The sequence below is a fragment of the Lissotriton helveticus genome, chromosome 5_1, assembly GCF_964261635.1.
Source record: "Lissotriton helveticus chromosome 5_1, aLisHel1.1, whole genome shotgun sequence".
NCBI classification, from domain to species: domain Eukaryota; kingdom Metazoa; phylum Chordata; class Amphibia; order Caudata; family Salamandridae; genus Lissotriton; species Lissotriton helveticus.
This window is the reverse complement of record NC_136065.1, coordinates 870,447,894-870,519,982: the sequence shown is the minus strand read 5'-3', so window position 1 is coordinate 870,519,982 and position 72,089 is coordinate 870,447,894.

Below are 72,089 nucleotides of genomic sequence, written 5' to 3'. Positions count from 1 at the left end.
AGAAAGGTACTGGCTGTACAAAAACCGTTATATTTACCCTGGATCAGGAAAGCAAAGGGAAACAAAACACTGATCCACATTTACAACCCCCTTACGCCACTTGCGCGTCCACCCTCCCCCCCTAAAAAAATAAACGTGTGTGCACCTCAAACCCCGGGAACAACCACCCCCCGGATATTTCTGTATTGTGTGACACGGGCTCGGTGGACCTCCGCCTGGTGCCCTCGAGAGCCCTGGAACCCTCCATGCCCAGGGCCGGTAACTGCAGTGTCTCGGGGTGCCTACCCCCCGGATACTCCTGTTTGCAATGAAAAGTTGTGCGGCTCCCACCCTCCAATAGCAAACTTAGTTTGAACTTTGAAAGACACAACAGTGAAATCTGGTCTCACTTTCAAAATCCAGACATACAACTTAACATCTCCCCATGTATAAAAGCAATGCCGTTGTTCTATAGAGGAGTGTACCCCATTGACCTGTGTAACCTTTTCACTCAGCGCATGTGTATTAATGGTGCGCGTGCGCACAATACGCCTCACCACGCCCAACATCAGTCCGTGTACCCCTAATGTTTTTCATTTCATTTGCGCATGCTCTATTCGAACATAACGATCTTGAGGAGTCGACGGGACCATGAGGGCATTGTACGCTCCGTCTTTTTTGTAGATAGAGTCACGTGTGTAGTGACTTATGTACAGGTGTAAAAAATTTTTGTTTTTAACACAAGAGTAAATCATATATTTTGGCATGTACACGAACCGAGAGGGAATTATTAAAGATGACTTGCTTTCGCAAGACCCCAAAAGGCTTGTTCCAAAAAAAGGACGCACTTCACTGCCAGACCCCATTAAATGATTATCCAGGCTCTCAACTTAAACACGTCACAAATCATCCCTCATCACTTTGTCTTCTTTTTTAGTGTATTGCATGAAGTAGAGTGCGTGACCCTATGTCCAGAGCCCTCGAAGGTTTTAGAGAATGCCACGCTCCACGGCCAGCTCCTGCAGTGTCCCGGAGCCGCACATCCCCTCTCCCAACATTTAAAAGCCCCGGGGGGAGATGGTAAATTAATACTGAATACGTTAGTACACGCCACTCTTACGCTACCAGGAAAACACAACAACAGTATAAGGCCCAAATTTCTATGGTAGTGATTTCTTAGTTGCAGGTCTAGTTGTCAGATCGACACACACACTCCCTCATGGCTGGTATACACCCACAGCACACCCATTCAGAGCGTCCGTCACTACACACGTGACCCTATGTATAAAAAAGACGGAGCGCACGTGTTGTACGCCATTTTAGAGTTATTCCCAAAGTACCGAACAAGGGGGCCCGCTACTACATGCGTGGCCTCTTTGGTCACTGAGTTAGTGGTGCCCGAAGCACTGAGCCGATGAAGAAGCTGCGATGATGATAATGGGAGCAGGAGTATGTCGTTAGCCATACAGATATCAAGACTCGGCACATGTATGAGACTTCTTTGTTGGAGATCGAGACTACATCATGCAGAAGGTGTCTTATCCACGGAAAGGTGAGCAGTGAGGCTTGAGTACGCATCGGAGGGAGAGTCAGGGTTGCAGCAGACTAGATACAAAAACGCGACTTAGTATTTTAGATGAACGCACTTCTATATAGTGTATTAATTTACAAGTATACATTTATTTCCCAATAGCAGGAACGTTTTTATAATTGCTGAAACGTCTGGAATATTACCAATACAAACAGTTCGTAGAAATGTGAAAAGGAACGTGTATAAGAGCGCGATGTTATCTAACTCCAAATTAATATGGTAACAATTACCAATCATAACTACTTTCTTTTAATATCTTTTAGATGTAGAGCTTCGCGATGGATTATGTAACAAGGACGACGGCAAAGGCACAAGGTGAGCAAAGAAACTTCTTTCCGAAAGAACGACAAGTTATCTGTGAAAGGAGAGAATGTGTAGTATGCAGCAGGCGCGCAAAACACATTGGGCTAACGGGGCTTCAGCTAGGATGAGATAGCTTCCTGGGCCCACACACAGTGGCACCCGAGTACTAAACAGGTCTTTTAAAGACATTTTGCTTGTTAATGAGGCTTTGATGTCCCCCCCTCACAGCCCCTGCAGCTCCGGTCTAATTTTTCCTTGAAGTTAAACCCCCCCACAAGGAGCTTGTAAATCTGCGTCTGACTTTTCAAGAAAAAATCTCAACTCCAGACTCTGCGAGACAGTTATAATGTTGATTTTTCTCTTTTTCTCTCTCTCACTCTCTGTGACATAATTTCTCTTTCTCTTTTAAAGTTATAGACACTGCTGTCTATTTTGACGTGTAGAAGCAGAGGTGTATTGAAGTTGTGAACTCCGGTGGCCGCAGTGTTTGGCACTAAATATACAAGGTAAGCACAGCAGCATAGATATGCAATGCCTCCATTGCAATGCATTAGAAATAGGTCGGCATATTTACAATCCCGTTGTACCACTTTTGTGTCAGTAACGCAGTAGGCACTTCCATATAGACACCACTTGAACGCGGGACTATAACAGAAGTGAAATGTACTAGACACACTGCACACGTAAAATCGTAGTGTTACCTTCACTTGTAATGCTTCACCTTATTTGGTCACATCTACATAACGTTTTGTTTTTTTATTTTGCAGATTACCTACCCAACGTCTTTTGGAGTCCACATCACAATTTGTTTATAATACTGTTGTATTAAAGTTATTTTTCTAGTTGTTTATTAAATTATCTTTAAGTTACGTTTACATTTATTGTTGTTTTAATTAAAGTTATTAAAAAAAACTATATACTTGTTTTATTTGGGCGGGGAGGAGGACGGTCCACAACAAAAATATTTATAATTTGAAATACTATAGTAAGATGTTTGACAGTAGGGTTGAAAAGTACTAGCTGTACAATAACTTATATTTTCTCTGAATGGACTTCAAAATACAAAGGAAATCAAAGTAAAACAATGTGTACCACATTTACACACCTCTTGCGACATTTTCGTGTGCAAACCTACCCCCCTACAAAATTAACTATGTGGGCCTCAATGACGCCCCTCAAAACACATAAAAAACGACCATCCCTCGGAGATTTCTAAATAGTGTGAGGGAGGCTGCGTGGCCCTCGCCTGATGCCCTGTAGTCCGCCACACCCAGACTCGGTTCCTGGCGAAAAACAGCCATTACAACTCAGTCATAAGCACGCGTGATCGGCACCACAAATTCATTAGCACGCATTTGGCTTTACCACGCATGCCTTTACCATGCATGCTTTTACAACTAGTATACATTTACCACGCATGATAAAGCCATAAGCATGATAATGGCTTTGTGGTGACGGACACACGTTGTAATGGCTGTGGCTTACGTCCTTCAAATTAGTTTTTAGGTATACGTGTGACCAAGTCTGATAACATCGGAGGCCAAGGACAAACACCGTGGTGTCTGTGGCAGGAAATCTCATCGATCACAGAGAAGATAGGTGGAGGGTAAAATGAAAGTAACAGGTACAATAAAAATAACGGAGGAAAACTACTAAAATGGCAGTGGGCGGAGTATGTAATCAACGTTTTATCGCCTCTGCAATACGTTTCAAATAAATATAGATAGAATATAATTATTAATATATTACAAAAGTATAGCAGCGGATGACACACCCGGCCCGGGAAAAGAAAGCGGTAAATTTAATACCTGAAACGAGAAGAGATTTGCTTGGCGAACTTGAAGAAAAAGTAAGAAACGTGGGCTTGGAAACGAGGCTGCGCATGCCTAGAAAGTACAACTGGTGCAGAAAAATACCCGGAAAGTTTTACATACTATCATAGAAATATAGGCATCCCGAGACACTCAAAGAGATGAGAGGTGGGTGGTCCCCAAGGCCCTCAAGGGCTCCAGAGGGGGGGCCGCCGCCCCCCTCCTAACAATAAAAAGCCCCGGGGAGTGCAGGTCCCCGGGGCTGTAAGGTCATTTTACATATTACTGCCCCAGGAAGGTGGCTGTCCCGGGGACGTGTACGGGGAAAGAGGGAGAGGGAGCTGAAAACATTCTTTAAAAAAAATAATATTGTAAAAAAAGCCCAGAGGGGGAGCCAGTCCTCGGAGCTGCAGGGGGGGCGTGAGCCCCCCAAATGCTTCAAAACAAAACCCGGGGGAATGGCTTTCCCCGGGTCTCGGGAGGCCTTACAAGCCCCCCATTATCGAAAAAAATGCCCCCGGAATCCCCCCCCCCCCGGGGGCTAATTAAGAATAAAACGGACTTCTAGTTTTTTTCTCCTTTTCCACCGCGTACGCGTACGATACACGTACCCCGCGATTTCTTCTTTTTAAAAACATATATATTTTGGGACTAAAGATCCATGTGGGACCCCCTGAGCAGGCCTAGAGGGTCAGGGTGTTTCTATCCTGCACCCTTTCATTATTTTTCAACTTTCTTTTACTGTTTTCTTGTGACTCGGTTCTACCGAGGCACAACATGGCTGCCAACACTTCCTGGTTTGGAGTGTTGACAGACAGTTGACATCCAATCACTGACCATGTCATGAGTGATGTAATATGTGACGTCATCAGCTGTGCATTGCACGCGCAAGTTATAGTGAGTCCAACTAACTATAACGTGGGAATTTCAATGGTTTTATGTCAGTAAAATTTCTAGCTAACTATAACTGGTGTCAAACCTATGGTTTTTTCAGTGAATTTAATAGGTTTTTTAAATGCTAATTCCTAACTATAACTGGTGTGAAACCTATGGTTTTTTCAGTGAATTTCATAGGTTTTGTAAATGCTAATTCCTAACTATATATAGGGCCTCAAACCTATGGTTTTTTCAGTGAATTTCAAAGGTTTTTTATTAGCAAAATTCTATAGCTATGAAATATAATATTTTTATAATGAATCCTATATTGTATATTTATGTAATACTATTTTTTTATGTATATTGTTCATGTCTTTTTTTTTTTTTTGCTTTGGATTGCTCCTGGTGCGCGTACCGGTGAGCGCACCGGTAAGCGCAGTTGCGGCGCGCCCCGGTGCGCATACCGAAGGCGTCCCGTTAGCGCTACTGCCGCGAACGAAAACATCATCGTGACGTATCGCGTAGCCGCGTGATGCGTCTTATGACGCACGGCATAAGCGCACCCGGGCGCGCCCCGGGGCGCGTAGCGTAAGCACATCGGGTCATGTGACCTTAAAATAACACTTTTCATTGGTTCAGAACAATTTTTTTTCCAAATGATGAAAGCCCCCACCTTTTTTCCTCATTCCTACTTTGTACTTTGACTGAGGAAGACCTGTTTACAGAACTGAGAAATGGCTACAGTAGCAGCAGCAGCAGGAGCATCTCAACCACCACAACCACCACCACCACCACCACAAGGACCACCACAACACCACAGTGGTGGTGAAGAAGAAGAAGAGGAGAAGGCGGAGGAGGAGGAGAGGCAGTTCCTGCCTGAAGATAATACCCCCTATAAACCTAGGGAGCACTTTGTGTGGGAGTTATTTAAAATCCCATGGGACAAAAGAAAGTCAACGCTCCCAAAGTTACATGTCTCATCTGTGGCACTGTACTTTCCAGGGGGAACCCTGCCAACAAATATTCATTTGGGAACCATACAATGTTGCGGCATATGCAACGCCGGCATCCAAACAACTATTCAGCGGCAGAGGTCAGAGAACTAACAAGAAACCCTCCCCAATCTTCTCCCAGCACCTCCAAAAGCAAACAACCCACTCCATCGGGTCCAGAGACAAGGGAGATGGTGCCAAATATCCAACCCCAGTTTGGAGATTACAAAATAGTTTGTATATTTTGCAGGACTACAATTTCCTCTGGGGAGCAAAGTATTAAACTAATCAACCGAGCTGGAGACAACCACAACTGTAGAAAGAAACATACATTTTTTCCTGATTTTTTTTGCTCCAGTCGAGCCGTTTACAATTTCCTGTTTTTTGTTTGTCCCCATAAAAATTACAAAAAAATATAAAATTGTTCATAAAAGCCAAAAAAAGTTAAAAATGTTCAAAAAAAATATAAAAAAAATATAAAACAACAAAAAGAATAAAAAAAACAGTTCTTTTTAGAACTACCTCCAATTTATAAAAAAAAGCTACATTTTTTAAAAACTCTGTCATTCTTTTTTCTCCAGGGTACGCTCCCCGGTACGCTCGGCACTCCCCGTGAAAATCTTTAAAAAAATTCTGCCCCGCGGGGCCCTTTTATGGCCCCCACATCAAACCTAGGGGGTCAGGGGGGTATACTCTGCCCCCTTTTGGTCATTTCCCCCTTTGTTTTTGCCACCTCTTGTGTCTCGATCCTACCGAGACACAAGATGGCGGCCGCTCCGGACTGTTTGTAATGTTGACAGACACCCGAGAGCCAATCAGCTTTCCGCTCGCGAACTCACGTAGCGCGCCGGAGCGCGCCCGGTGCGCGTACCAGGGCGCGCACATAGATATATATATTTTTTTGTACCTAAATTACTCAAAATCCACTAGAGCACATATCTTGAGACATAGCAAGGGCACATCGGGATACCAGTCCCTACAATTTTGCCAAGTTTGGTGGAAATCCATTCAGCCGTTCGGGCTAAAAGGGAGTCCAACCGCCCTATGGAAATTAACATGGGGAAAACACGTTTTGGGACCCCCCTTTTATCTTGCCCCACGCTTGACTAATCCCCCCCAAACTTTCAGGGAAGGAGCGGAGCGGAGCTGGCCATTTTCTTGAAGAAATTCAGCCAATTCCGTCCATCAACGCCAAAGTTATTCCCAATAGAATGTTGCAAATTTCCTATGGAAAACGATCCTAACTATAACTACCTACTGGCGACCGCCAGTAGGTAATATATATATATATATATATATATATATATATATATATATATATATATATATATATATATATATATATATATATATATATATATATATATATACATATATATATATATATATATATATATATATATATATATATATATATATATATTTATTTATATAATAATATGTTAATATTGCCTTCTGGCAGTCGCTAGTGGGTAGTTGCAGTTAGGGCCATGTTCCCACAGAAACAGTATGTTTTGATTTGCATATATCTTTGGCGTCATTTGACGAATCTTCACTAAGGGTCCGATTCCGATGTCGAACGGACTCAGGTCCGTCTGACATCGGTCAGGAGCTGTAACCGACCGACCTGCTGTGGTTGGTTACAACCCTGCTAGTACGATGCGACCAAACCATGTTCGGTCGCATTCGTATGGTTCACAATGCAAGCATGCATTCCGACCGGAAAGCATGCTTGCAATGTGGAATGCAGGGGTGCACCCTAAGGTGCCTGCCACCTGGTGCAGGGATCAACGGAGGGGCACCGTAGGTGCAAATGGCGGCCTCACACCCATGGGGGCTCTGCTGGGGGACCCAAGAGACAGTTTCTGACTGCCTTTTCACTGGCACCAAAAGGCAGCGAAAAACTTCCATCGTATTCCCTTGGTCGTAAAGAGGGGACCGGGGGAGTACTGGATGATTTTGGGATTGCAGACGGGCTCTCCGAGCCTGTTTTAGGCCTCCGTCAATCCGAGTCGGATTCCTTTCTGACCGAGCCCATCGGAATGGCTCGGTCGGAAAGGAATCCGTCTGACACGTACAGATTCGGTCGGAAGGGCTCCAAACATGGTTCAGAGCCCTTCCGACCTGATTCGCAATCGGCCCCAAAATGTTTTTAAAAAGTGTCATAGTGAGTCTTGTGCATGGAAAGTTTTGGGATGATCCATTAAGTGGGGATTGAGAACAAGGGGTTGAGGTAAAAATAAGTGTATTTTCCATGCTAATTCCCATAGACTCTTTGGACACAGCCCGCACCTCTTAATGGAATTACACAAAATTTGGCAAACAGTTAGCTTTTTGGTCTGCAGATTGTTCTTTTTGTTATTTGGTGTAAATCCATTCAGTAGCTGTCATTTCAGGAAATCCAAATTTGTATATCTGCAATCTTCGCTAATTATGACGAGCACGTGCAGAGAACTGAAGAGCTGTGATTGTCTGCCAATGAATCAACTATGGGGGTCTGCGAGGACTCCTCTGTGCCCTGGCACTCAAAACCTCCCCAAATTCCAATTAAAAAAATTGTGTGAGGGGGCCACGTGGACCCCTACATCTGGGGACCCCACCTCCCTGAGAATAAATAGAGAGAAATCAGGCGGCTCGCAGACCCCGTGCCTCAGGGACTGCCAACTCCCCAGGGCTAAATTGTTAGTAGTAATGGGAGGTCTGACTTGGCGGGAGCTTTGAGAGCCAAGTAAGAGCAAACACAAACTCTGCTCTTAGTAAGGGAGAGCAGTGAAACCGCTTCCCGTTTGCTGAAAGCAGAGTTTACATCTATTTCCCTGCCTGCTGTCAAGGACGCAGGCAAGCAGATGAAAGGATTGCTCTCACAGACAGGGAGCTATATGTTTAGCACCTACCTTTCTGGGAGAGCAACGCTGGCTCTCCCACGAGGCGGGGTGCAGGCTGGAACCACGGGCTCCTGTGCTTGCTTTTTTTTGCCCCCTCTGCCTGGGCCAGGACAGGCAGGGGAATTGTTTTTATTAATATGGGGAAGGGGGCATATGAGGCCCCCCTCCCCATGCGGATTCAGTCCCAAGGACACCATCCCTGGGGTCTGGCCTATATTAAGAAGGAGAGGATCTGTACGGGCTCTTCCAAAGTTAAAACTGGGGAGGTGGGCATGCAGCAGTTATAGTTAGAGTTATCTCAAGTAACTATACCTCATGCCCTAATGTAACTATATATGGTCAGTGGCACTTAAGGTAAGTGCCAACTCCTTGAGCACAACGTAGCAATATCAAAAAATTGCGCTTTACGCCAAAGTTGTATCAACTATTGTTCATATTTAATTCACATGAATTCAATGTCATTCATTGTATTTTATCATTCCAATATTTTATGTACAAAATCCATTATCATATATGCATGGTTTCACCATTTCCCTTCCCGATGCATTTCGGACCCATGGTCCTTCGTCAGGGGAATCCTGCAAAACAATAATTCAATCTAAGTATTGTGCCCCGAGGTCCAATCAGGATATACAAACAAACAAGTACGTGCAAAATCAATAAATCGATTAGAAGATATAAAAACATTACAATCATAGCTCCTTGAAGCAAGGTCGCGGTATGCTGTTCAAAACGGTTTGTATACACCATAATGTGTGAGTATCCTTGTGATTTACGATGGTCCTAACGACTCCACCGCGTCCCGTGTCATTTTTTAAAAAACACACTCTAATTGCAAATACAACCACCTTCAAACCCAAAACTCCGTGCTACGCAAAGTTAATGCCCAAAGTTGTCGTCGGCATGCAGATAAGTTGAGTACAATAACTTACGAGAAAGGTAGAGTAAGAAACCGTGTCCCCCTCGTGCGCCCAAAGTTGTTGTCGGCATGCAGATAAACGGAGTACAATGACTTACAAGAAAGGTAGAGTAAGAACCCGTGTCTCACTCGTGCGCCCTTCGCAAACACAGCTCGGTGTGAAACCCGGAAGTATATATGCTAGTACCAGAGATATGCAAAGCGGACTATGCAAGTGGCGGCCATCTTGTAGGGGTGTTGAATAATAAGTGATGTGACTCACACAAGTTAATCCATCATGTTGTATGTTAACCATACGGTGTATCAAAAAGGTGAAAAATCAATTCTAAACCCAGCGAAGCTTGTTGTGATAAGATGTCTATAGCGAGAAAATAAACAAACTTACAGATATAAAGATAAAAATAAAAATGACAATAATAGGTTTAAATGCATGAAATTAATGTTTCAGAATGGGTCAATGTCCACAAGGTGCTCTACAGATAGCATGCAAATTCCATACGGTCGTTGAGACCGGACGGTTTCATTGATTGAAGGAATTTGATCCAGTGATTTTCACGCTGCAATAAAAAATCATTATTGTCTCTACCATCCCGTTTACTGACCACTTCCACAGCAGCGAATCTCAGTTGACTGATGTTGTGCCTATGATCTTTGAAATGTACAGCAAGGTTAGATTTCAAGTTCGCTGTTCTTATGTTGCTCTTATGTTCATTCACTCTCAATTTCAATTTTCGGGAGGTCTTACCAGTGTATACCAGTCCACATGGACATTTGATGATGTATATCACATTCTCAGTGTCACATGTTGCGTTCAGTCTCAGTTTGATGTCAGTGCCCTTGAGAGGGTGCTTGATCACAGGACCCTTAATCATGTTGTTGCAGTTCTTGCAATTCAAACAAGGTTGATTACCTTTGTAAGTGGTGTCTGTAGGATGTTTAACTTTCTTGATGATTTCTTTGAGGTTGTTGCCCCTTTTGTACGCGAACAGTGGTTGTTCATCAAAGATGCCATTAAAGTCTTGGTCTTTGCTGACAATTGGCCAGTGTTTCAATATTGAGGCCTTGTATGCCTTTGATGCTTCAGAATATTTAGATACGACCACTGGTCTTTTGGTGTCACTTTTCTGTTTGATGGCAAGCTTGTCCTCTCTCGTTAAGCTATCACACCTTTCTTTGGCTTTGGTCAAAATGATCTTGGGGTATCCTCTTTTCTCAAAACGTCTTAACATGTTGTCTGCTTGTATTTTATATTCAGCTTGATCGGATACAATCCGTTTCACTCGTAGGAGCTGTGAAAAAGGAAGGTGATTCTTCAGTGATCTTTGGTGATAAGAGTTATAATGAAGAATGTTATTCTTATCTGTTCCTTTTCTGTACAAATTGGTTTCCAGATGGTCTCCAGATCTTGTCAGTCTGACATCCAGGAATGTGATAGTTTGTTGGTCCACCTCATGGGTGAACTGGATACGTTCATTGATGTCGTTAAGGTTTGTTAGTGCCAATGTTAGAGACTCACGGTCTCCTTGCCATACAACGAAGATGTCGTCTATATATCTCAGAAACATCCTGGCATGCATAATCCATGGAGTCTGATTCAAGATATGGTTGTTCTCAAAGTATTGCATGAATGCGTTGGCATATACAGGCGCTGCACAGTTGCCCATGGATGTCCCGGACAGCTGTGCGTAGAGTTGATCATCCCAAGAGAAATAACTCTGGTACAGGGTGAAGTGCATCAGCTGCATAATGAAAATTTGCAAATCATTTGCAAGGTCAGAATTTAACAAGATGTTCTCTATTGCTTCCATTCCCAAGTCGTGGGGAATGCTGGTTTATAAGGATTTAACGTCTATGGAACAGAGCCAGATGGTCTCATCTTGTTCAAATCTGATTTCGTTAATTTTCTGCAGAAAGTCAGTGGTATCTTTCACATATGTACGGGATTGTTGTATTAAAGGCTGTAGGTATCTGTCAATAAGTTTACCAGTGTTTTCATGTATACTGCCGCGTGTAGACACAATTGGTCTAAATGGTGGTAGGGTAAGACTTTTGTGTACTTTTGGAAGCATATACATGCTTGGAACACGTGGATTGTTGTTGATTAAGAATTTCTTTGTTTTTTGATTTATGGTTCCACTTTCTTCTGCCGTTGTCACTATGTTCATCAATACCTCGTTGTATTGGTTAGTGGGATTAGTCTGCATGAGACTGTAGGTGTTAGAATCTGCAAGATGTTCTTGTACTCGGTCCCTGTAAAATGTTGTATCCATGAGGACTAGCGCGCCCCCTTTGTCGGCAGTTTGGTAAGTTATATCTTCTCTCCTTGCCAAGTTATTCAATATAGAATACTCCTTATTGGTCAAATTCAAATGTTTCTTCTTTCTAGTGTAGTTGATGCCACTGATGTCATTTTTCACCAAACTCTCAAATATGTCTAAGGACTTGTGACTGACAGGTGCCATAAATGTGCTCCTCGCTCTCAATCCCTTCAGTTGATCAATGCGGTCACCATCCGGTGGCGGCAACACGTTCTCGAAGAAGTGTCTAAGGCGCAGATTGCGCATAAACTTAAATAAACTGATTTCCAGCTCTAATTCATTGGTATGGCTGGTGGGGATGAATGAAATGTAACTATTACTCATTCTCTAGTCATGCACTGCTAATTACCCCACATATTACATCACTCATGACATTTTCTATGACATCATTGATAATGTCAGTGCAACATTTACTGTAAAATGATTGATTTGAAAACTGTGTATGGGGCGTAAAAAAACCTCTACATTTATGTGTAGGAAAAAATGAGCAGTACATAACGCATGCTGTTGGCTTTACACCTTAACTGCTAGGCCTCCCCTCTACCCCCCCCCCCAGTGGTGAGCCTTTTTTTTGGCTATTTGGGGTAGTTTGTTTCCTGGATCCTTTTGGTTTTAAGTAGATATAGGGCTTGTAGGTTCTCCAAGAACCCAAAGTACCCACCTGAACTGCACAGTACAATAGTTCCCTTGCATGGGGATTCCCACTGACCTCGGTTTGATTTGTTACTGTTGCAGGCACTAGGCCCAACCATACAAGAGGCTACGCGTTTTTATCAGCACAAGTGATGCAATTCTGGGTACTAGGAACTTTATGAATTCTTGCTGGTTCCAAAAGTTTCCATTCCAGAAATATAAGGAAATGTCATGATTTCAGGCAAAGTTTGAGTTGTGAAGGGCAGTATGGGCATGACAGTCTTGTGGGATTCACACAAGGTTCACCACCCTGTAATCCCCCAAATGTATGTGGTTGGTAGGTTGCCATGGGTGGTGGCAAGGCCCTAATTCTGCAGCTACCCCTATTGTTGATTCATCCATGTATCTCTTTAGCGCCTTTTGTGGCAAAGTCTCTTGGCCCACCAACAAAAGTAAGGTACCATTTTTATCAGGAAGAGACTTGAGGGACGAGAGCATACCCATGCCCATGATGGCCAGTCCTCACCCCTATATTTTATAAAAAAGTGTGGACTTCTCACCACATTTGTCCTTGGTTCCCAAGCCCTCTCCTCTGCGAAGGACAATAGCCTTCCTTTTTGATTCAGACAGTACGATGCACCATTTTCCTCTCCTTGCCTGACTAGTAAAACAAAGACATTATTCGAGCTAACAAGAGTGTTTCTTCTAAAGAGGGAGCTTACAGGGAAAAAACATTTCAGGCCTACAATATTTGACCAACATAAGAAAATGGCATGTGAGCTTTATGAATTTGCATAGGAAAGTAAGGCATATTCGATTAGTGCATTTACTTACATGTAAACAACAAATTATTAAACACATTTAAATAATGAATGATTGTCAGTTACACAACATGAACTCTTCACGTTGATGTTTACTGCTAGTCCATTCTTCACTTTCTACGTTCATTCTCCAGCTTACTATTCAATGGCCTAACCACATCACGTTTCATGTAATTACCTTTCGAAATTCTAACACTTCATGTTAATATGACTAAAGATTATATGCGCGTGAGCTCTACACATGTGACTATAATGCATCCCTACAAATAAACTTCAATTTTCGTTACATCAGTTCCTTCCTCTGCTGATGTTGAGTCATCACAAAACTCTTCAATTCCCTGTAGAGTAGACTGATCTAAACAGATGTCATAGTGAGTCTCCTCTGTTGTCGTGTATTTCTATAGGTTCTGATTCGATCCCCCTATTCCTGACCCTATTCTGGTTAAACTTACTAGCTAGTTAACTAACAGTCAGCCCATGAGGCAAGAAATCCCCCATGATGCAGATACCGTTATCTGACGCAGTCACACTACGGCACAGGAACGTGTTATCTGATTAGGTCATAACGCTTGAGATCTAATTAGACAAGCGACATTCCTCCAGCCCCTGATAAGGCATACGACGTTCTCATAACAAATCAAACCTATGACAACCTGGATAATCCGTGCGGCCATTGTTTTGATTTCACAGAGAACTTTAGTAAAGAATGTGCTAACGAGCAAGTCGTATGACATCTTTATTGACGTACCTATGTCCATCCTTACGTCAATCTCGGCACCTTTAAGGTATAAATATTGCCGACCTTGCCCTATGCAAACACACGCGTGGTGACAAGACGGAGCAGCCATACTTGCCGAAGCCGAGAGCAGAAGCAGACCCCGCAGGCAGCAGCCCCGCCTTCCTGACGCGCTGAGAGACGCGCTGCTGTCTCAAGCCGAGAGACCCAGCACCGGCGCTTCTGGGCAGCCCTCGCAGGCAGCCTGGAATATCGAGAGCAGAGAAAGAGATACCATTCCTCATTCATCCTAAATTCCAGGTACAGAACTGAATAACCCCTCCTAGAGAATTCTTTAGTTATTCACTTGGCAAAAACAAACTTAAACTAAACTGTAACTTTCTATTCCCGCCCACGCATTAGACTTAGGTCAGGTACACGGGGTAGGCGTATTTAGAAACACCAGTTGAGTACGTTTAGTCAAATGTATATGTGTATGTAAATATATTTTATTCATTTTAAACATCATATGGCTCAGAAACCATATCAATGTTTTTACAGTATTATTTTATACTATTGCTTCTAATGTATGCACTTTACTTAACTATAAGTATTGCAATAATATCGATCCATTTCTCTTGTACGAGAAAAGAGACTGATCAATAAATAACATCTTTTATTGAACACGCCCGTCTCTTCCTTTTCTCTACATTCTGATGAGACTAAGAATGCACGTACTGACTGAGTAAAATAATTGCCTTGTGCTCACACGACTCTCGAGATTGACTCTTGATTAGGGGAGAGCAAAGTTGTCATGTTCTATGGTTGTCAGAAACTAAATCCCTTCTTGTCTAATCAGGGGAGTTAATCCTTCCTTGAACATTCGAGAAAGTTTCTAGCGAACTCTGAGCTTAGCTGGCAAACCCAAAAATTAAGTCTAGTATCGACAGTAGTAGACCTAGTTAACGTCTGGCCTAGGCCTTTACTGCTGTAGGCACTATTCCAATGCGCAGAGCCTATTGGGAAAATAGGAGCTACACTACATGGCGCCCAACGCGTTTGGAAAGGGCGATAAAACTAACGTAAGACATTTAGAGTAACTCAGTCGTGCTTTCTCACTCAGACCCCTTTTCCCAAATACTCCAAAGACGTCTGGAGTGGGTGAAAGGTTATTATATCCTCCAAAACCTCGCAGGAGGGAACTCCTATGTATGGTTCTTGGTCTAGTCAACGTTGAAGGATAAAACTGTTCCAAAATATTGTGCATCTAATCTTTGTTCCATAAAGAAACCTGATCTGCAAACAAAAGACATAAGCTTCCTGTCGGTAAAATGACAGAGAGTGATGAAGAAAGAGAGGCAATTAGATTAGCTACTGAAATAGCAGCAGCTGATACTACAGCACTCGATGCAGACCCGGATATAATACTCATCCAGGTCGCCAAAAGGAGAGCTATAACTCTAAAACTTATAGAAAATGGACTGACACCTAGAGGTGGCACAGTCATATTCGTAATCGAGGCACACGAATATCGGCAGACAGAGGTATACTATACATGGATAAATTTTCCAGCAGCAAATGCTGTAACAAAGTACTTCCACTATTACAAAGTAGAGGAACCTCCTAATGAGTACACTCCTTTCGAGGAGGTGGAAGTACCACTCAAATTCCAAGAGCATTTGCTCTTATTTGATGGCGCCCTAATACATAACAATCACATTACAAGGCTCGGTCCTTTAGGAAGACCAGGAGCAACGTGGCCGGTCCTAGCCGGATACACACCACATCCAGACATCGAAAGAATGCCTGCAGCAGAGCTATTAATACAGCTAAAACAACTACTAAAAATTCATAGACAATTAGTTCAGTATGTAATGCGGACTTCAACAATTCAGCCAGCGATTAAAATTCCACAGCTGACCCCTCACCAGGGGAACACAAATAAAATCACACCACAGAACATCCAATCCTGCCTAGGTAAAGTTCCAGCTAAACGGGAACAAATACCATTCTGGTTGGCACAGAAAATTACCCAAATAGAGGCGGTGTTTCCTGACACCACCCCATTAGAAAAACACAGGATTCTGACTATATGTCTCCCAATGGGAATCGCACCACACATTGAGGACTGTGACACTTGGGGTACAGTCTTTGCTTCCATCTACACAAAAACGCACGGTGTTCCATCCATTTCGGTAATACCAGATGTGCTAAAACAAATTCAAGATGAATACGGTCCAGAACCTGCTTTAACTCTTGGTATGAAATTACTGAAAGACTTCAAGCAGGTCTCGGCTATATTACTAGCCAACATAAAGGGTGAAGCAGCAAACGTGGCGATCCGCCAGAGGTTAAAAGAGACAGATATAGCAGACCAACCAGCTGAAATTGCTAGAATCATAGAAAAATCCTATGAAGAACTAGGCAGAGATAGTCTAGGTGGAATACCAGTAAAACCGCAACTGACTACAAGTCCAGAAAAAATATTTTTTAATAATAATTCACCAAAAAAGAACTGGGATGGAAATAAACAATCCAATCCTAAAGAAAAGAAATTCCAGTCCAGAGGAAGGTCTCCTAGGCGAAGAGAGAAATCTCCAAACCCGAGACAAAGGTCACCTCAGAGTGAACCCTCTGGGAATAGATATAACCTTAGAAATAGGGATAATATTAAAAAACCTGATAGATATCAAGACATTGATACACGTCCATCTCAATCTTTTCAGAATTCCTCGCAGAAATCGGAAAGAAGAGGACGATCAGAAGAGCACGCCAAGTCCAAAGACAATGAACCTGCTCAACTGAAAAAGAAATCACAATTTCCAAAAAAGAAGGTAGCCAGTATCAAGGTAGTTAACAATGCCGAGAATACTGAGGACACAACTGAAAAACGGAGAATGGGCTCAGACAATGCTAGACAGCGCAGCAGAGGTGAGCATAGCTCGCAAAGTCCTTATGAATCATCTGGAGACAGTGGACACGAATGAATACCTTCAAGTGGAAACTGCAGATACCAGAGTTAGCAAGCCCCACAAAATATACGAGATAACATTACGTATAGAGGGAGATAAGACTAGGAAAATAAGGGGACTATTTTGGGATAACCTATCCAAGGGCTATGACATCCTTCTAGCTGAAAAAGACTGGCCACCAGAGTTTGTCAGGGAGTGCCCTCATGGCGAAGAAGTAATTATGCCTGCCTTCTCGAATCAAATACCGATTCATAAAAAATATACACTTGCTAGAAAGTGGGCAGTGGCCTTAGCACCTGCTTTATATAAAAATCATGTAGGATGGGATGAGGATTCTCCTCCTCACAAAGTCCAGTTAAAATCACAACCTACTGCACAAAGGCAGTACCCAATTAAGCAAGAAGCTAAAAAACAAGTAAATGAAATACTAGATCAGCTAGAATACCAAGGGGTGATTGAAACTTGCACCTCACAAATGAACAATCCTTTGTTTCCGGTCTCCAAACCAGACAATTCGTACCGTCTAGTTTTGGATTACCGACACCTTAACACATGTTGCAAAACTTTTGCAGTGCAAAACTCACACAGTGCTGCACTAATGAATAACATAGTGCGCAAAAAATACAAAACAACCTTGGACATCTCCAACGGATTCTTTTGTCAAAACATAGCACCAGAGAGCAGATATTTAACTGCATTTTCAGTAAATGGCACTCAAAAACAATTCTGTCGGTTAGCCCAGGGGTACAAGAACAGCCCGGGGGTATTCTCAGCAAGAGTAACAGAATTACTACAACTATATGATGATGAAGCATTATCTCATGTCGATGACATTTACTTAACAGATGATGACTTGGAAACTCACTTGAAAAGAGTGAACACCATAATACTTGGTTTCGCTGCAGAGGGTTACAAATTCAACTTCAAAAAGTCCAGAATTGCCCATCTGACGGTCCTATTCTTAGGATATGAGTTATCAAGTGAAGGCAAAAGCCTGGCAGACAATTTCCTAGAGAAATGTGCCGTAATCCAAGCTCCTAAAACACTAAAAAACCTACAGTCAATTCTAGGCTTCCTAAATTTCGGAAGAACATATATTGCAAATTACGCAGAAAGGGTCAAACCCCTTTACGATCTAATTAAACCAGATTTTAAAAGATCCAGTTGGACTCAAGCACACACAGAAATTTTGAGATCCTTACAAACAGACATGCTAATTAAAACAAAATTAGAAACCCGTGATAATACACGCAACCTTGTGATCCGAGTCATCCCAGGGAGATGCGGATTCACATACCTGACCTCTAATGAGGGAGAAAAGGTACCAATTGCATTCAGATCACACTTGTACACAAAAGCTGAACAGAGATTCAACAACAAAGGAAAAATTGTTCAAGCAGTTCAAACCGCAATAGCTAGAGAAAAAGACATAGCTGACGGTAGACATATCACAGTCAGAACAGCTGAATCAGCCTTCGAGGCACTAACAACACCGTGTAATTTACCAACAACAACATTGGATCCAGAATGGTTACAATGGGTAAATTCAATCACAACGGACAAAGTATACTACTTCTTTGATCCAGAACTAGAAGAATTAAAAAATCTAAAATATGAAAAAACGTATCCTCTACCAATCGACATTCTGCCTCTACGACATTACGCCTGTGTAATCTATACAGACGGACATGCTCAACCCTCCGTTTGGGGAGAACATGCATACAATCCCACATGTGAGATTACAAAAGAAGTGTGGCACGGAGGTAAACTAAGACCTCTATTAACAAAATCACACTCAGTAGAAACTAATTCAGAACTACAAACTGAAATATTAGCTTTGAAAATGGCGCTAGATAATGCGGATCGCGAATTCCCGACACTTATAGTGTCAGATTCATATTTCTGCGTCAAAGCATATAACAAGGATTTGCAGACCTGGATTCAGAACGATTACAAAGATGACACGGATGCACCAATAAAGCAGAGACATCTCTGGGAACAAGTAGCTCTTTTGAAAAAAGAACTACCAAAGACTCACGTGACACACTCACTGAGTCACCAGCGTGATGGCGTTCACGTTGTAGGGAATTCATTGGCTGAAACAGCCGCAGCGGCAGCCAGTAAACCGGCTCCCGTAGATCGAAAAAAGCGTACATTAAAATACATTGACGGCGAAACATTGCTGGCAGTAAAAACGTCATCAAAAGGCGACTGCTCGGCGTTACCGATCAACTATCCACTCAATTACACATACATCATAGATGCAAACTCCATTCCTTTTGCTCGAATCCCTGGAGTGGGGGATAGAGTGATTCCAAACAAGGACAGGAGAAACTTGTTAATCGCAGACGCACACATGGGCGAGGGTCTCAGACACCTTAAATTAAAAGATTCTCTGGAAGAATTACAATCACGGTACTGGTGGCCAGGCATGAGCCTGCACTACACCATGTTTGTAAAAAACTGCCCAAACTGCAACAGAGATCGCAGTGGGGAGAGAAGCAGTTTAATACCTCGTCGTATCAAGGCAGATAACATCACCACTAAAAAGAATGGCTTGCGATTAACATATACAGGCTAGTTCCCACTTATAATGTAGATCCACAACACTCGGCTGACGTCCGGACTGTTATACAAGATTTGCGAGTCTAAATGGCATATACGCTAAGAGCATGCTACGTTCGACCATTGTTTTCACTCAGGCAATCCAGCCTGGGGGGGAAAGAATGGCCAAATGAGCACAGCCCAGCGGGAATCTTCTCACTTCCTTCCTGAGGGTATGGGATGGTGTAAAGAAAAAACCAAGACAGAAAGCAATCTATAATAGAAAGGATATTAGGTTCGGGAGCTGGGTGGGTCAAACATCTAATAAGTGTCCAACGTAGTCTTAATAACTTGCCAAGAAATTCTCTGAAGGGATTCAGTCCGTACGAATTATTATTCGGAACTAGGATGTTGATCTCTGACCTTGATAGTCAGACTTCAGTGGTAACAGAAAAAAGCTTTGATGTCAAAGACCGTTTGGCTATTTTGCAGGACTTAAACAAAACAAGAAAAGACCTGAGCAACATACAGTTGAAAGAACAGCCAACGACCACTGAAGAATCACCACCTGTCCCAGCAAGACCTGTCTGGATTCCAAAAGTCGGGGATCTAGTCAGGGAGAAGATCGCGGTAAAGAAGGAATTTGGGCCTTCTTACAGAAAAGCAGTTCCTGTATTGTCTGTCAACGGGACAAGATCAGTTGTACTACCGCCACTTGCTGGAAAAAAGGAGAACCGAGTTGTATCCATCGACCTGGTAAAACCACAACATGTGGCCGATAACAAACAGTAGGCCAAGTGGACTCCCAATAAGTAGCAGAACACCAAGGTTTGCTACCAGTACAGAGGTCCTATCAAAGAGGCTCATCACATTCGAAACGCCTACGGAAGAACAACAAGGACTATGCAACAATGCAATAGAACTTAGACCTCTGAAAACCCAAATAAAGACATTTAGCAGAGACACACCAACCTATACAGAAGTACCAAGTGAAAATGCGAGAAACAAAAATCCTGAACCAATTGGAACAATTGACAGAACTGCATCCGGTTACTTCATCAACTTCGATGATTCCTCTGAAGGCTTCAGCGAACAAAAGACACAGCCATCATCAAAATCCTTTAAAGACAAAGCTAAGGAACTTTTGAAACAACTGAAAGAAACATATCTAGTTTCTCCATGGATTGAATTTTGGGTGGGTTTTGGTGCATTTATCCTCATACTTTGGCTCATCATGGTATTTACCTTGGGACGCTTCATTGAGGGAAAATATGCTAAAATGGACACAGCAAGTCAGAACATCAACTTGGTCCTCAAACCACACACATCTTCACACGTCGAGAAAAGAGAACTTTCTTCAGAACTTTCTTCAGCCAACTTCACAGCAATTCCAATATCTGGTGGGGTAGCCTGGGACAACACTGACTATGAAATTTATGGTCCTGTCGAGATCCTGAAATATCCACACCAAATCAAGATCTCCTTGAGTGACTTTGCAAAACCAAACTCATTTGCTGATGATTGGGACTTTGAAAGTATAAACAATATGATGTCTGACTTAGTAATGTCTGCTAAATTTACAAAACATGATTATTTGCAGGGTTCTACAAATTATGACAGCATGTACTGCTATAACCATTATGGTAACCATTTCTTGCATAAATCTGCACAACCTAGAAATGTTTTAAATTTTAATCAATGGGAACATTGTGCTACACCTCCAAAAGGGAGCTCTAGAACCGTGTATGGCAAATATTCATATTTTTCAGGTTTTAACATAACTAATGCTGAAACATTTTATTACAAATTGTCAAACAAGACAGGGATGAAAACCATGATAACCAACACAAAATTGATATATTCAGATTCTTTCTTTGAAAAAATGAATACTTTTGGATTTGATTATTGGGACAAACATGTTGATTTGAAAAGTGTTTGGGGTACAAAGGAATGGCAAGTACAGGGTTTAGAAGCTTTGTTTAGAGCCTGCATGATCCCAGAACAAATGATATTTTTAAATGACACCGTTCAACAAACCACCTGTCTTGGCTTAGCCAAAATCAAAGATTTAAATAACCTGTCTATTCCAAAGCCAACAATGTTTAGCAATAACTCTGAAACAGATGAAGAAATAGACATAAACCATATACTTAACCAAAACAGAACACATCCTGATTGGAAACAATGGTTGATCTGGCCCACAGATACAAATAACTGTCAAGATAGATTCCTGAATAAAACACAGGGTTTCAAAATGAACAGGCCAGACCCTAGATATCCCCAAAGACATCACCCAGGGATAATAACAACCTACAGTGTGGGCAAATTATGCCTTCAATGGCTACAAACTTCCACACTGCCTGAAATTAAGCAACACCTAACTTTACTTACTGATGGTGCTGACTTGCGTGATTTCATACTGGGACCACGCAAACAGCGTCATAAGCGTTTCATAGCAGCCTCTGTATATGCAGCATACAATGAGGCCTGGAAGGTTACTCAAATTGAGACAGCAGAAAGAATACGGGAAATTGACCGTATTAATTTGGAAAAATCACTTTCTGTAGTGGACAATGGGTTAATGACTCTGTCCTCCAGAATTTTTTCATTGGACAGCATTGTGTCTTCAGCAATCGATATATTATCGCAAGACTTACTGTTATTACAACATGGTCAGTCACAATTGCGTTCTATTGTACAGCTTGGCTGGACGTTACAAAATCTGCGTTCAGGCTATGTGCCTTGGCGTTTAATCAACACAACGTCACTATTCCAAATCTTTAACCTTACTGATAGACAAATCGGTATGGCTCAGAAGGGTGCTGATTATACAATCTTGAGCATTGAAAAACTAGAAAGATTACCGTTGACAATGTCAGAACGACCTGTCAGTGAATGGATAATCCACGGAATCATAAATATTCCAATCTCAACCTTCAGGTTTCAATACTGCCAAAAATATATACAGGCTGGCATGTACGAGAAATTGGGAAAGGGGTACCTTAAAACAACATGGAACCTGCCCTATTCACATGCATGTGTCAGTAACAAAGGACAGAAAGTGTTTCTTAGTGGCAACAATTGTGCTATGTCACTAAGCGGCACGCTTCTGTGTAACGGTATTAGTTTGCACGGAGCCTGTGAAGGGAATTCATACAACCTTTCATGTCACCAGCAAGGCGCACCTGCAACTGAAATAGAACCATTCTTTCAAAGACTCTATAATGGGAGTTACATTCTTATTGTAGACCGCAGATGCTGTAGTCTTATGCCCGGGACTCCTTATCTCGTCACTACGACGGCGAAGGTCAAGTGCTGTGGACGTTCTTTGTTTCCCAGCTCCTTTCCAGACAGGGAGGCAAGGGCATGGCCCGGTCTGAAAATTACTTCTATTCGAATAGACACTTTAAGCAGAATGAAAACAGTGCTTCTTCAGACGCCTACAAGGCTCACGTCATCTAAAGAAACGTATGATCTACAAGTCGCAAGGACGACTGCAGAGATACATACATTATTATCAACTAATTCCCCCGTACATTTCGCGGAAATCCTGAGCGAAATCTTAAATATTTCTGATACCACAGGGGTCTCAAAGGTATTTAAGACAGTATTTTCGATGGCATTAACACCATTCAAAGCCATACTGGGTATTTTTCCAGACTTCGTCCATTCGATTTTTGGCGGACTTCCCCTGATCCTAGGACTAATTGCAGGAATCCTATTCCTAGTCCTTATTTTTCGTTATGGCAACCCATGTCACAGATCAAACTCTCGCGACAATGGAAGATACGATCCTAGCCATTGGATACCGGGACCGGATATCAAAAATCCTGGGACTATCCCGGCTTAGAGACCTAAACATGACTTGGTTTCTATCATTTCGACCAATGTGGCAAAGGTGTGTTTTACCTGTACTAAGGTGTCTGCTATGCGGAGAAGAATGCGTGTTAGACACCTGTCTGACGCTACAATCGGATGCGCCGGTGGATGCAGATACACTGTTGGTTCCTACCAAGGTTCACGCACTGTGCTGCCCTCAAAGGCTGCCAATTCTGATGACGGCATTCCTGGAATCTTCACCACTGCGATTGAAGAGTAGTGAAGTTCAAGATGAAAGCAGCATCGAACAGGTACGACCTTCTGTCAGCAATGCAAATCAGAATGTCAATGGAGACAATCATGCGCATGAATGCATGGTTACCCCTATTTCCGACTTAGAGGAACTTTCCCATGAAGCTGTTGACAGTTTTTTCGAAAGCCTGAATGATATGATGTTCTCTCCGGAACAGAAATAGAGACTTTTGAGTAAACTCGCACACGGCGTTCCCTGAATTCGGCCTTCAACTTTAAAAATAAAGTCACATGAACAATTACAATCCAGTTCACGGACAGCAACTTTTTTCAGCAAGCCCCTAAAATATTTTTCTATATATTTTTTCCCGGGACACTGATTTTCTGCTTAAAGTAAGAGACTATTCCTAGAGAACTAAGATTTCTATTTTAGATACTTTATAGACTTTATAGACTTTAGCTGCCCGCTGGTATGTTCGCAATAGATTTTATGTGATGAAATGGTTTCGACTTTTTTCTGTATAGCCATATTAAGGGCCATTTCATGTGTATTTCTCATATACCAACAAGCAATAATGCATAACAATGCGTGTTTACTTTTGCATTTAATTCATAGCTTAAGTGCATACAATATATATGACTGCAATTTTTTCAGTATATTTGAAAATTTCAAAATGCATTTATGTATTTTGGGGTGGTAAGGTATACACTATACTCTATAGTATGTTGTACTATGTTATACTATGCATAGATTAGTAGATATGACCATAGTTAGCGTGGAGTGGGTGTCGTGTATTTCTATAGGTTCTGATTCGATCCCCCTATTCCTGACCCTATTCTGGTTAAACTTACTAGCTAGTTAACTAACAGTCAGCCCATGAGGCAAGAAATCCCCCATGATGCAGATACCGTTATCTGACGCAGTCACACTACGGCACAGGAACGTGTTATCTGATTAGGTCATAACGCTTGAGATCTAATTAGACAAGCGACATTCCTCCAGCCCCTGATAAGGCATACGACGTTCTCATAACAAATCAAACCTATGACAACCTGGATAATCCGTGCGGCCATTGTTTTGATTTCACAGAGAACTTTAGTAAAGAATGTGCTAACGAGCAAGTCGTATGACATCTTTATTGACGTACCTATGTCCATCCTTACGTCAATCTCGGCACCTTTAAGGTATAAATATTGCCGACCTTGCCCTATGCAAACACACGCGTGGTGACAAGACGGAGCAGCCATACTTGCCGAAGCCGAGAGCAGAAGCAGACCCCGCAGGCAGCAGCCCCGCCTTCCTGACGCGCTGAGAGACGCGCTGCTATCTCAAGCCGAGAGACCCAGCACCGGCGCTTCTGGGCAGCCCTCGCAGGCAGCCTGGAATATCGAGAGCAGAGAAAGAGATACCATTCCTCATTCATCCTAAATTCCAGGTACAGAACTGAATAACCCCTCCTAGAGAATTCTTTAGTTATTCACTTGGCAAAAACAAACTTAAACTAAACTGTAACTTTCTATTCCCGCCCACGCATTAGACTTAGGTCAGGTACACGGGGTAGGCGTATTTAGAAACACCAGTTGAGTACGTTTAGTCAAATGTATATGTGTATGTAAATATATTTTATTCATTTTAAACATCATATGGCTCAGAAACCATATCAATGTTTTTACAGTATTATTTTATACTATTGCTTCTAATGTATGCACTTTACTTAACTATAAGTATTGCAATAATATCGATCCATTTCTCTTGTACGAGAAAAGAGACTGATCAATAAATAACATCTTTTATTGAACACGCCCGTCTCTTCCTTTTCTCTACATTCTGATGAGACTAAGAATGCACGTACTGACTGAGTAAAATAATTGCCTTGTGCTCACACGACTCTCGAGATTGACTCTTGATTAGGGGAGAGCAAAGTTGTCATGTTCTATGGTTGTCAGAAACTAAATCCCTTCTTGTCTAATCAGGGGAGTTAATCCTTCCTTGAACATTCGAGAAAGTTTCTAGCGAACTCTGAGCTTAGCTGGCAAACCCAAAAATTAAGTCTAGTATCGACAGTAGTAGACCTAGTTAACGTCTGGCCTAGGCCTTTACTGCTGTAGGCACTATTCCAATGCGCAGAGCCTATTGGGAAAATAGGAGCTACACTACACTGTATGAACTCCTTCAACCACTTCAGATTCTCATAATGACTGTCCTGCAGTCTTTCCACCATCCTCTTTCTTTCCCTAAAGGAATTCTTCATTTGCCTCACCTTGTGTAATTTTAGGCCCTCATCATACCTAGCAAGATGATAAGACAAAATGCAACAATTATGATTGGCTTCATGATATATCCAAGAATTCCCTTTCCTAGGTCAGAAAACCAACTTCTAATTGTTCCAAATCCTTTTCCAATTGTATCCCAGACTCCCTTAGTTGCCAAATCATGTCTCTCATGGTGGATCTGGGTGATGTGACTTGTATATTCCCTCAGATCTTTACTTTTACCAGGGATGTAAGTACAACACTGTTGGACTTTAAGCATAGACTCCGCCTGCTTTTGCCAATACCACGTCTAAAGCAAGATGGTTTTGCATGACCTCGCCCTTATCGAAAACATCTCTCCATCTGTGAGTAACATTGACTGACCTGTGTTAACCGGCAACTTATCCACAATGGTAGACAACCTTCTAATCTTGATGTCATTCAACACCACACCCGAACTAGGTATCATCGCTCCAAATATGTTTCCCAATATGTCTCCCACACCCTCGCCAGCACTCAGTCCAGGTTTTTCTATATGGTTCGATTTTCCCTCCAGACTCTCCAAATCCTCCACATGATACATCTTTGGAAACACAACTGCCACATAAAAGGTACTATCCCAATTATTCAGAAGCCCAACATATGCATTCTTCCCACACACAAAATATACTCCTCACATCACGTGCACTGCTTCTTGGAGGAAGTTCTTCGAAGTAGTATCAATTAGGAAGATGTGATCACACACATTCTGTCCCACAAAAATATTGTCATAACGGGTCTGTACCTGTTGAATGCAAAGCGTGCCTATTTGGAGCTATAGGACCATAGCTTCCCTTAGCCTTGTGAGCTAATTCCTCTTTGGTCTATTCAAAGGTTCCCTCCCTATTGTTAAGTTTAACAGTTCAAAGTCTATGACATCTCCTTGATCTACAAATTTCTTTTCCATGTTTGTTAGTGTGAAAGTTAGAGTATGTCTATGCGCATAAGCAATGTCCAGTGTTACTGTGGGTACAAAATACTTTCCCATTTTCTCTTCTTGCTTGTAATAATCATACTTGTCCAAAAACAAAAGAAGAGAGGTCTGGTCACACACAAAGCTACCAGATATTTGAGCAAGGAGATAAGTGGGTAATATTAATCACAGTCACTCCGTTTGAGTAGGAAAGCCCTCACACACCGACCTGGTCAGTGTCATGCTTCATCATCGGGCCCCACCGAAGAGACCGAGTGTCTCTTCGGTGTGCTGCGACGCCAGAAATACTGCGGAGCTGGTCGTGTGGGGAGGACGTGTTGTGGAAATTGCTAAATTAAAAGTGACTGAGGGTATCGGAAAAACTTTTAATTAATGATCCCTAAGACACGTGTAAGTGGTATATGTGTCTGAATTTAAAGGCCAAGGTTTTTAGGATTTTGATTAAATTCAGCTAAATACCACAAGTTTTAAAATCAGTCAACATGTTTCTGCCTTATCTGTGGTATATATTCACCATGGCATTCTTCAGGACTATACCCCGGCGGTATGGACACTCTAATAGTCCACCCTGACCTGGGGACGTGTAAGTGAAAAAAGAAAAGTGAAAAAAGTGCTTAAAAATTAGAAGAGCAATTGCTCATTCCAAAAAACCCAAAAATTCAGGGGTGTATCAGCACTTTAAAACAGGGCGCTACTAGCACCATGGGTCTCGGGAGGAGGATTGGAGCGCGCTTGGCACATCGCCCTCTGCGCTCACAACCCGCTTGTCAACCTGCAAGATTCCTCTGAACCGGACCCCGACGATATCGTCGGGGTCCGGTTCAGAGGAATCTTGCAGGTTGACAAGCGGGTTGTGAGCGCAGAGGGCGATGTGCCAAGCGCGCTCCAATCCTCCTCCCGAGACCCATGGTGCTAGTAGCGCCCTGTTTTAAAGTGCTGATACACCCCTGAATTTTTGGGTTTTTTGGAATGAGCAATTGCTCTTCTAATTTTTAAGCACTTTTTTCACTTTTCTTTTTTCACTTACACGTCCCCAGGTCAGGGTGGACTATTAGAGTGTCCATACCGCCGGGGTATAGTCCTGAAGAATGCCATGGTGAATATATACCACAGATAAGGCAGAAACATGTTGACTGATTTTAAAACTTGTGGTATTTAGCTGAATTTAATCAAAATCCTAAAAACCTTGGCCTTTAAATTCAGACACATATACCACTTACACGTGTCTTAGGGATCATTAATTAAAAGTTTTTCCGATACCCTCAGTCACTTTTAATTTAGCAATTTCCACAACACGTCCTCCCCACACGACCAGCTCCGCAGTATTTCTGGCGTCGCAGCACACCGAAGAGACACTCGGTCTCTTCGGTGGGGCCCGATGATGAAGCATGACACTGACCAGGTCGGTGTGTGAGGGCTTTCCTACTCAAACGGAGTGACTGTGATTAATATTACCCACTTATCTCCTTGCTCAAATATCTGGTAGCTTTGTGTGTGACCAGACCTCTCTTCTTTTGTTTTTGGATACTTAACTGGGGTGTAAGAGAGTGTCTCTGACCTTCCCTACCTCTCTCGTTGTTGATATATATAATAATCATACTTGTTCAGGTGTTAATAGACTGGTATCTCTGAGGGTACAAAGTCATATTTTGAGAAATGGGACTCATAATGATCTTTTCCATCAATCAATCAAAGCAATCAATCAAAGCATTTGTAAAGCGCACTACTTACCCATGAGGGTCTAAAGGCGCTGGGGGTAGGAGGGGCTGCTACTGCTCAAAAAGCCAGGTCTTGAGGAGTCTTCTGAAGGACATCAGATATTGGGTCTGACGTAGGTGGATGGGGAGGGTGTTCCAGGTCTTGGCGGCGAGGTGGGAGAATGATCTGCTGCCAGAGGTCGCTCTTCAGATGTGTGGGACTGTGGCGAGGGCAAGGTCGGCGCAGCGGAGCTGGTGGGTGGGGGTGTAGAAGCTGAGTTGTCTGTTGAGGTGTTGTGGAGTGCCTTGTATGCGAGGGTGAGGAGCTTGAAGGTGATCTTCTTGTTGACGGGGTGCCAGTGCAGGTCTCTCAGGTGGGGGTGTGATGTGGCTGCAGTGAGGATCAGGCACGCAGAGGCGTTCTGGATGCGTTGAAGCCGAGGCTCCTGCATAGAGAGCATTTCCGTAGTCCAACCCGCTGCTGACGAGGGCCTGAGTGACCGTTCTTCTTGTTTTGTTGGGGGTCCACTTGTAGATCATGCGGAGGGTGTTGAACCAGGAGGAGGAGACAGCGTTGACCTGCTTAGTCATGGGGAGGGTGGAGTTAAGGATGACCCCTAGGTTGAGTGTGTGGTTGGTGTGTGTTGGAGCGGTTCCCAGTGTGGTCAGCCACCAGGAGTCATCCCAGGCCAAAGGGGTGGGTCCGAGGATGGGGACCTCCATCTTGTCTGAGTTCAGTGTCAGTCGGCTGTTCCTCATCCATTCGGCGACGGCCTTCATTCCTTCGTGGAGGTTGGTTTTGGTGATGTGGGAGTCCTTAGTGAGGGAGAGGATCAGCTGGGCGTCATCGGCGTAAGAGATGATGTTGAGGTCGTGCAGTCGAGCGACATGGGCGTGCGGTGCCATGTAGATGTTGAACAGCATTGGGCTGAGGGATGAACCCTGAGGTACGCCGCAGATGGTCTCGGGATCTTCGGAGCGGAAGGGGGAGGTGGACGCTCTGTGTTCTGCCAGAGAAGAAGAAGGTGGTCCATTCCAGGGCCTTCTCTTGAATACCGGCGTCGTGGAGGCGTCTGCGTAGTGTGCAGTGGCAGACCGTGTTGAAGGCAGCTGATAGGTCCAAGAGGATGAAGGCCATGGTTTCTCCTTTGTCTAGCAGGGTCCTGATGCTATCGGTGGCAGCGATGAGGGCAGTTTCGGTGCTGTGGTTGTTGCAGAACCTGGACTGGGACAGGTCCAGAATGCTGTTCTCCTCCAGGTAGCTGGTCAGTTGTTTTTTGACGGTCTTCTCGATGACCTTTGCCGGGAACGGGGGCAGGGAGATGGGCTGGAAGTTCTTGAGATCCTTGGGTTTCTTGAGTAAGGCGATGATCTCGGCCTGCTTCCAGCTCTCTGGGAAGGTAGCTGTCTCAAAGGAAATGTTGATGGCTTTCCGGAGATGGGGTGCGATAGTGGTGCTGGCTTTGTTGACGACGTGGTGAGGGCATGGGTCTGACTGAGATCCATAGTGGATGATGTTCATGATCTTGATGGTGTCGTTAATGTTGGTCCAGGAGAGCAGGGGGTTGGTGTGGATGGTATTCGTGGGGGCAGAGGTCTCAGTGGTTGTCGGGGCGGTCGTGGCATTGAAGCTGTCGTGGATGTCTAAAATCTTGCGATGGAAGAAGGTGGCCAGTGAGTCGCACAGGTCCTGAGAAGGTGGGATGTTGTTGGTGTTGGAGCTGGGGTTGGAGCGTTTCTTCACGATGTTGAAGAGCTCTTTGCTGTTGTGTGCGTTGTTGTCTAGGCAGTCTTTGAAGGAGGCTCTTTTGGAGGCTCTGATGAGGTGATGGTGTCTGCGGGTGGCGTTGTTGTGGGCTGTGTAATTGTCCGGTGTTCGTTCCTGGAGCAAGTTCTTCTCTAGCTTCCGGCAGGTTAGCTTGGAGGCCTGAAGGTCTTCAGTGAACCATCTGGCTTTCTTGCTGGTGTGGCTGTTTCAGGGTTTCTTGACTGGGGCGAGGGTGTTGGCGCAGTCATCGATCCACTGTCTGAGGTTGCGAGCGGCAATGTCGGGGTTGGTGGGGTTGGTGGGTGGGCTCTGGGTGAGGGTGGTGGTAAGCTGTTCTTTGGTGACTTTGCTCCAGCAGCAGCGAGGCATCTGTTGGGTGCGATGGTCGGTCCAGTGGAGTTTGGTGGTGTGGTTGAAGGAGACGTGGGTACTTGCGGAGAAGATGGGTCAAGTGTGTGGCTGGAGGAGTGGGTGGGTGTTGTGATGAGTTGTTTGAGTCCGAGGATGGCTAGGTTGTTGATCAGGATGGTGGAGTTGGTGTTGTCGTTGTTCTCCCGGTGGAAGTTCAGGACTCCGAGTAGGATATAGTCTGTGTAGGCAAAGGCGTGTGTGCTGACGAAGTCGGCAATGGAGTCGCTGAACTGTGGTCAGGGTCCGGGGGGTCTGTAGATGAGGGTTCCTCTGAGGGTGGTGTTGGGGTCGGTGTGGATCTGGAAGTGCAGGTGTTCGGCTGTGCTGAGGGTGTCCTCGGTGTTTGTCGAGACTCTGAGGGTGTTCCTGTGGACGATGGCGATTCCTCCTCCTACTCTGTTGGTACGGTCCCTGCGGGTGATCTTGTAGCCTTCGGGGATCGCTATGGCGATGTCGGGTGCCGAGGAGGGTTTCAGCCAGGTCTATGTCAGGAAGGCGACGTCTGGGGTGGTTGATTCGAGTAGGTCGCAGAGTTCAACTGCGTGTTTGCGGGCGGAACGGGTGTTGAGAAGAATGCATCTGAGGTAGTTGCGTTTTTCTTTCCTGCTCGGTGGGTTGGCAGGCTGGATGCTAGTAAAGCTATTGTTCTGGCAGGAGAAGGGTCCTTGGGTGCACTTCAGGCGGCCAGGAAGCATAATACATGCTAAGAAGCAGACTACAGGTAATGCCATACGTAGGGGCAAGTGATGATACCTAATCACAATTGACGATCAGTATTGAGAACTCAGGCCTCGCTCTCCCCGAAATTGGCAACCAGATAAGTCCACTTGGGAGAAGAATATCTCTGATATGGCACTCGTGCTGTCCTTGATCTCCTTACACTTTCTGGGGCTTGCTCAGACTCAGATCAGACTCAGATAATTCACTTATTTGTGCAAGTTTACTTTCAAATGCAACCTCAAGTTCCTTCTTTTCTGCTTCCCGGGTCACGTTTCATCTGGGGATCCTTCTTCCTTGACTGCACATGCCTGATTTGCACACCAGTCTTTTCTACTGAGTCAGACTTCACACAACTTGCAATGTTACTGTCTCCCTCAGAGTCTACACCAGGGTCTTGTCTAGCTTGACCCCCTCAGCTTGATCTGGTGGGTATCCAGCCTCATCAGGAACCTCCACAGCTTGGCGTGCCCTGTGATCACTACTGGAACTACATCTGGGAGAAGGGTTGTTTTATCGGAGGAACCTGTGACTCATTGGGTATGGAAAGCATGGACCCAGTTCGGCAAACCTCCCCACTTCACTGCAGTATTCGTCACCAACATCACTGGGTATGGTCCACGCCACCGAGAGTCAAGACAGTTCTTCCTTTGATGCTTTTGGATAAGCACCCAGTTCCCGGGGCTCAGGTCGAGAAAGAGGTCTTTCGAAGTTGGTACAGTTGTTGCTTCAACCTAATGAGACACAGAACGAACCACATCAGCTAATCCTTTATATTAGCCATGGATAAAGTCATCTGTGATGTTTTTGAAAGCAGCCGCTGGCACTGCAGGCAAGTGCATTGCCCTTCCCATCAGAATTTCAAACAAAAATCCAGTTCTCCTTTCGGGAATGCTGCACAAGCTCATTAGAACAAGGCCAACATATCGGGCCATTTCGAAGATGTTGAAGAACACACTTTTGCCAGCCTCACCTTTAAAGTCCCATTAATTTGCTTCACAATGCTCCACAATGCCTGATGCCTCTAGCCTCTGGCCTGTAACTACAATGCAGTCTTTGATCCACACTCAAGACGGTACATAGCAGCGTCATGATCTCACTGTGGAAGTGAGTTCCTCCTCACCTCTGTTACTGATCAGTAGGCCACCACTCATAACAATGAACCTTCAAAGTATTCTTCTGACCCAATTCCTTCGTCATTGCCACAGAATTGGTGAAGCATTTCATACCAGCATCATTTGAGATAATTAATACCTTACTCAAAAGGAGCACCATGCTGAATGCCCTTTAAATAGGATATGCCTCACCACCCCACAAGATGCCTAATGTATGGTCTTTTAGCAAACTATCCAACTACTACAGGGCTACACTTTCTTGTGGAGATAATGGAGCATTGGTTTGAAACCCAATTTAGGCTGGTTGTCACAAAATCCTCAATGATATCCTATAAATCTTTAATGAGAGAAAATCTTGGCCAGGAATGACCTCTTCAACACTGTAGAAGCTCCCAATATTTCTCAGATTGAATGTGGGAATACCCTGCTCACCAGCCTTCTTAAACCTCGTATTGCACTCATTAAAACTGTCCTCCTCCATGCAGATAAGTTCCTTATCAATATCAAGAAATTGAGTTGGATGACATATGTACTTAAATCGCTTAATTGATTCCTAGAGAAGTCACACTCACTTTACAATCTTGTATATCGCACCTATAATGTTGTATAGTTAAATTTTGACACTCAAAAATGCTTGAGCTCTATGAAACTAGCTGAGCTATAAGACTTCCTTTTCTTTTCCAACTTAAACTTATACAGTTCAGGAAACCATCTATCCTAGGCAGTGCCCCAGGATTTGAAATTAATTTCTGACCATGTCAGCCTTTCTTGCTTCCTACACCTTTCAAGTATGACCTCATAAAGCATGTGGATGGTATACCGACCACTACTTAAATAGTTTCTACTTTCCCAAGTCCTTATTTTCTCTCCATATCTATGCACCCATGGATTATATTTAGAATTGTACAAATAACAGTTTTAAAGTTTAATATGTATTTTCATGCTTTTGCCTCATAAAGTGCTTCTCACAATGTATTTTGCATATTGCTATCTTTTTGCACAGCGCTCTAGTACCCTATATGGGGTTATGAAGAGCAATGTCAAAAACCAATAAATACCACTAATATATTTGAGCATTTATTTTGCACCACACAGAGAGAGTGATCACCAGGCACAAATAATAACATTATCCACCACCATCAAGAACTTGCCCGTACTCACTTAGGCAGCCACACAGAGGACCTAAAGTAGATAAAGTGGTCGGACACCACGGCCCCTTCCCTGATGGAAAAAGGCAGAGCCCTATTATGTCAATACCTATAGTTAAAAACCCACATCGTTAGTGGCTGGACATCTCCTAAAAACCACCTACTCAATGAACTGCCACTTAGGAGGGGCCAGAGAAAACAAATTCCTAAATTCTGCATCTCAAAAGCTCAAGGAAATTAAGAACTGAGAGGAATCAAGCACATCGATTATCAAGAAAGAACCCCAGTAACAAAACCAACTTCATTAACTATAAGCAAGCTTAAGCAGCTTTTAGAATCTCAAAAAGAAAGGAAAAACATGCAGCCTCAGATCAATTCTGACTGAAGCTCATCCATGAAAGTAAAAACCCTAACTCACTCGAAGCAATTTTGGTCCCTCTTAAACAGGAGCACACAAAGTACAAGTGGGTATGGCAGTGCAAATATCAGTGAAGCCTTATGGAGTACGTTTTTATCTTCTCACTTTGGGGACATCAATATAAAAGTTGCTTGCACCAATTCCCCCAGTCCAGTTAACCTCATCATCTCAGCCCAGGGACTTGAGAGCCTGAGAAGAGCTCGCCCTGTAAAAATTACATATGAAGAGCCAACACATAAGGAATAAGCGAAATAGAATGATATATCACAAGAGCCCAAGGTAACACCTGATTACTTAAAAAACAAGACCTCGCGCTTCATAACGAAAGCCAGAGCTGAAGGAGTTCCAGGCCCGAATGGTCTCCCCCAGGCCATGTTTAAATCCGATGTCAACTCATGGTCAAAATACCTGACCCCCTTGTTTCTCTACTGCAGACTAAACAACACAGTACCAGAGTCCTGGCAAGGTGCAATAATTCACCCAATTTACAAAAGTGAGAAGAGAAACAAGCTTAAAAATTACCGAATTATTGCACTTCTCGATGTGGGGTAAAAGTACTACGCAAGCATTCTATTGGAGGAGCTACAGGCCTGGGTCGAAACAACCGTGCGCCTCCCTTTTAATCAGACGGGCTTTGAGGCTAATACCGGAACCACAACCAATTTGTTAACGCTAACAGTCCTGATGGAGAAAGCGACAGTCCACCAAACTCAGCAGCTCTGTTGCTTTGTAGACTTCAAATTGGCCTTCGAGCGTGTGCCCAGGGGTCTTTTATGACAGAAATGAAAATCATGAGGCATACCCCTGCCTCTTCTTCAAGCCATAATCCAACTCTATATGGAAACATGGATAAAATTAAGCTGGGTGAAGGCTCTCACGTCTTCAGCAAGATTCAAACTGAAACTGGTGTTAAACAAGGTTGTGTATCGGCCCCACTTCTTTTTAATTTGTTTATATCTGACCTATCTCCAGTACTCGATAGTGTGAATTGCCATGCTCCTCAATTAGACGATACCTGCATCAGCAATTTGCTTTATGCCGATGACTTGGTGTTGTTAGGCCACACAAAAGTGGGTCTCCAGAGGTTACAGGATGAACTACCACATTACACAACAAGAAGTTTCCTAGAACTGAACCTTTCAAAAACCAAAACAATATCTTTTGGGAAACAAAAAAGGTCAATAGAAAGGTGGTATTTCAATGACACAAAGCTAGAACCAACTTCCAGTCATGAATACCTGGGCATCTTTCTCGATACAAGATGTACATTTACCAAGAATAAAGAAGCATTAAAAACCAAAGCCTTGTCATTAGAAGTGGCCGCCCGCAAACTAGCAAAACAGCTACTAGGTCCGAGCTTAACTCCCATGCTGAAAGTGATGAAGGCTAAAGTAATTAATTTCTTGACGTATGGGCACAAGCTCTCTAAGGGCACAACCAGTACTTTAATAAACAAATTAACAACTAATAATTTTAAACAAGCCTTTCAGTTGTCAAGATCTGTCTTGCCAGCCCAAGTGAGACTTGAACTGGGACTACAAGATCACCATGGATTAGAGGCAGGCGCATTTATTAAACTGTGTAACAGGCTGCGCCATGCCAGGGAGAATTCCCTGCAGGCCCGACTATAGCAGGAAATACAGAAAAATCAGACCAGCCAAAAGCATTGGCAACTCCTGGTTCGCAGTTTACATTTACTAGGAGTAAAAGACCTCTGGGAAACAAAACCCACCCACCCGGTGTTAAAGATCGCCAATAAAAAAACTGTCAGATTGTGGTTCTTTCACTCGGACAAGGCAATACTGTCAAAAAGGAAACACGCTTAGGCTGTAATCTCCAATTTTAAAGTGGGTGTTCAGCCGCACTATCTATCAAGAGCATACACACTTTATTGGAAACAAAACTTTTAGCCCTGAGGATGGGTGACTGGCCCTTTCTGAAGAACCTTCCTGAATGGCGTCGGCCAGGTAGCAGTACTGAATGCAGGTTGTGTGGCTGTCATTCTGAAACAATGGAACACATCATTTGTGCATACCCTGCATTGCTCATGGCCAGACGGTCATTGCTGCATGGCCAATGGATCAGGTTGGGAGTTCAATCTTGCCGCCAAGCAATAATGGCCGCTCTAAACCCTGATAACACCAAGTTAAACATTGGGCTTATGAAACTCGTCCACAAAGCGTCAAAACTACTGAAAGCCACAACCAAACCCTCCTCATCTTAGCATGGCGGCCAAGTTAATACACTGAACAATCAAATTAAAGACTACACTATCAGAAAAACCGAGCAATGTCTTACAGCAGAACATTATTATCCCATAATGATTCCCCTAATTTTTAGTAATTTAAAACCCACTGTTTTTAACATTTATTATTGTCATATTTTTATTGTTCGAACAGTCATGTTTTCAATTGTAATTGGTTTTTTAAACCAATCAATAAAGAGTGTTTGACGTGTTAGAGCTGGCAGTTATATTCTGTTTTAGGCACTGCAACATCTCAAAGTCAAAAGACAAATCCATCAACAGGTAAGGAGTGTAGGAGTAGATCATAAATATGTGCTTTTGATTTAATGCCTTTTTTCTCAAAATCATGGTTTATAGAGCACTGGCTTTTCTGTCACAGACAAGTTTGAAAATGGAAATGTCTATACCACTAGCCTGGGGTACTAAATTACCTTACAAAATGCTGCAGTTTTTAGCTGGTATTTACTTGATAGGTAGTATTTAATCATCATAAAAAGATTAAAAACATTGAAAGTAAGGTGCAACCAATTGTTTTACAAGGTTGTGTATTATAACTAATTATGTTTACTGGCTTGAAGAGTTGTTGAAAATAAAAAATTAATGAAAATGGCACAGCAAACTGTAGAGCAGTGGTCCTGTTTCTCTGCTGCTCTGAAATGTTTACCTGTTCTTTTGTAGTATTTGCAGTACACTGTGTTTAATACGAAACATGAATTTTCTCTTTAATAAAATTGATTTTTTAAAATACACAGACCCTTAATCAAAATAAAGCAAATGAGTCATGGATATTATCTTAACTGCCGAACAAGGCCACAAAATTTCCTAATATCCAGTACCCTATCCCTTAATAGAATGAGTTTGTGCGAGTCTCTCTCTTTCATGCGTCGATCAAAATAATCAAAGTCCCACATTTGAAACAAATCATAAAGAAAATGATATAAAGTGTTTTGTATTGAAACAATTGGGTTGTGCCCTTGGGGTTGGGTAAACAGAGAAAACTATTTACATTACCTCAAGGAATGACAGATAAAGATGACGTAGGATGATATTACAGATGATAATATAGATGATGTAAGTTTTAGCAAAGAAGTGAATTACACAAAACGATAAAGCTAATTTCTGAAGCTGGAAGACACTGCAGGTTTACCCTGAAACATTTCGTCCAGCATTCCAACATGTTTTTAAGTGAGTTTTTGAGGGTTGGCATAGTGTCATTCCTAGACACTATATTTTGGGTTTTAGATTCCTAGCAAGCAAGTTTAATGGAGAACCAATATGCTGCTGGTTTCATTAGTAATTTGTTCTGTGGCTCAATGAGGAAGAATCAATTCTCTGAGAGAAAGCAGCACACTTCTATACCTCCTCTCTTTCTCTTCTCCACAGTAACTTCAGAGCGCGAACTTTTATCTTGCTTTATGTTAACTAGCCACGTGCCTCCCTGAGATTTTCTGAGACTCTTCTAAGGTTATAACAGCACAGTCCTCCATGCTGGCAGACCTGCTAACATACACAAACACACACAAACACATACAGTCGACAGGAACATCCAAAAATATACACAAATACAAGCACATAAACAATCACCCACAGGATACACAAATAGATTCACACTTACTTAAATGTTGGAAATGGTCCTTTTTGCAAGATCAGTCCGAACCTTTTGTCTTCCTCCTCCACTTTTTCTGTCTTTGTTTTTGATGGCTTTAGAGATAAGACCAAAACCCCTATGTCTGGTGTCTGTGGAATCACAATTTAAAACCACAACTTATGGTGAAGTCAAATTTTAAATTGCACTTCTGAAAATGCCACTTTTAGATGGGAGGCATCTCATCCTACCAATTTGCTCTCAGAGAGTATCCCGCCTTAAACCTGCTGTGGTCTCCCGTCGAACCCGGTTACCCAGATTTGAGATCAACTCCATAGCTGTTAGGCGTTATCCTCCCCCCATACTTTATGTTTCTAGCAGCTTGTAAGGGCCAGCAACCTAGGGGCAACTAATGTGATTCACTCAGACCGTACTCGCTGACTCATTCCTTGCTCAGCTACAAAAAAAAAACGTATCCTTTCTTGACAGCTAAAGCTTGCAATGTACTTCTTTCCTGGCCAAGCATGAAACAGTCTCTATATTTCATTGTTTTATCTGTTCTCCTCAGTCAAGTGTAGTGCCATGATAACTGGATAGCCGAGCAAGGAATGAGTTAGCGAGTACAGGCTTTAAACCAAGGAGTAAAATAAACATTTTGTTTACACTTTTTTTGTTGCGTCGCACACTTTTTTTTTCTAAAGCAAGCGTTTTCAAGGATCTACCACCATGTGCAATTTCGGAGTACAGAGATGGCATGGCTCGCCGGAACTAACGTTTGGGATACTTTGGAGTACTTTTGAAATTTCTTTTGCCCTTCAGTACAGTTTTTGAAGCATTTCAAGGTTTTTGCTTTGGAATTTCACACCGTGTAAAATAGGATTTGTTCTTGCGGTTTTTGCCAATGTTTAAACTTCTTCTGGATTTTTTGGGGGGATGCGTTTTTTTTTAGTTAGCACAGATTTATTTGCAGTATTCTAATTGCAGATAAAAATGGCTATACTAACCTGTGACTTTTTCTAATAATTATGTGCATGCTTTGGATTGGATTGTGGATTATGAATATACAGTTTTGATATTTGGGGAACTGCAGACTCTTGCAGGACTTTAGATTTTTACAGAAGAACAAGAGTCCAAGAAGGAAGACAACTGAAGGTAGGAACCTGTCCTTTCACATATTTGTAAAAAAAATTTGGGGACAAGAAATCTAATTTAAATAAAACGCAAAACAGGCAGGTAACATAGAGTAGGTGTTAGTGAGAGTTAGAAGTGTAAATATGTGCAATATTGTCTAGGTAGTCTGAAGCCACCAACAACGAAAACTGTTGTATCCGTCTCTCAGACAGTTCTTTTGTAAATCATGGGTTCAGAGTACACATCAACGATTGCACTATTCTCATTTCTTGGAAACTTTGCTCCTTTTTAAAAAATTTCAAAAAATTATAACAGTTTGGGTGTGGTTTGCCAATTGATGTAGTGAAGGAGTGGTGCCATCACTCAATGGCATTATTGGTCTCTCTGCCTCCCTCCTTAGCAGGTTGTGTAACATACCACCATTTTTACAGGAAACCTTGGTTTCCTCCTGCAACCCGACCTGTTAGATGGCCAATCCAAGGGTCCTCAAAGTAAGTTAGTAGGGTGCCCAATTTTTCTTCATTTGCAGTAAAATAGTCTGATTCAGTAATTGATGTGTACTATTCATCTACACAGTCAGGTGGAAAAAAGGACAATGATGTTAGCTTTTTAAATTCAAATTGCAGTTTACAGTCTGAGATGTAATCCTCAACTAAGGATTTATTTTTTATTTTTCGCCAACATGACTGTGAAAAGGGAAAAAAAATCCTTGGATATGGGTTTACGGATACATTTCAGTTATTGTGTTAATCATGTGTTTTATATTTTAGCACTGTTAATATTTCAGTGTATGCTGAGGATTGCTTATCAGGGAGTAAACTATACACTGATGCCTAGATGCATCAAACAGAATTGCATTCGCAAACGGTGCGAATCGCAATTTTCGGGCATTTGCGAATGCAATTCACTAATTTGGAATGCATCATGCATTTCGCAATTTTAGGAATCGCAACCATGTTGCGATTTCTAAAATTGCGATTGCATTTAAGAAATCGCAATTTGAGATTTCTTAAATGCAATGCATGATTATTTTTAAATTGCGAATTCGCAATTTGGAAGGGGTAAAATAGCATGAAGTTGAACTTCATGCTAATTTACCCAAAATGTTCAAATATGCACAAATTGCATTTTTGAAACTTTTAATTTACACACACACATGCCCTTGGGGCATGTGTGTGTGTAAATTGCATTTAAAGTTACATTTCAGGGGTGCAGGGAGGGGTTCTTTGGACCCCCCCTGCACCCTTGAAATTGCATTCACATTTTGCGAATCGCAATTTGAAATTCGCAAAATGTGAATGCCTTCCCATTGATTCCTATGGGCCTTTTGGCCCATTGGAATCAATGGGAAGGGTTTTCCTTAATTGCGATTCGCAAATTGTGAATCGCAATTAAGAAAAAATACCGAATCGCAAAACAAATTGCGATTTTTTCATGCATTGCCGTTTGCGATTTCTAAATTTTTGCAATTTAGAAATCGCAAAGGGGAACAATGATGCATCTACCCATAAGGGAACTACAGTGTTATTTATGTAGGCATGAATAGTGCATATTTGGGTGAATGGATGGGGTGTGAATTTAAACGCCCCACCCATCATCCAAATATCAGTAGTCTCCAATTTTACGAGGTTACGTGGTGTGCTAAAGATTAGTATTCTTTTTAGAGGTTTTTTTTTGTCGTGCATTATAAAGCTTTCATTAGTAACAGTGACAGTTAATTCAGGAGGAATGTTATTATCAGAGTATGTTTGGGGTGTTACACATTGTGGATTACTTGCCTGTTTTTTACGCTGTATAATTCATCTCAAATTTGGGATTGTCCACATTGTAGACAGAACTTGCTTCATGCATAGTAATGTTATGTCATACTTCCCTAAAAACTGCGCAACAGGGTTCATTGGAGGTGGATGCCAGGTCTTTCATTTGATTTATTTTTTCTCTAACCTCAATCTCCATTGCAGAGGCAAAGTTGTTATGCTCTGTGGTCCTTTCAACAGTGTTCCCTCAGCGGACCCCACTGACCTCAAGAATTTCAGACCGATCTCCCTACTCCCTTATCTGGCCAAAGTTCTGGAAAAAGCCATCAACAGCCAACTCGCCACCTTGAATGAATGAAAAGGAGCTTGCTAAAGCGCACTGCGGCCAAGCGGCTTCCTGGCGCTGGGGGGGAGTCGGATTCTACAGTGCAACCAAAGGGGCTAACCGGGGAAGGCCTGGGAAAAAAGAAAGGTTTTTAAGGCTTTACGAAAGGAGGAATAAATGGGAATGGACCGAATGGACAACGGAAGGCTGTTCCAAAACTGGGGGGCCAAAACCGAGAAACGGGTACCACCGATTCGAGATTTACGGAAACCGGGTACATGGAGAAGAAGAAGAGATGAGGAACGGAGGGTGCGAATCGGGGTGTAGGGAGTGATTAAAGAAACAATAAAGAGGGGAGCAGAGTGGGTATAAGCCAGAAAGGCTAAGCAGGCTAATTTGAAGAAGGATCGTAAGTGCACCGGGAGCCAGTGGAGGGACTTGAGGACAGGCGTGATGTGAGAGAATTTGGGGAGATGAAAAATGAGACGGGCTGCCTGGTTTTGAATTGCCTGTAACCGACGTGTTTCGAAGGCCGGGATGCCAACATAAAGGCCATTCCCGTAATCAAGACGGGAGGTGATGAGAGCCATGATGATCGATTTGAGGGCAGTTGTGGAAAAGAAACGGGAAACCTTCATCGAGGAAAACAACATCCTCAACTCCTCCCAAAGAGGCTTCAGGAAGAACCACAGCACGGAAACCACACTTCTCACTGCAACAGATGACATCTGCAGTCTACTCAGCAGGGGTGAGACTCTGGCCCTCATCCTCCTAGACTTCTCTGCAGCCTTCAACACTGTCTCTCACTGCACCCTAGCCTGCAGACTCCATGACACAGGAGTCTGGAACAGGGCCCTCAACTGGATCCTCTCTATCCTTGCCGGCAGAACGCAAGGAGTCAGACTCCCTCCATTTCTCTCAGAACCGACTCCAACAACCTACACAAAAGTGGTTACAAGATCATTGGATGTCTATTCAGTTTTTAAAGAACATGTTGTTATTACTTTGTTTAATTTTGATTTCACCAGCTGTTATTTTTGATTACGTTTTTGTGTTGATTCCTGGTAAAATTTGATTAGGTATTTTCATTTAGTTGAGATGGTATGTCTCACCTTTGTAAGGTTTCTTTGTTTGTTTGTTCCTCCTTTTGCTGGTGTACTTTGGAATCTTGAGCTGATTTAGTTTTCTCCCTCTTGGGAAAAAACAAAGCCATTAAATTAAAAAGTGGAATTTTAATGGCTGATGGTTACTTGGCTTTTTGGTTGCTGAAAAGAAAGAGTTTTGTTGCTTTTGGCTGCCATATTATGTTTTTGAACTACTTTACCTGTGAAAGGCCTTTACGATTGTTGAACAAGTCCTTGATTGGATACTTAAAATTCCAGTTGATGGTTTACTTGATTGTGTGTATTGATATTTTGTTTCTATTTAATAAAGCAAGAAGTGACCAGCACCTTTAATGAGGGAAGAATCCTTTCTAGTTGGAATATTAATTACACCACACACCACTCACTAGCTCCTTCTCTGACACACACACCCTGCGGAGTTACAATACTAACTTTGCCTCCCTCCACTAACCAGCACCGTCCATGGGGAACACTCTCTGTGGTGTTTTAATCTTTTTTTTACCCAAATCACCTTAGAGCGCCTTCCCTGAAGCAAGCACTAAAACCTACATTACATATTTTAAAATATTTAAAGCTAAGACTATACTTTGCTCTGTATGATTGTCATTATTCAGTATACTCACAATAGATTTCCAAATATTTGTTTAGCCGAAAATCGATTGTAATGTGTTTTGGGCAATTTCCTGTTAAAATTGGGGGGAAAAAATCAGATTTTTGTATTTAAAATTAAAATTATTTCTAGTTTTAAAATCACTTCCGCAAGTAAAAATGTATTTTTCTGCTGTGGCAGTTTTTAAATAGCTGTGAATGATTGTCATTTTTTTTTAGGTATATTGCTTTAAGAAGCTGTTTCGTTTAAACCGTACACTTACTTTGGTCAATAGATGGCAGTGTTTGAATTTTCTAGTCTCAGTTGTCCCACAGCACCGAAACCACACTTCTCACTGCAACAGACGACATCCACAGTCTACTCAGCAGGGGTGAAACTATGGCCCTCATCCTCCTAGACTTCTCTGCAGCCTTCAATACTGTCTCTCACTGCACCCTAGCCTGCAGACTCCATGATGCAGGAATCCGGAACAGGGCCCTCAACTGGATCCTCTCTATCCTTGCCGGCAGAACGCAAGGAGTCAGACTCCCTCCATTTCTCTCAGAACTGACTCCAACAACCTACAAAAAAGTGGTTACAAGATCATTGGATGTGTATTCGGTTTTTAAAGAACATGTTATTTTTACTTTGTTTAATTTTGAATTCACCAGCTGTTATTTTTGATTAAGTTTTTGTGTTGATTCCTGGTAAAATTTAATTAGGTATTTTCATTTAGTTGAGATGGTATGTCTCACTTTTGTAAGGTTTGTTTGTTTGTTTGTTCCTCCTTTTGCTGGTGTACTTTGGAATCTTCAGCTGATTTAGCTTTCTCCCTCTTGGGAGAAAACAAAGCCATTAAAATAAAAAGTGGAATTTTAATGGCTGATGGTTACTTGGCTTTTTGGTTGCTGAAAATAAAGAGTTTTGTTGCTTTTGGCTGCCATATTATGTTTTTGAACTACTTAACGTGTGAAAGGCCTTCCGATTGTTAAACAAGTCCTTGATTGGATACTTAAAATTCCAGTTGATGGTTTACTTGATTGTGTGTATTGATATTTTGTTTCCATTTATTAAAGCAAGAAGTGACCAGCACCTTTAATGAGGGAAGAATCCTTTCTAGTTGAAATATTAATTACACCACACACCACTCACTAGCTCCTTCTCTGATACACACATCCTGCGGAGTTACAATACTAACTTTGCCTCCCTCCACTAACCAGCACCTTCCATGGGTCAAACTCTCTGTGGTGTTTTAATCTTTTTTTTTACCCAAATCACCTTAGAGCACCTTCCCTGAGGCAAGCACCAAAACCTACATTACATATTTTAAAATATTTAAAGCTAAGACTATACTTTGCTGTGTATGATTGTCATATTACAGTATACTCATAATAGATTTCCAAATATTTGTTAAGCCGAAAATCGATTGTAATGTGTTTTGGGCAATTTCCTGTTAAAATTGGGGGAAAAAATCGGATTTTTTTATTTAAAATTAAAATTATTTCTAGTTTTAAAATCACTTCCGCAAGTAAAAATTTATTTTTCTGCTGTGGCAGTTTTTAAATAGCTGTGAAAGATTGTAATTTTTTTTGGTATATTGCTTTAAGAAGCTGTTTTGTTTGAACCGTACACTTACTTTGGTCAATAGATGGCAATGTTTGAATTTTCAAGTCTCAGTTGTTTCATCTAACTCCAGCTGCGTGTGGTCACCATGGAAGTCAGTGCATCACTGAGCACAAAATGATGGTTGGCTGCTTTTGGACTTGGCCCTTTCGGCAGGTTCACCCCGAAACTTTTTGCATTTGCCTAGCCTGTTTTTGTAACCTGGTGTTGGTGATTTTAGGCCTCTGCGTACTTTTCCACTGTGATCCAGTGTAAAGTGCGTGCGCTCTCTGTGTATGTGTGGTGAGAGTGGCCTGCCCTCCCATAGGAATGCATGGGGAATATGTGTGACCATGGTAGTTCCTGATGTGTGGGGAGTGACGGGTCGAGTTTGGTATGTGCAAACTCGTGAGATTAAAATGCTACATGATGATGTGCATGGATTTATTGTGTCTAGTGTGGAAGTGCCACTTCTATAAGTTTATTTAACAACAAGGGGTGGTGATGGACAGAGTTTCTGAATTAAGCAGAATACTCTCACCCAGTCAAGAGATCAGGGCTAGATCCAACACCGTTTTTTAGCTCACTGCACCATCCCAGTTCAGAACCTGGCTATATGCAAATTAGTCTGTTCCTGTCCCAGTGCATGATGGGAACAGGGCAAACCAAACTACCAAGCCAATTCTTACACTGGGAAGGAAACAAGCTTCCGGGGACCGGTTTCTGGCATTTCAGCCGTCGTCGGCCCGGCTTGCTTGAATCCTGATGGTGCAATGAGCAAGGGACTCACATCTGAGTATACCCTTCCACGCTTAGGGTGGACAAAATATTTAACAACAAGAGGTGGTGATGGACAGAGTTTCTGAATTAAGCAGAATACTCTCACCCAGTCAAGAGATCAGGGCTAGATCCAACACCGCACCCGCACGTCCGTTCCAGTGTAGGAAAGGCAAGGAACAGAAGTTTTAATTTTGTCCGAATACTACCATGAATAGTAGTAGTAGTTTGTATTGCAAGCACAGCATATATCCGGCTATTACGATGGCCACTCACTACCTCTGTTAATAGGTTTAGTAGAACTCGGTCATTCATGTGTGGATGTATCACTGTTCACTCAATAAAAAGCAAAGCACCTAAAGTCATCCCATATGTCAGCAAATACATACCATGTGCAGTGATAGATAATCAGATTATTTATCTTCTTCATTTTCTTTTTCTAGTATTCATTGGCACTGTAGGGTGAAAGTTAAATTAATTAAGCAGTAGCCCTTGTAACAGAGTATTCTCAGTGCCACCCGTAATAGGAAAGTAAGAGCATCACCACCTGCATGTACTGGACCGGTACAGTAACGCAAGTCTGTCTCACTCATCATGGCGGGCGTCTGTTTTTCTCGGGTGCAAGTGGACTGCGCTGGCATTATGCCGGCTTGCAGAAGGTAACGTACCAATTTTGCTAAACAAGAGAGAAGAAGAACAATAAGACTGGTGTACTGTCATAGTCGACTCTAATGGAGTGAGTCCATAGTGCTCGTAGAATTGATTCCTTAAAATCCCACTAATGTTAGAGCAAGGATGAAGAAGTGGGAGGTTAGATAGATACTGGCCACAATAGTTATGTACTGCGCTTGCAAGTTGCTAGTTCTACTGTGACACAACTTTCTCTTTCTACTGAATCATTTTGTGTTAATCTTAAAGAGCATTGGTTACAGACTATGTCTTTCTTTCTTCATATAGATGCTTCTTCCAAACCAACATGGAAGGAGCTGGCTAAAAGGGCCCGGCAACGGAGGCTGAAGGCGACTGTCGCCGAATATCGGCGGCTGGTGGCCCAGGAGGAGGGGGACAAGCAGTCGACCACAACATCGACCGGTACAGCTGCATCCTCCTCCGCGCTCCCTGGGTCAGCCAGTCAGCGCAGCAGGTCTCCAGCGGTACGGAGCCGGGGTACCGCAGCCACCCGCCACCGCCGAGCAGCAAAATAATCAGCTGCCCCCCACAGCAGTACCAAAAAAAGGTTGCACCGCCTTTCACTAAGGATGTCCTACCTCGAACAGGAGCTGCTCAACACCAAAACCCTGCTCGAGACCCTCCGCAAGGAGCATGCCGACCTGGCCCGAAAAGTCAACAGCAGCCAGCAGTAGGAGGAGACTGTCCCTTGCCCCTTTTTTAAAGACTTCTGGGGGGTGGGAATTGGGAGTTGGGTTTTCTACTTTTTTGGACTTCGTTTTCACAGACATTCGTTGGGGTTCGGGAGGGGGGGTGGGTTGGGTCTTACGGGAGATTCTTTATGTTAGGGATATAAATATACTTTAAACTTTATCTTAGTATACGTGTTTTTTACTGCTTTTGAGGCTGGTGGGTGGGGTTTTAACAGTAAGTTTGTTTTCCTGAAACTTAAGTGGCATCTTGATTCAAGTTGTGTAAGTAATTGCCCAAATGTTTTCAAAACTAAGTGCCTCCCACAGAGTAAGTGAATTCAATAGTCCTAGGACCGTCAGTCTCTCGTCTCTCCTAATACTCCATTATACTACCTCCCCCCAAACGCTTACCTTACCTGTAATTTGTGTTTGGAAATAAGGCTAGGCACAGGGCTGGCTGCACGGGAAATGGCGATTAAGGTTGGCAATCCTGGGTGGATGAAATGTCATCATTGCGGTGGTACTAGTGGTGTTACACAGTGGAAGTTGCAGCATCTGAAAAAAAAGAAAATGAAACCTTGTTTGTCCTTACCGTAGCATTAGAACGGTACGATAGAGAATATAGCAGGTGACAGTACACTAGAACAGTGCCACAATGTAGCCTAACAAATGGTAAAGTATTGAAAGTATAACTACTACTTGCGTTGAATTTCTTTGACATTGGCTACTACTACAAGAAATAGTACTGAAGGTGAAGGACACAGCAGCGTAATCATTTGCCACGCCTAGGAGGAGGATGTTCTTGATGAGCAATCAAGTTGATGGCGCACATGAAAATCTGCTTTCATTTGCCAATAGTCATGGGTCTGTGTCAAGCTGAGTAAGAATATACCCTCGGATTCCTTCACCAGCCTGTTGCTATGACCTTATCCTCCCCAGCAAGTGTGTGGAATTATTGCTGTCATTTAGTCACACATGAATCATAACCACACAGCCCGGGGGAAGAGGGTTAGGGTTTGGAAAATGGATGGGAATGGGGGTTTTTGGGAAAGTTTTGTTGATAGAAGAAATAAAAAGCACAGCATGTGATACGCGTGGCTCAAATCCACCCGAGTGACTTACCACACTCACCTATAGTTACCCAATAATAAGTCAGCCGGACAGTGGAGAAGAATAAACAAAACAGTTTATTAGGCCACAAACTCCCATATGAGAGGGCCCTGTTCGACCTCACCCCTAAGAGTGCGCCGAGAAGGACTGACTCATATCATCATGGTGATACATTATAATACGAGAAGGCAGAATAAAACACGCCCACAAATGGAAAAGTACTGGACCCCTGAGAGGGTAGACAATGGCCTCATACAAGAGGCATCTGCACCTGCAATGGCAACATTTGTTATCATCTCCCAAGGACACAGAGCCAGGCCGCTGCATCTCCAACACATGAGAACGGCCTGATAAGGAGTTTCGCTAGGCAGGAGTTTCAGCTACAGTAAACCAAGAAACGAAAATATGCTGACATGAGGAATTATTCCTATTCCTACGGGAGGGGGAATGAGCAGGTGCAGCTTGCACGCATAGAGAAATGCTTCAAAATGGTGGCACACAAGCTAAGCTAAGAAAACTGGAATAACGTCACACGCATAAATGAATAACTGAATAATAAAAGTATAAATGTAAATGCGTAAATGCAAATTGTTAGTTAGACACACTCCGCTAACTCATAAGCATAATGTACGAAGGGGCGGGACATGGAATTGAAACCTATCAGACCCTCCTTTTAGCGGGCTGTGGCTAACACGTTTGTTTCCATTTATTAACCAAAAGGAGGGCCTTTACAGCAAAAATCTGGGATGTCTAAAGTAAAGCATCATCATGAATAAGTATCAGCCAATTAGCATCAGGAAGCTCGACATCATTGGATACGGGATATTGTTTCGTTGGTCTCTTGGATGTACGTATATTACTGGCACACATGGAGCAACAAGGTGGAAGACAGTAAACGCAGAGGCAGCATGTCAGTAAGAAACCCACTACACCCACAATGGCCATGAACATTTTCCATCCCCAGGAAGAGAAAAGACCCCACAACCATGTCTGTAGTGACCAGGTACCAGTGTCCTGATGAAGTTCTGCTGCTAACTTATGAAGTTTTTGCACGGCCAAATTAACTGTCGGGGCGGAGTCAGGGATATATACGCAACAAGACGTCCCGATGACGCGACAGGCTCCACCCCTATCTGCAAGGATGACGTCAAGCACCATCCTGTTCTGGATCGTAAATAATCTCATAGCCTGCATCTCCAGAGACATATTGGCCGCAATATCAGCCTCAGTATTCACTACCTTTTCCATTACCCTCGAGAGACGTCTGATGGCCCTACTATTAAAGATGGGACCCCAGAATGGCAACAGGCCTTTAGAGAAATCTGTAAATTGCTGTCCAGAAGTGTCAGTTTGATCCACATCATCAACTTGAATGTCCCTCCTTTTACGCTGTCCTGGCACAATGGCAAACCTTCTATGTGTCTTATGATAATCTGAAGGTGCCACATAAACGGGGGGAAGTAAATATGCTAAGTAACACGTCCCACACCAACCCTCAGGCAACCACAAATACCCATTATCTCCACATACAAAATAGATATTCGGGGGAGTAACTAGGGAAGGATTAAGGGTCATGCGAATCGAGGCAGTCACATTGCAGAGGCTGTCGCCCACTTTAATCGGACCTCTACCCTGAATACAGAAGTAAGGTGAAGGCCCCACTATTGCTAAGGGTACCAGAGAATGACTACTACTATTTGCTGCAGGAGGGCGTCTGTATGCTAGAGAAGAGTTCAACTGTAAGAAACTCTCCCGGACTTTGTCAGTGTCATTAGGCAACATAAATCGTTCTACCTTTTTCGAGCAAGTCTCTAAGAATTTTTGGTCAAAACGTCCGTCAGTAAATAACCGTCCAAGGGATGAAGGGGGCAGAGGGCGTACTCGCATAGTCAGTGTCGATCCAGTACCAGGGAGTCGGGGGGTCAGAGAATCGGGCTGCTGAAAAAACTTTACCATTCCAATCAGGGTATACCAGCCCACACAGCTATTCACAGGAGTCAATTGAAGTGCTAGTAACCTGTCCTTCTTGTATGCGGCAGAAGGAAGCAACCCACAGACCCAGCAATCTGTCACATTATACACAGCATGTGCATGGTGCAAAGTTTTTATGAAAACATTATCACGGTAGCCTTTCCTCATGTATTGTTCACCATAATCAACAGTAATCATATTATGCTCTGGCAAGAGGGAGGGAGTAGGAACCAGTTTGTGGACAGGATAAGCTTCATCTAGAAAGAACAGTATTCCGAGCATTATCAAGAATACAATAAGGAACACCACAATAACTACAATTTTGCCTTTTCGTGGTAGGGCATGCCATGGTGAATCGGGTTCAGATCGGCGAGGAGCAGCAAAAGGCTGTTCCTCCTCGGGGATAGGGCGGCCAAAGGGGTACATTTCACTCAATGGACGGACCAAAGGGAAATCCTAAAAGTTCAAAAACTAGGGGCACTTCTAAAAAGTTCCAGACACTCCGAAACCGGCCAGAGGGGTTCTTCACCCTCCAAGGGCTCTTCTCCCTATGTCCGTTAAAGCCTCATAGGCAGGCTTGCAGTCTCGCAAACCCTAATCCCTCGATGGAGTCGCACAACTGCAGCAACTCAGGAGCACTGAACTCGGGCCCACGCACAACTCTAGCGTCCCGTTCAGCAGTGTCTCAAAAATGCACCAGGGCTCTTTCAGCAGTCCATCCCTATTGCTAGGCTAGCCTGTTTAATATAGTCCACTTCTAATCCCTACCTCAGCCCTTCTTCCAGTGCTCAGTTCTTTTGCCTCTCTTTTCTGGGCCGCAAGTTATAGCGAGTGCTCCCTCGCACTTCGGGATCTGTGAACAGAATTGGGGGGTCACTTTCAAAAGCAGTGGCTTCCGTTGTTTGAGCACTGTGACCAGAAGCCTCGCTACTTGTACTCAGGGCTGGCTTCCGTGCGTTCTCGTTGTGTTCCTCCCCAATCAGTAAAGCATCAGAGAAGGGGAGGTATCGAGGGACGCACTCCTTCTCGTGATCTGCTACGCCACCTCGGACCCACGCATCATAGGGTAGAGGAAGGGGAACTTTCTTGACATGGGAGGCATGCGTCCACGCCTTCCGACCCTCCACTCGAAGTGCGGTGCGGGTGGTGAGGAGCACCAACCTTGGTTCGGACCATCTAGGCTCCAAACAGGACTTCCGCTGGTATTTCTTCACCACGACCCAGTCCCCTTGGTTGATGTTGTGGCCAGGCCCCTCAGGCAGCGGCTTCAGCGTGTCTGCTACCTGCTGATGAATAGAACGAAGATCTTTAGTCAAAGCATACAAGTAATCTATCAACATAGGGTATTCTATCTCTGAGAAACATTTGGGTCTAGGAACACCCCACACATTGGCGGGCCTGCCAAATACAACTTCACGGGGAGAGACACCTGTCTTAGAATTCACTGTTACCCTGGTGGAAAGTAAGACAAGGGGGAGAGCATCTGGCCAGCGCAGCCCTGTACTTTCCTGTATCTTGGCCATTTTGAGTTTCAATGTACCATTAAATCTTTCAACTAAACCCGCAGCTTGTGGGTGTAAGGCTGCATGGAATTTTTGAGAGATTTGTAATCCCTTACTGATCTGTTTTATCAGTTCGGCATTGAAGGACGTGCCATTGTCGCTCCAGATCACTCTAGGTAAGCCGTACCTACTAAAATACTCCTTGATCAGCATCTTAGCTGTTGATATGGCTGTACAGTCCTTTGTTGGAAAAGCCTCCACCCACCTACTGAATGAGCACACCACCACAAGGACGTATTCAAGGTTATTCACCCTCTCCATTTCAATGTAATCCATCTGCAGCACTTCAAAAGGGTAGGATGGAGGTGCAAAATTACCTACAGGGACGGGTGTTCCCTTCCCCGGATTATGTCTTAAGCAAACCATGCACTGTTGTACCAGATGTGTGGCCACCCTGGAAATATTCTTGTTACTCCACACCGGGTCTAATAATTTACATATTCCTTTTGCACTTATATGAGCTGGTCCATGAGCCATCGTCACCACTGGGAGGACATATGCATTCGGGAGCAACTATCGTCTTTTGTCTGACACATCTGTCCAACATTCATCCGAGTCCAACCGCCCCCCTCCATCCTTCCATGTTCTTAACTCCTCCTCAGTCGCTTTCTCTTGTATGTTCCGCACACTCTGTACGGTGTCTGCAAACATGTTAACGTCTGGTACCCATCTGGCTGGTCCAGCCACAAACATGCGTTGGAGTTTTGTCCTAGCAGTTTCCTTAGCTGTTTGATCTGCAAATGCATTTCCTCGCCCTACATCATCCACCACTGCTTTGTGTGCACTACACTTGATCACCGCTAACCGTTTGGGAAGTGTCAGGGCTGTCAACAGTCGTAATATCAATGGTCCATTTTGAATTTTCTGTCCATGTGATGTCAAAAATCCCCTCTCTGCCCACAGTCTCCCGTAACTATGAGCCACGCCAAAGGCGTATTGGCTGTCGGTGTAAATGTTCACATCCAATCCTTCACTCAACTCACACGCACGCATCAACGCTATTATCTCTGCAGCTTGAGCTGAGTTGTACGGGACCCTAGAAGTCTCCACCACTGTTTGTAAAGTCATGACTGCGTATGCTGCCGTTGTGGTACCGTCTGCTAATTTAAAACAGGAGCCATCAACATACAGCTCCCCATCAGGGTCAACGAGGGGCTTATCTGTCAGATCTACTCTTCCTTTTGTTTCCTCCTCTGTCCGAAACAAACAATCATGGATCTCATCATCTTTTTCATCAAAAGGGAGAGGCAATAACGTGGCTGGGTTCAGAGTAGCACATCTCTTTATCGTTACATGTGGTGCGAATAATGTCATCTCGTAACCAGTTAAACGAGCACTAGTTAAATGCTGCGTTTGTGTCCTGTTTAATAGAATATCCACAGCATGTGGTACCATTACTGTAAGGGCTGAACCCAGTACGAGCCCTGCTGATTGTCTTATCGAGACTGCTGCAGCCGCTGTAGCTCTTAGACAGCTCGGCAATGCTCTTGCCACGTTATCAAGCATAGCAGAGAAATAAGCACAAGGTCTCTGTTTCCCACCAAAACTCTGAGTTAGGACAGACAACGCGCAACCTTCCGCCTCGTGCACGTAAAGTACAAAGGGCTTCTGGTAATCGGGTGTTCCCAAAACAGGTGCAGAACATAAAGCAGTTTTTAGTGACTCACATGCTTCTTGACATGCTGGGGTCCAAGGTAGGGGTTCGCGCACTTCTTTGGTAGTCAGATACAGAAGGGGTTTTGTTAGTAAAGCATAATTAGGTATCCACTGGCGACAGTACGATGTTATGCCCAAAAACGCGCGCACCTCTCGCTGCGTGTTAGGTACAGCCATGTTAGTTATCGCCTTGATACGCTCTGGTGTCAGCTTTCTCCCGTCCTTCGATAGGAGATGAACGAGGTAGGTAACCTCCTGTCGACAGTATTGGAATTTAGGAAGAGACACCTTGTGTACCTTACGAGCCAAATGATGTAAAAATTTAACAGTAGACTCTCGGCATCCTTCCTCAGTGTCTGAGGCAATGAGAATATCATCCACATACTGCAACAAGACATTTCCCTGTGGGAGCTCCAAATCATCCAATTGAGCCTTCAAAGCTTGACTATAAATACTTGGGCTCTCCGTATAACCTTGGGGAATTTTACAAAATCTAAAACTTCGGCCAGCCAATGAGAATCCGAAGAGATAACGGCTATCAGGGTGCACAGGGATACTAAAGAAAGCATTCCTAAGGTCCAGCACTGAAAAATATTTAGCCGTTGGAGGTATCATTGTCAAAATCGTGGTAATATCAGAGACCACTGGGTATTGGGGCTCAACCACCTTGTTAATGTGGCATAAATCGATCACAAAACGATAGACATCAGGTGTACCCTCATCCGCATCACACGAGGGCCTCTTAAGGATCGGAAGGATGGGGCTATTGCAACTGTTAGAGTCCGTTTCCTCCACCACCCCAGACCGGATCAAATCCTGAATTATTTGCAACAGAGCCTTCTCTCCCTCCCTAGATATTTTATATTGGGGTATTCGAGGTAGCTTTGCTCCCACCTTAACGTTTATGGATACCGGGGCAATGTCCATTTTTCCCACATCAGTATCACTGCTGGCCCACAGACTCTCAGGGACCCCTTCCAACTCAACTGGGAGGGACTCGTCTTTCGAGAAGCACTGCTGCGCACGCGCAACAGAAGGACCCAACGTAAGGTACACACCATCTGGAGAACAGTAAATTGTAGCATGCAATCTTTTCAACAAATCTAAACCCAGTAAATTCTCCCCACAATTGGAAGTTAGAAGAAAAGGAGAGTCAACAGTGAAAGGGCCAATCGTAAGAGCAAGAGGCTTGGAAATGGGGCTAACCACCGGGGTACCTGAGAATCCCACGGAAATATTATTTTTGCCAGACAGAGCCGCCCCTGGGACCTGGGAACGTGCCACAGAACTTTTCGTAGCACCTGAATCCACTAAAAAGTTCTGAGGGGATCCCGACAAGTCTGCCGTTACATAAGGCCCACGTTGATCAACATCCACAGAAACAGGTTCCGCGCTCTGCCCTACGCTGTCCTAGTTATAAGAGAATCCTGTCAAGTCATCCATAGCATATGCATCGCTGTAGAACTGCCGATCCCTGCAATCATCACCCTCCTGTTGAAAGTGTTGTCTATTCCTTCCTCCATCAAAATAATTTCCTCCCGGTCTCCTGCCTTCCTCAGACTGTCTATCATCCTTATTCGCATCTCCCCGACCCCGTCCTCTGCCATGTCCAGCAGTGGACCGTAGCAGATGACAATCTTTCCACCAGTGCCCTTCCTGTTTGCAGTTAGCGCACTGGTTCTGTCCCAAACGCTCTTTTTTCTCTCCCCTTCCGTAACTACTTCCTCCTCGACCAGCCGTTACGGGCGGGGCTCCACGTCCCCGACCTCTCGCCACTTGCTGCAATAACACTCTCGTCTTTAAATCCTTTGCCTTCTTTTCCTGCCTATCTTTATTCTCATTTTCTCTATGTTCGTAATACTGGGCCATACTCAAAATCCCAGAGGGAGTGGACGTCTTCCACGTACTCTCGGACGCTTGCAATCGGGCTGATATCTCCGGCAACAGATTTGTCATGAATCTGTTAACAAAAAGACGTAACCACCCATCTTGAGATATATCCTGCCCGCTAAAATCCATAAACGTTTCCTCAAAAAGAGTAAAGAAATCCGAAACTGCCTCATCCTTCTTTTGTCTGCAGGCCGTCAACTTATCCCAATCTACCTTTTTAGGTGGGATGAGTGAGTGCATGTATTTTATTATGCGCCCTGGCAGCGCCAGTATCTCAGGCTTCGGCTTCTCTCCTGGCTTTCGTTCCTTATCCAAATCCTTGAATTGTTCCCAAGTACCACCCAGCTCTTCTGTATGGTCTGAACCCTTTACCTGTCTCCACACATCTACGGGGACCAATAATCCGAAAAATAATTCAATATCTGCTAAAGTCATGACCGTCGAGGAAGCTGCCTCTGTTAATTCTTTGTAATAAGCTGTCGGATTTTTCCTTGAATCAGGTAACTGAGCCTTCAAAGCTAACACTTCACTCCTTTTCCAGGGTGTATACACCCATTGTTATTGGAAATGAGCGTCAATACGGGCTCGAGTCACAACCTTAGTTGTCGGGTCTACCAGCTCTGGTACTTCAGGGTGAAAGACAGGGTGCACTTCACGCATCAGATGTATCCCAGGGAAATGGGGTTCTCCCGCAGCTGGTAACTCATTTCTGTATTCTAACAAAAACCTCAGACTACGAAACACCTCTTTCAGGCCAGTATTTGTCCTATAGGCATTATTCTTTATATCTCGGAGAATCGCCGGTGCCTCCCCACCATATCCCTGTTCCCATAACGCTATCAAAGTCGTTGACATGTGCCACAAAGCATGCTGCTGCATTAAAGGCTCATAATCTTTCATGGTAGACCAAATGTCTTCCAACGAATAAATGTTATTCCTGGCCCATTGACAAGCTTGATTAGCTACCATTGTCTTCTCATCCAATCCAACATTAGAACGCGTGAGTAACTTCCGTACCTGAGTAAATAGTCCGCCTTCCGTTCCTCTAATGGGGGTTAGCAGCGCGCTCTGAGGGGTAGTACTGGCAGAAACAGTGGGGATAGCGGGACCAGCGGAGAGCTCCGGGGAGAGCACAACGGATGCAATTGGGCTCGTCGCAGAGAAGGAAAGCAGGGGTGCAGTGGCTGAGGGGGGAGTATGTTCAGCCACGGAGGAAACAGGTGTACCGGACAAGGGAGGGGCACTGACTTGAGGAACCGAAACCACCGCCTGAGAGGCGGAATCCACCAGCGCGGGGTACAAGGACTGTGGGGCATATGGGGGAGGGGGTCGGGTGTTCAAAATATCCTCCATCTCATCTTGTTCATCTTCCCTCACTACATAGCTCTTATTATCCAACAGCCTAAAACGTCTATCTGCGCGCTCAATTCGCAGCTCATTCTCTTTCTTAATGTGTTCCCTGGCCTTCTGCGCCATAGTCTGCGCCGCTCTCTTCTGAGCCACTTTCTCCTCTCTCAGTTGCCGCTCTCGTACCTCCTTCTGCCACATCCGCAAAGAATCGAACATACACTGGCGGCTGCGCCTAGCAAACAATCTGTCTTGTAAATAGTCCAATTTTGCTCCATCAAAAGAGCCAAGCAAAGGCCACTGTAAATCCACATTATCTTTCGTGTATTTATGCCACAAAGTAGAAAACAGAATCGGGGGTAAGCCATGTTTAACATACATGTCTAAATTCGGAGAGCCCTCCGTCAGAGCAGGTTGACTCTCATCCAATCTAACATCTGAAGCCTCGCCACAGCACCCTAAGCACCGTAATTTACTAAAACACGGCATCTTGCTCTCACACAATCACGCACTAGCACACTCACTTCTCACCGGTAGGTCACACTCACAGTTTCAATATACATTACATGAAATTCATACCAAAACACGTGTTACCGAAATGGGACAAGGCCCGTCGACCAAGTCCTGGGGAACCTGGACCCTACCGCAGACCGAACAGCGCACACCGCTATTCCGAGACTGGGGAACACATCCGTCTCCTGGGCAACACTACAGATCAGCATGCGCTACACCACATGGGACTCGGTGCACTTCCCCGCGAACCACCACCTTAGGGGTTCGGGTGAGCCCCAAGATCCTCCTGCAGCAAGCCACCCACCGACTGCAGTATTATCCAGTTGGATTCTTACAAACCAACGTTCACCCAATCTCCGTCAAGTCTGTCAGAGCGCCACTTGCACTCTGAGTTCCCCGGAGCACACTAGCCCCAGGAGCACGCCGGCTCCTCCAATCACCAGAGACGCACCGGTCTCACGGAGCACTCCGGCTCCTCCAAGCACCAGTCGGACCACTCACCTTCTATGCGCGGTACCGACCTCTACCATTCTCCACCTCCGGCTGCCAGGACCAACACGGTCAGCTCCAAAGTTCCGCCTTCCGGACTCCGGCGTAGGATCATGGACCGGGACCTCTCCCGATCAGCAGGGCGGGGCAGCGCTGCGAGAACCAAGCTCGGCATCAAGTGGGTACCCGGGCCCACCGTGCCGACCAGGGGGTCTCCGGCCTTCTGCTACCCACTTACGGGTGAGAAAGGTCCTAATCGCGGAGTCCCTATTCGGGCGCCATCTGATAAGCGTGGCTCAAATCCACCCGAGTGACTTACCACACTCACCTATAGTTACCCAATAATAAGTCAGCCGGACAGTGGAGAAGAATAAACAAAACAGTTTATTAGGCCACAAACTCCCATATGAGAGGGCCCTGTTCGACCTCACCCCTAAGAGTGCGCCGAGAAGGACTGACTCATATCATCATGGTGATACATTATAATACGAGAAGGCAGAATAAAACACGCCCACAAATGGAAAAGTACTGGACCCCTGAGAGCGTAGACAATGGCCTCATACAAGAGGCATCTGCACCTGCAATAGCAACATTTGTTATCATCTCCCAAGGACACAGAGCCAGGCCGCTGCATCTCCAACACATGAGAACGGCCTGATAAGGAGTTTCGCTAGGCAGGAGTTTCATCTACAGTAAACCAAGAAACGAAAATATGCTGACATGAGGAATTATTCCTATTCCTACGGGAGGGGGAATGAGCAGGTGCAGCTTGCACGCATAGAGAAATGCTTCAAAATGGTGGCACACAAGCTAAGCTAAGAAAACTGGAATAACGTCACACGCATAAATGAATAACTGAATAATAAAAGTATAAATGTAAATGCGTAAATGCAAATTGTTAGTTAGACACATTCCGCTAACTCATAAGCATAATGTACGAAGGGGCGGGACATGGAATTGAAACCTATCACATGGACAAACAATAATTGAAGATAAACAAATCTTTGGGTCCAAAGCTATCCATAAATCTTTTAAGTGACATAAAGGAAGTGCATGCACTACTGCATGCATGGTTACTGAAAAGTAAGTAGTACTTTAGACAACCGTGAATGAAAGAATGCGACAGTACAGGGCTGCAGTAATTATGCGTTTTCACTTGCCTATCTCTGCACTCAGAGAAACACTTTGTACATTAAATTAGGTTTGAAAAATAGCAGAAGTAAAACCTATACAATGGCTGTAGGGATGCATTTAGAAGCAGAGATCAAAGAAATGCAGAGTCACACTCATAGAAGTTCACAGCAATAACATTACATAAAAGATAATTAGAAAAGAACGGATACTGTATCTGTATGTTGTTGTAGTTGTCGTGTTGAATTTGGGAAGTTGCATGCATCCAACCATTCCTCTTATTAGCGGGACTCCTCCATTCCATCTGACGCTCCGTCCATCAATGTTGGTGACCAGAAGACACCCTGTCCTCTGCCTGCCTGTCGGATGCTGAATTGCGGCTCGCTAATGTGAAGCCTGACCCTTTTTTTCCCATTGCACAGGCTGAAACCCGGCCTGTAATTATTGGTGGAAAAACAGGAAGTGATATTAGAACACCACTGACAAATAAATATAAGGTATGTACGCTGTGTAGTGCAAAAAGTCACACTTTGAGTTTCCTAATAGACAGTACAATATTTTTGAAAGTGCGTACTCTGTCTGAGTCTCCATTTGAAGGATAAATAAGTATGGGCGAATTAATTTACCGGATCTTTCCCCTCAAGCTAGGTGTACTGTAAACTGTGTTTTAGAACCTTCCCAGCAGTGCTCCCAGACCCTTACTAAACCCAGTCGCAAAAATGTAGAAGACCCCCAATCAGATCTCAAAAACGTGTGATACTGCTACCTGTCAGAGGCCTAGTAGAAAATGGTGACCAAACGTACTTTGAAATTAAAGTAGGCCCAAATCCCCCCTTACCCACCATTGATTGTATTCAAACCACTTGCAAGCCAGCAAAAGTATCCATACCCAGCATTGCTCCAAGACTCGCAAACCCCCCCACAAACACCAAGAACCCCCACAAACAGCCCCCCCAAAACGGTAGAGTGAGCGAAATCTCAGAAAATGCAAAGACTTTTTCCCCAAGGATTGCCTCCAAAACACTTTCTTTCAGGTATTAGACCTTCCCAGCAATGGCCCCGGAACTGTCAACCCGGGCGAAAACAAGTTTAACACCCCCAACAAGCCAAAAGGCGAAACCCGGGAAAAGCCACACTTAGAAAACTTTGGGCCTTCCTGGAATTCAGTCCAAATGCGCTCTGCAGCTAGGCCCCAAATCCCCTTTTCCACCATGGATTTCCTGTAAAACAAATGCAATCAACATTAGAATGTGCCAGCAGTGCTCACAGACCCCAAAACCCACCCCCAACAACCTAAAAGCCCCCCAAACAGCACCCCAAAGACAGGCAAGTGATCAAAAGCGCAACAAGTTTTTCTGCTCCGATTTTCTCCAAACCACTTTTAGTCGGTATTAGACCTTCACAGCAATGCCCCAGACCCGTCAACTCACCCGCAAAGAAGTAGTGCAGAGTCTTTCTTCATTGGGCGTAATCCTGCCATCTGCTTTGAGGGAAATAGGAGTCTGGAGGAGGAGGATAGAGGAGCATGTTCTTGTGAACTTGTGAACCTGAGGAATGCAGACTGCGGCACCTTCAAATCGATAAGCAAATAAGTGAAGACAGTTCTGATGATGGGCGTGTTTTTGTGATTAGGTGATTAAAGACAGACACACAGGAATAAAAGTGAATATGGACGAAAAAGAAAGTTAGTGATTCATTGACTCATTTTCAGGGCTCGGTGTCAGGGAAGAAGAGCTCGTCCTCAAACTCTGCTAATTCAGACGGGAGTAGGTCAGTTAACAGAGAAGAACTTCCCTCATCTAAGTTGGTTTCCTCCTCGTCTTCTTCCTGAGTGCATTCTCGTATTTTGTAATCTGGTGGAATGAAGTGCTGATTCATCTTGATCATTGTTAACCTCTCCACATTTTTGGGTGAGAGGCGGTCCTTTTGGAAGTTACAATGCCACCAGCAGCACTGAAAACACGTTCAGAAGACACGCTTGCGAGTGGGAAAGACAAGTAATTTATAGCCAGGTTGGTGATCTCTGGCCACACATCTCTTTTCCCATGCCAATACGCCAATGGGTCATGATGAACATAGACCTCTGTTGAGTCATTCAGATAGGCCTGCACCATGGACTCAAGGTTCTCCAGGGTTCCTCCACTTTGCTTACTTTTTTCTGGGACCTTTTGAGAAGCAAACCCAAGCTGAGTTAGCCAATCCTCTTCTTCACACAATATTACTGTTGTGTCTGGTGCAGATGATCCGGTTGCTGGTGTCGTTAACGGCTGAGAGGGAAAATCACTCACTTCTGCCACAGATGCAGAAGTGGATTTTTTTTACTCCGGATGGCCTGCTGATGCTGATGTACTGCCTTTTACTTTAATTTCCTGCCGTTCTCTTTCAAACCAAGTGGCTGACAGAGCTAGCCAATGTTTGTACTTTGTAACATCTGCGTCATCAAAAGGAAAGAATACTCGGCCTGCCACTGCCTTTTTGTACCGTGGAGCCAGAATAGTAGCAGAAATGTAATGCTGTTCTGTGTGAATATTTTCAAGACGTTCATCGCGAAGTAGGCGCTGTAATAACTTCTCCGCCAAGTCAAATGCTTCTTGCTTTCCATCTTTTTGAAACGTAGAAGACACAGCGTTCAGTTGGTGCTCTAGCATGCGCAACAATGGGATAGCTTTTCCCAAATTACAGTCCTCCCTGCTGACTGCACGCGTGAAGACCTCAAAAGGACGAAGCATGTCTGTCAGGCTTTTAACTAGCGTTTAACCCCTGAAAAAGAGACCCAGTGTGCAGTGATGTACATGTAATCAAGGGCTTGGCAACTGGTCCACATGTCTGTTGTCAGATGTATACTGTGAACAGCACTCTTCTGCAAAGCTGCCCCAATCACCTCCAGCACATCTTCATGTAGTGCTGGAACCGCAACTCTGGCAAAATAGAACCGGCTAGGAACCTTCCATTTAGGGCAGAGCGTTGCCACCATTTCAAGAAAACCCACCCCTTCCACAAAAGAAAAAGGGAGAAGGTCCAGCGCTAGCATTTTAGCCAGCTTAGTATTATACAGACGCGCCGTTGGGTGGTTGCGTTCAAATGGCGCATCTGAAAAGAGCATGCTTCTAATGGTGGGCTGGACCATTTTACGGGATGATGATGACTTCTTCGACCCAGTAACGCTCAGTGATGATGAACTTTTTCACATTGATGTCTCACTCTCTCCCACAATCTTAGTGTGGCTCATATATCTTGCAGGGGGTGTGCTGCTGACAGGGGTACTGGGTGTAACTGAAGAAATGTTTGACGCGTCTTCCTAATCGTCATCATCAGATGAAACATCAACGGATACAATTTGTTGACTTGCAATTCGGGCTGCCTTGATCTCCCTTAGGTGCGCATGCCATTTGACAGTGTGCTGTCTCTCAAGATGACCTCTCTGGCCTCCGGTACCATAGTTAGTGCCAAGCTTACCACGACTAACTCGAACCTTACAAATGGTACAAATGGCTATGTTTTCCCTTGTTGGGCTAACACTAAAGAAGTCCCAAACTGCGGACTTCAAATGTCTGTGGGGGGCGGAGGAGGCGAAACTGGGAATGCTAATGCCAGATGAAGTGGAGGATGTGTGTTGCCGAAATTTACTACGTTGTGCACTTACAGCACCACTAATTGAGGAAATGGAGGTCGAGGTGGATGGAGGTCCCTTCTGGCGAGAAAATATGGAAGCTGTAGGTGGTGTACTAGTTAACTGCATTGGTGGTGGTGCCATTGACACGTCACCATCTTCACGCTCAGCAGCATTTCGGGATAGGGTAAAAATGTCTGTTTGCTGCATGCCCGCTGAGGCTAGAGTGACGTCTATGATGACTGCGTCGTCGTCGTGAGAGTCTTCATCAGCAGGAGTATACGCCACTTCTTGTTCAGCGTCATCATCACACTCCATAACTATGAGACTTTTGAGGACCTTCCTTTTACGCTTAGCTACCTTTGTCAGATCATGGTGTGCTTCACTCTCAGACAGCCCGGCTGGTTCCCAATTGTCATCCATATCATCAGAAGGAAGGGGGCTTGAAGAAGATGTAGACACCATCCTTGATCTGATTCTTTTCCTTACTGGGGATGTGGAAGACAATGAATCATCAGGAGGAGTGGCTTCCTCATATGATACCTCGGCTTGAATGTCGATTTCCTGATGTGCCCCTACTTCAGGAGGAACAACTATTGTGGGCACTTGTCCTGCTCCATGCACCTCTGCTTGCGCCTCTCCTTGCGCCGCCTCTCCTTGCGCCGCCTCTCCTTCCACATGTACTTGGGCTTGTACTTGCACATGTGGTTGTTGTTGCGGCTGTGGTTGTTGAACACTCGTCAGATTAGTTACAACAACCTGTGTTGATTGAGGGATGCTGCTACTTTCTTGTGATGAGCCAACATAACTGGCCGATGGTGATTGAACAACTATACTGGCTGCCTCTGCAGCACTCAAGAGCTTGGACCTAAGTTCGCGTGGTGGTGGTGGCACTGATCCCAATGGAGCGGAGGTGCTGCTCCCAGCTTGGTCCCCAGCAAACCCCGCTGCTGCTGCAGGCGTACTTTTTTTCCCCAAAAAATGCGGCGGTCGGCACACCAGTCTCCTTGGTAAGTGGTGCCAGTTGCTTCTGCTCCTTACTGGCAACTTTCTTGCTAGAGGAGCTACGGACAACTTTTTTTGGGGCCATCTTCTTCAGATGTCAGAACAGCAGGCCGCAGTTGCACAAGTTGCAGAGTTGTCTGTGGCCACACGTGACGTTGTGCTGCACACACCGCAGCAGGACTTCTTCCTGGCACTGATGAGGAACGATGAGACTGATGATTTGTCTTTCTGCACCTAAAAGCAAACGAAGCCAGAGGAACATCAGTTAAATAAATGTTGCATATGTAGCGCTTCAATTAATAGTTTGCAAATAAGCATTTTTATTATACCCACCCCCCAAAATGGAAAGACCAATAAAATGCACCACTGACAGAGTACCCCTGGGCATAATGGATGAAAGCATGGCAGACTGGGTGAAGGCCTATGGCACAACAAAGCACACTGCCTGGCTTCAAAATGGCCCCTAGACCCCCACCCGCATGGCCAGGCCCTGCCTGTACCAGTCCTCAAAATGGCCCCGACCCACATGGCCATGCCCCATCAACACCCCAAAAAATCGAAAAACACATAAAAATCACCACAATCAAATGCCATCCATGCCCTCCATGATGTTTACATTAAAAAGACCCCACAGAAAGACACTGTCCATGCACCACTGAGTACCCCTGGGCAAAAGCCCCCTACAACAGCCCTAAAATCGAAAAACACACAAAAATCACCACAATCCAATGCCATCCATGCCCTCAATGATGTTTACATTCAAGACACCCCACAGAAAGACTAGGCCCATGCACCACTGAGTACCCCTTGGCAAAAGGCCCCAACAACAACCCAAAAATAAAAAAAAATAAAAAAATAACCACAATCCAATGCCATCCATGCCCTCCATGATGTTTACATTCACGAGACCCCACAGAAAGACTAGGCCCATGCACCACTGAGTAACCCTGGGTATAATGGAAGAAAGCAAGGCACATTGGATGCAGGCCTATGGCACAAAGCACACTGCCTGGATTCAAAAAGGCCCCTTGACCCCCACCACATGGCCAGACCCTGCCTGTACCAGTCCTCAAAATGGCCCCCACCCACATGGCCAGGCCCCAACACCAAACCAAAAAGTCGAAAAACACACACAAATCACCACAATCCCATGCCATCCATGCCCTCAATGATGTTTAAATTCAAGAAGACACCCCACAGAAAGACTAGGCCCATGCACCACTGAGTACCCCTGGGTAAAAGGCCCCAACAACAACCCAAAAATCTAAAAACACACAAAAATCACCACAATCCAATGCCATCCATGCCCTCCATGATGTTTGCAATAAAGAGACCCCACAGAAAGACTCAGTCCATGCACCACTGAGTACCCCTGGGCAAAAGGCCCCAACAACAGCCCAAAAATCGAAAAACACACAAAAATCACCACAATCCAATGCCATCCATGCCCTCAATGATGTTTACATTCAAGACACCCCACAGAAAGACTAGGCCCATGCACCACTGAGTACTCCTGGGCAAAAGGCCCCAACAACAGCCCAAAAATCTAAAAACACACAAAAATCACCACAATCCAATGCCATCCATGCCCTTCATGATGTTTACATTCAAGAGATCCCACAGAAAGACTAGGCCCATGCACCACTGAGTAACCCTGGGCATAATGCATGAAAGCAAGGCACATTGGATGCAGGCCTATGGCACAAAGCACATTGCCTGGATTCAAAATGGCCCCTTGACCCCCACCACATGGCCAGGCCCTGCCTGTACCAGTCCTCAAAATGGCCCCAACCCACATGGCCATGCCCCATCAAAAACCCAAGAAGTAAAAAAAAAAAAAAAAAATCACCACAGTCCAATGCCATCCATGCCCTCCATGATGTTTACATTAAAGAGACCCCACAGGAAGACTCAGTCCATGCACCACTGAGTACGCCTGGGCAAAAGGCCCTAACAACAGCCCAAAAATCGAAAAACACACAAAAATCAACACAATCCAATGCCATCCATGCCCTCAATGATGTTTACATTCAAAAAACCCTTCTTTAAACACCAGGCCAATGCACCACTGAGTACCCCTAGGCAAAAGGCCCCAACAACACCCCAAAAATCGAAAAACACACAAAAATCACCACAATCCAATGCCATCCATGCCCTCCATGATGTTTACATTCAAGAGACCCCACAGAAAGACTAGGCCCATGCACCACTGAGTATCCCTGGGCATAATGGATGAAAGCAAGGCACATTGGATGCAGGCCTATGGCACAAAGCACACTGCCTGGATTCAAAATGGCCCCTTGACCCCCACCACACGGCCAGGCCCTGCCTGTACCAGTCCTCAAAATGGCCCCCACCCACATGGCCATGCCCCATCAACACCCCAAAAAATCGAAAAACACACAGAAATCACCACAATCCAATGCCATCCATGATGTTTACATTAAAGAGACCCCACAGAAAGACTCAGTCCATGCACCACTGAGTACCCCTGGGCAAAAGGCCCCAACAACAGCCCAAAAATCGAAAAACACACAAATCACCACAATGCAATGCCATCCATGCCCTAAATCATGTTGAAATTCAACAAAACAGTTGTATCATGCACCCATGACTAACCCTGGTCCTACTGGATACTACTGGGGCTACCCACAATATATTTTATTTAATGTTCTGAAAAAGTTCCAAAATTGTAGTTGCAGCAACTGTAATGACCCAAACAAACTTACTTGTGAAATTTCTAATCCAAAAGTGATCCAAAGAAAGTCAAAAAGGCCTCAAATCCAAATATCCAGCAGCATCCACAAAAAGTAATCCTTCCAGGTCAAGATCCAAATCAAAGTGACCAGGACATGAAGAAAGCACTGGGAGGAGCCTGCTGGACAGGAACAGGAAGTTGGAGACTGTGGGGCACTTCCTTTCTCCCACCCCCCAAAATGGACTCCTTGCAAAAAAAAGTGCAGGCAAATGTCAACCTGAGGAGTTATTCTGATAAAAATCATCATTTTCAGAAGGTTTATGCTGCCTGCTGGTGGAGTTCTTGTGCAGAATTGCAAATTTAGCAAATTCGCAATTGCGAGATTGTCGCTGCCCGCCGCATCTACATGTTCGCAAGTGTTTACTCCCGCGATGCGTGATCACGGGCCTTTATGACGTACTCGCGTTGACAAACTCTCGCTGTGCAAGGTGACAAGCCGCGATGACGTAATCGCGGTCGACAAACTCCCGCGGGATCCCGCAGCAAGATCCAAAATGGTGCAGCACACGCAAACATGGAGAAAAACAACTCTTCAAATGCTGAATGACAGTAAGTGAACGCCGCGTGCCGCAATATTGTATAATATTGTATTTGTCAAGCGCGACCAAGCAAAAAAATCCGCATCGTGCGAATTTGCAAATTTTCGGCAAATTGGCAAAAATTCGCGGATTGCGAATTTGCCGAAAATCCGCAAATTTCGAGAGCGGTACGGATTTTACGCCCATGCTTAGTCCTGGACTCTTACTACATTGTGGGCAGATTTTCCCGTGGCTTCACCACTGCGCTTACATCACCGGCACGACTGGGCTAGTTGCAGTAATTTCTATGGTGATGGGTGACCCCGATGCAGAGGTGTCAATTTGTGACGTGCAGGACATGTGTAGTTAGACTAGGGGATATGTTCCTGTCTCCATCCGGGTGTCTGATATAGACAGGACACATATTTCAGCGCGACAGTTGTGTGTTGGGGTTGTATGCGTGGATGTGTTGTCTTGGATTACTTGCGGCGTTGACCCCAACGGCATTTTATCTGCTGAAATTGGATGTGCTGGATCCATGGCGGCCAGGAACATGTGGAGGTGTCTTGAATTTGAGTTTCTATCTCTGCAGTTTGCACCCGCCGTCTCCGAGTGGCTGGTTTCTCCGCTGCTTTCTGATGGGCTGTTTGAGGCATTGTGATTTGTCTGGCAGTCGTAGTGTCATTCCGCACGGTGGTCTTTCTCTATTGGCTCCATCCGCCACCGTTGCAGAATGAAAAATCAGGCGGGTCTGAAAACTCTACAATGGACGGGAAATGGGCTATCTTTGCCTGTTGTAATATGGTGGTCGCGAGGACCGCTGCATGAGTAAGTAAATGGATGTTATCTGCCACCGCCAGCACCGCGGAGATGCCTACAACCGCCATCGTAATCGGCCCCTAAGTACAGATTACACCACCAATTGCAACTTTGCCTATCAGATCAAAAAATGATTAGCCCTAGCCTATGTACCAACAACTGAAGTAGCCAACCAATATAACATTCTTCTTGAAAGGCATTTCTACCAAGCAAATGAAACAAAACTAACTCCCTTCCTAGACAACTTTGAAGACACTTGGGTGGGAAGGCTACATAGGTCAGGGCACCGTAGACAATCAACGTTCCAAATCCCCAGGTGAAATCCTAGCTCAAAAAGCTAAAATTAATAATTTGCCTTCCATGCCACAAGAGGAAGAGGACAACCAATCTTACACAAGCTAATAGAAGCCATAACAAAATAACAGAGCTATCAAGAGATAAGGCTAGAACAATCCCTAACTAAAATAGGCCCTAAACTCAGTAAGCAAACACAAACACAGTGTATGAATATCATCAAAAGGGAGGGTTTTGAGTGAGTAGGAAGTGGTGGCGCTCAGCTATATTTGCGTAGGCATTAAGGGAAAGCTCAAGTGAGTGCGGTGCTAACCAGGTAGGGGAGACCCCTATAACCCCTAAATGCGTGTAGGAGAAATCCTACAACCAAGTAATGCAAACCAAGTCCTGGGCACACATACAATATTGTATACAAAAAAAGTTCAAAGTGAACGTAAGTCCAATGAAAAATCAATTTGAATAAAGTTCGCAGAAGAGACTTTTCTTGTTTCTTTACATCCAACAACGTAGAAATCAACCAGCACAAAACAACAAGCCAACGCGTGTTTCGTCAAGGAGGATACTCCCATGACTTCTTCAGGGCCTGGAGCCGGTGATAGTTCCAAACCGGCTATATAGTGACATGTGGAATACACAGCAGCGTATAAATAGTAAGAGGTAATCTGTATTCTTGGAGAACGGAGCAGTGTACTCGAGATTTTGGTAATAATTCCAACCCGGCAGGTCTGACCCGCAAGGTGAGTATGAACGTGACCAGTAGTATGTAAGATCTTGTCGGATAGTGTAGGGCACAAGGCACTCTGGATAGTGTAGGCCACTCCTAGGAAATTAGCCTGTGGGGTCCCACAAGGGTCTGCTTTATCGCCGCTCTTATTTAACTTGCATATGCAACCCCTGATTTTATCCCTATGTAATAGCTCAGCCACTATCCTTAATTATGCTGATGACATTCAAATGGTCTTTAATCTTGATTCTTCCCCCACATCCATCGCCGACTTTCAGTCTACTATGACTTTTATTGGCGAATGGATGCGTCAAAGCCAATTGAAACTTAACCCCGACAAAACGGAGCTTGTTTTAACTGGAGGGTCTCTTAATCCATGGAACCCCAACTTTTGGCCACCCTCCTGGGGCTCCGCTCCCTCCCCCGCTGACTCCGTGAAGAGTCTAGGGGTTATCATCAGCAAGGATCTTTCTTTAAAACCTCAGATTAATGCAGTCACCTCATCATGTTTTTTCACCTTCAGAGAATCCGAAAAATTTGCAGATTCTTGACCACTGAGGCCCTCATATTAGTCATTATGGCATTGGTCACCTCCCGCCTTGACTACGCCAACGCTCTTTACATTGGCATTCCAGCCTACCAGCTTCGCCAACTACAACTGGTTCAGAATCAAGCGGCGAGACTTATTTACCATCAACCTAAACACCAACATGTCTCCCCTTTGCTGAAGAGGCTCCATTGGCTTCCGGTGGCAAAACGCTGTATTTTTAAACTCAGCTGCACCACCTTTAAGTCATTAACTGGCCATGGTCCTGCTTTTATTGCATTTAGGATTCCCCGTTACGTTCCATCTCGTAACCTCCGTTCCTTACACCACAACCTTCTTTCCGTTCCCTCCTTTAAACGGAAAAAACATGGCGGCCTCAGGTTTTCATTTCTGGCACCCAAACTATGGAATTACTTTCCACACAAACTCAGGTCTATCTCCTGTTACTCATCTTTCAGGAAAGTGTTAAAAACTCACTTGTTCCGCCAAGCCCATGATTAGCACCTGCACTCTGTCTCCCACTTTTGCACATCCGTTTTATAGCGCCATAAAACCGTTTGGTGTCCGAGCGCTCTATAAATAATTTTTACATTACAAGGCAAGCCACAGATCGGCACAAGGATATGTGTCCTGTAGTCAACGATGTATCAGAGTGCGGAGTAATGAATTAGTTTGGCATGCATCCATCTGTGGATGTCAAGGGAAAGACACAGGTGTGTGTCAAAGATATAGAGATTTCGATTGTGGCGGTGAAGTTGAGACCAACGCTCGCGTCAGTATCCTTCCTCCTTGACGAAACACTTGTTGGCCGGTTGTTTTGTGCTGGTTGATTTCTACGTGGTTTGAATGAAAGAAACAAGAAAAGACTCTTCTGTGAATTTTATTCAAATTGATTTTTCATTGGACTTACGTTAATTTTGGACTTTTTTTGTTAACTCTATTATACGTGTGCCCAGGACTTGGTTTGCAATGTATGAATACCCACAACACAAAATTCGACTGTTTCCAAACACCAAAGGGCTAGAATACCTAGACATGATTGCTACATCTATACTTTAAACAAAAAACAATGCAAAACAACAAAAGCATTTCAAAATCACAAAACATTTAGACAACATAATTTTACTCTTTCTTAAATTAATAATTATAATTATGTCATTTAAAAATAAAAAATGTACATAATATTTATATACGACATGATAAAATTATTAAAATAAAAAAGAAACAAACAAACCAAATCTAACCAAACACATTTCCCACCCATAATAATTAAAAAATAACTTGCAGTTAAGTCGCAGTAAACGGTCCTCAAAAACAAACAAATCCAACTGAAAAGAAAGCCCCAAAAAAATGCAAAAATACAACTGTAGAAAAAAAGCTTCTACAAAGCAACCCTTTCAATAACGTAACCTTCAAGAAACTGAAAATTAGATTTGAAAAAAAAGCTACAACAAACCCGGAAAATAAAATAAAATGTAAAAAAGTAACTTGTTTCACAGAAAGAAAATTAATTTTCCTTTTTTTAAAAAAGAAATGCGTTGCCACGAAACGGAAAGCCTGTAAAGAAAAAAAAAAGAACACCCTCTCACAATAACAAGAACAAAACCACACGCATTAATACAACATTAAATACAACATAACGGCTAGAGCTGTTGACCTCAAAGCTGGGGAACCGGGTTCGAGTCTCAGCAACGACGCTCAACATCCTTTGATTCTGGGCAAATCACTTAATCTCCCTGTGCCTAACAAAAATGAATGTGTCCTTTTGTAACGAAACTGGTGCTCATTTAAAGCGCTCTGATACCCAATGTCTCGGGGTCTGGTTTGCGCTATATAAAACTCTAAAAAAAAATTGAAAAAAACGAACACTCCATAACACTCTACTTCTCTTCAACACTACGTCCAACACATAAAACACTAAAGTACCAAAACAACACCTAACTACACCAAAAATGAACAATTAACACACAAGTATATCTACCTACACTACTACTACTTCACCCCTACCCTTTAACTGCCTTAAAAGTAAATTACATCAAACTTACCTTAACCGATAAAACACAGCTCCCAACCCCGAGGTTCCGTCTTGCAAAATTACCTAAAAATGAAACAGATGGAAAAGTGAGAAAAAGGAAAGAAAATGGCGGCATAATTAAAAAGAAAGACTGACTCCCCAGTGACAAAAATGGAGAAATATTTTTTTTTAAATCCCAAAAAACTGAAATGCCTTTTTGTATTTATAGTAAAAAAAATGTTAAAAATGTGTTAAATATGTATTAAATATTATATTATCAAAACACAAAAAATCTAGGGGCTCATTAGCATGGCTGACGCATCGGTACCCGTCAAAACACCCCGCTGGACGGCCATTTACCCCGGCCACATTAGCATGACAGGGGTGCCGCTTTTCCGCCGATCGTCACGGTTGCCTGCCGGGCGGAAAAGGCCCATAATATGGTGGTAGTGCCTTGTAGGCACTGCCATCCATATTATGATGTGTGCAGAGAAACGCCTTTCCAGCACGGAGATTCTGCCATGGAAAGGCATTCAGTGTTTAATTTGGGGGTCCTTAGTGGGCCCCCCCAGGGGCTCTGCACCTAGAGGGTACCCCCTACATTGGCATTCACAAGGTGGCAGGCACCGAGCGATGCCTGTCACATTGTGCATGTTAATGCACAACATGCATTTTCAACATTGGGGCGGGTGCTACTTACAGCACCGCCCGCCACAATGTTGAATATGCGGGATGAAACCGCCATCTGAATTGGCAATGCGGGACCACCGCACCACTGGCGGAAAGTCCCAGCACTGCTAGGGTGGTGGGCGGACTTCAGTCCACCCGCCATTCTAATGGGGGCCATAATATTTAATGTTTATTAAAATGTATGTTTGTTTGATGTACTCACCTTCAAAGTATACCATTTCGAATAAGACTATTGTAAATGTGCAGCCAATATAACAATATTTAATAAAATAAATATTACTTTTTTATCTTTCTAAAATACAAATTATTGAAATTTACAAAAAAATGTACTACAATATTTACTTTTTTAAATAAAAATGATAGATAATTACAATCAAAATGTTTATACTGAAAATATATTTACTTTACTATTACACGACGATAGTTCTGAAAAAATGTACCATTTTTCAAAACTCTTACAAAAATATGTATGTAAAAATATGTTGTTTAAATATACATGAAAAATATATGTTAAAAATATATTCTACCTTATAAGCAAATTCTGAATAAAATCAAAAAGTCTGAATCATGTTTTTCAATATTTTCAAAAATTGTGAAACAAAACAAAAAAAACTATTTAAATGTGAACAAAAACAAAACATACATGTGTTTGCAATTAAAAAAGATAACAATAACAATTAACATACATCTCCTTTTTTATTTGAATATACATATGAACTCTAAAAATAAATACATAATAAACAATAAAAATGTACTATTCTTAACTCCAAAACCAACTAAACTCAGTGGAAGTGCTGGATATTAAACCATAAAAAAATACTATTCCAACTCCAAAAGCAACTAAACTCGGGAAAAGTACGGTAAGTAAACCATACAAAATTACTAATCCAAAACCAACTAAACTCAGGAAAGTGCTGGAAAATAAACATAGAAAATTACTATTTCAATTCCAAAACCAACTAAACTCAAGGTAAGTGCTGGATAATAACGCAAAAGAATTACTATTCCAACTCCA